The sequence below is a fragment of the Passer montanus genome, unplaced genomic scaffold (genome assembly GCF_014805655.1).
Source record: "Passer montanus isolate IOZ18808 unplaced genomic scaffold, ASM1480565v1 scaffold22, whole genome shotgun sequence".
In the NCBI taxonomy this organism is placed as follows: domain Eukaryota; kingdom Metazoa; phylum Chordata; class Aves; order Passeriformes; family Passeridae; genus Passer; species Passer montanus.
This window is the reverse complement of record NW_024366815.1, coordinates 8,547,555-8,619,643: the sequence shown is the minus strand read 5'-3', so window position 1 is coordinate 8,619,643 and position 72,089 is coordinate 8,547,555.

The following is a 72,089-nucleotide window of genomic DNA, read 5'->3' as shown; positions in this document are numbered from 1 at the left end:
TGAAAATGACAGTTCATTATGAGGGTTTTAAGTACCATTTGATTAGTTCCCTTCCATGACAGAAAATGTAGTTTAAATGCTTTGCTATCTGATTAGAATTTGACAATATATGGAAATGTAATTTTTGACAATTAAGTCTCTTAGGAAAAAAACCCCCCAACTTTTATGAAAATAGTAATAGGATGTAAATTTGTGGTAAAGCATTGAAACTGTATTTTGAAATAGTACAGGTTTATAATGAAATATATTCCCTTGCTTTCTGTTCCTTAAATACAGGAAGAGAAAAGCAACTGTTGATGAAAAATCAAGAATAAAGATGTTTTTAAAGTTTTGTTAGAATTATTTTTCTGGTGGAATAAAATAGGACAGCAGGAAAGTTCCACCAAACAAGTTTCCTTTGGAGAATTCAAATCCAGGGTTATAACTTGTTCTGTTAAAGAATGAAATAAGCATTTCTGTAAACTCAGAAACTGTACAAATATAGTAAATATTGTTCAAGAAATGTTCCCTAAACATTTGAACAACTTATGGACAACAAGTTATGGACTCTACAATTTTAATATCAGATCTTCAGGTGTTTAGAGCCTAACCCTAGTTATAAAATATGAATAGAATAAAGGTAGCACCATTACTCTGAGAGTGCTAGGTCTGTCTGGGTGACCTAAATATTATGTATCATTGAGACGGTACTTAACAATTAATAAATCCTATACACTTATGCCCAGGTAATTCCAGACACTCTTTCTATCAGTCACTTTACAGAGAAATTTCTGTTGCAATTTGCTTTCCTAGAGCTTGGAGAATGAATGAAGAATGTTGTCTGTCTCTCTTTTTAAAGAATCAGTGTTCTAGACACTGGGACACTGAAATTGCATGTTTGTATATATAAGGCTTGTTTTGAGAAGCAACAACAACCTTTTTGGGTTGTACAGTGGCTCATTACTTCCAAAAGATCTGTGTGCCAGGCTTCAGCTCCCTGAGGTATCCACTTTCCTGGTAAACAAAGCAATGAAGATTTGTGAGTCATTACAGCTGCCCAGTGCATAGCTGACCTAAGTAACTTTCCTGTTTTGCAAGGTTTATGACACTGCCTGCAGTTTCTTTGCCGTGTTTCTGAAATCTACTAAACTTGGACAGGTGGCCATTGAAGCACTGCCTGATTGAGAACTGGTAGAGTCCATGGAGAGGGCATCAGATTGTTCCACCAGCTCCTTGCTGCTCAGCCTTTGCAGCTTTTAAAATGTGAGAAAGGTCTAAAAGGTGTTTATGAAAGGCTGTAACTGGCTTGTCTCCTCACAGATACTTGATATTTGCTTGTGTACCAGCTGAGACTTGCCCAAGACAGATTGTGGTATTCTCACTGGGCTGTGAAAATGAGATATATACAGAGCAGTTACTTCCACATACTTCACCAGTGGAATTAAAACATCTTTTGGAATGTTCGTGTGCTGAGTGTGTCTAGTCACATCCTTATGTGAATGTGCTCTTAACTGAATGTCTTCAGGCAGAATCAAATGACTCAAAGCTTTAGAAAGATAATTCTTCCAGTTTGATTTCCCTTACAAGGAATGCAAATGTAATAAAGACCAATTTTTAATAACCATTTTTAGTGCTTGAATGCTTGGTGTGACTTAAAATGGTCTTATAATGAGAGAGAATCCCGCCACAATAGTTATTAGAAAGGTTAAGAAGGCTCTTCTCTCCTACACCTTACAGTCTCAGTGTGCACGTAGCACTTTCCACCTCGCTCCACATGCCAGAATTGTAAAGTCAGGTGACAAGAAAATGCAGTTTAAATGCTTTCAGTGTGCACATAGTACTTTCCACTTCGCTCCACATGCCAGAATTGTAAAGTCAGGTGACAAGTTCCATCAAAATGTAAAATATGATTGTTGTTTTGAGTAATGTAATTTACAACATTAAAGGCAAAGCATATTGGTATCCATGAGTCAAAAATTAATTTGTGTCTCAAATGAATCATTGCCCTCATGATGAGGAAATACCTGCATATTGTATTCTCTTTACAGGTTTTATTATGTTGTTCCTCTTTTCTTGGCCTTTAGGATAGTGACATTTTTCCAACAGGGTTAGCACAATATTTTTTTATAGAGAACAAAGATTTTAAAAATAGTTATCAGTCCTTTGGTTCTCTTTTAGGTATGAAAGGGATACCTTTCTTTATTTGATAATATGTACTCACTTATTTTGGATGAGGCATGTCTTTGTGTACATGTTTTCTTCAAAGTAGTCAACAATGGTCTGGCTCCACAAACATTTTTTGTAAGATTTACAGATTTTAGGTTTATGGGTGCATGGTTGAACCTAAATAAATTATTGAAATTTTCTGAATTGCTTTCAGGACTATCAAATTTTGGAGAAGGATATCTCCTTTTTTCATTTTTTATCTGGCACACTGTGCCTATTGCAGGAATATATTTAATTTTTTAAAAATATGCTTTATGATTAAAAGAAGTAGGAAAAAAAGTCCTGTCTGGAGACATGTGTCTAATGCTATTAAGGGGTTTGATAGCTGTTGCACAGTGTAATGCTGTTTTGTGAAAAGAGAATGGGAGAACAAAAAACCTGGAAAAAAGCCCTCTCTTTTTTTGAAAGACACTGAGGCTTCTCTCTTTTCATTGCAATTTCATTACCCAGATTCAAAAGCCTGTTGATGGATGAATCAGTTCCTGGCAGAAGTTACAATAGCCTGGAGGGTGCATTTATTTGAATGAGCAAAATTGTTCTTCTAGGCAAAGTTCTGATTGCTCACCTCCCTTCAGTCAGGAAGAGGTGTTCACTTAAAACAACCCTTCCTGTCCTAGAACACCCACTGTCTTCTCTGATTTATACTGCTGCGCAGTGAAATCTGCATCAGGTGACGTGTGCATGCACTGAGCACATCTCTCTTGCTGGGAACTCTAATCTGAGTGTGATAGTTTGCCAGAGATTTGTCCGCCTTGAATTGATGAGGTACTTTGCCTTTAGGTCTAATAAATTTTCTTGGACTGCATCCTGAACATGACCTGTTTAAAAAGAAGCAATAACCAAAAACTGCTTTTTGAAAATGAATAACTTACACATATCCTTTCTGTGTCATCTAAAGGTAAACTGAGGCTGCAGGGGTGTTGCACTCTATGAACCCAAGTCTATTAACATTATGCAGGTAAATTCAGGGAAGTTCTTGCAAAGGTCCAAGCATCCTGTGAGCATAACACATTACTGAGATCCCCCAGTGTGGGAGGAATATAGTGAAGAACCCAGAGTTCTGGGGAACACCTGTGCTATGAGGTGTTCGGATACAGACTTCTTCCCTGAGCTCCACACTCCAGAGTGATGGTCTGAGCAACTCTCTTGCCCTGAAGGGACTTTTTTCCGTTTCTATCTCTTTAAAATAGGAATATTAAGCTTCACTTCCCTTGAGGAATGCATTGACAGAGTGATGAAAATATGCTATTTATTATTGTGTCTGATTGTTGAGAAGTGTGACTGCCATCGGAAGTGGAAACCTCCTGGCATTTGCAAATTATGAAGACTCATTCCATTGCATAACCACAAGGCAGGTAAATTCTAAATCTACAGAAAGGTGTTCTGTAAACTGTGTATTGCCTTTCAAAGTTTTTATGATCATTCATGTTAAAACAAAACTGTTAAAAGCTTTGCAAAATTTAAGGTGGCATTTCTAAAATCATTTTGTTGAGCCTTTTTTGGGAAGACAAGTAGATCACAAAGCCATGAGAAAATAAAAATCACATTCAAAGAATTGTTAGACATCTACCCTGAAAAGCATGCAAAACTTAAAGAAGTGAAACTAGACCTTAAGTTAGGGGTATATTATATTCAGGCTTGTAATGTCAGGTACTGAGTACAAATATTTCCTATAGAGGTTGATTGCTGCTCACTAGACTGGCATTTATAACTAATAGAAAAGGTGCAAATAAGGAGTATTTGATCCACTTAAATTTTAATGAGTTTTGGGAATTTATTTGCTTTAAAACTTTTTGTTGTCTTGGTTTTTTGAATGCATAAAAAGCATTAATTTTTTTATATTTTGAACTAAATTTATTAACCAAATTTTATCCAAGTAAGTTTCACAGTCTGAACACCTCCTCAGTTTGAGAATTTATTAAACTTGTTGCCCATGAGAGACACCAAACTCAGTCTAAAAATTTAATCAAGCAATGCTGATAGAGTATTGCTGTAAATCAGTTTATTGAGCTGTGGTCTGGAATTTTCAAGGGCCCTGACTGCAAAATATTTACATCAGAACTGTGATTTTCGAGAAGGTGGTATGTGTCAGGAGGAAGAAGATAAAGACCTATGTGAAAGGTGGGGAAAGGGATGTCTGCAGACACGTATATAATAATATGGTAATGGGGTGGTGTTTCACACAGCATTTGCCAGTATAAATTATCATTGTCATTGCTTGTCACTGCAGTGCATTCACAAAAATCTCTCTTAGTTTCTATGCAGTAGCAAAGTGGTTCAAATATAACCAAAAAGTTGAAGAACACAATAAAATGATATCTGTAAGAGCACTGCTACATGACAGCATCTGGCAAGCCTTCTTATCATGCTGAGGTAGAGACTTCATAATTTTCGTTATGTCATATCTTATCCTCACCGCTGACAGAAATTTTTGTATAGATGAGAATAAAGACAGCTTGGCCACTAAATGTGGTCTTTTTGAGGAAAGAAGTGGTTTTCAGCACTGCAATATTTAGCCTCCGATATGAAAGAAATAGCAACTAAGGGACTTTAATTTTCCATGTTTGATTTTATTCATGCAGAAAACTGAGCAGACTCATCAGCTAAAATGCTCAGTAGTGATGCAGCTGCTTTCTGCCAGTGGGACATCTGAGCATCCCAGGGCTGCCACAGGGACGCGTGCCACAGATCTTCTTTTGTTGGAGGGGAAACCACCGTAATAGGAACAGGCAGATCTGTGCCAGGGCTGCACTTTAGCTTCACACAGCCATACAAGGCAGTTGCACGAGTAAGAAAGGCTTGCCACAACACAGAGGCAGTGTTTGTGGACAGGGAAGGAGAATGCACATAAGCCTTTATTCTCTACTTTGTAATTCTTAAGCATCTCCAAGATCCGCAGTTGGACATGCTTGAAGCACATAATAGAATGACTTACTCTTTTGGCTAGGAAGGTTTCTCTGGATGCTTATTTCCTTTGTGGATAAATCAAAGAAAGTTTTGTCTCACGGCAATTTCCAAAGACAATTTTAGCAAAGACAGGAAGAGAATAACCAGCTTGATTCCTCCAGGAGAAAAAAAAAGTAAATTTTTTTCAGCTTGCCACTTTCCTAACTCTATATATTGTGATGCTTGTAATTGTGTTAACATCATGTCAGAACATGTCAGAAGAGTTCTTTTTACTAGACTGCATTTTATGAGCTCAGAGCCAAAACTACCAAGCTGTTACCATACTATTCCCATGCTATTATGACATTTTGTTCAGGTTTAATGAGATTATAGATTATATAAAATGCATTTCAAAGTAACCTATCTGCACAAGGTGTTCTCCAGTCTGTTAAGTACTATATGCTAAAGTGTGGGCTTTATTGCAAATGTTTATGTGCAGTAATAGCAGGGAGGGACAATCTGCTGAAATGGCAGTCACATAGTGTCAGACATTTAAAAAACAGCAAAACTATGTAGCATGGTCCTGCACTCATCTTGGAAAGTATTTTTGATTTGCAGAAGTATTAAAGTCATGGTACGGATCAAAATACTCTGAGTTAAAGCTGACTACCTATTTTAGGATTCTGTATTTGCAATAATACAGAAATTATTTATAAGTATGGAGGTAAATAAGGGCTAATTAAGATGTTTTATGATGTAAATATTTAGTAACAGTTTTCTGAAAACAGTTGTGTGAACTCTCATAATTGTTTAAAATGTATTTTTTTAAATTTGAAGTGCTTTTAATTAATAAAGCAAAAATTAAAGTACATGAAATAAGCATACAAAAAATTATTAGCTGTCTTGTATAATTGCTTTTGAATTAGTTCATAGAGTAGTTCTCAATTGAGGATATTTTCAAAGGCAAATTTTCTGAACTTAAAATGTAATTGCCACAACAGCTGTTAAAGAGAGCTGCTGAAATTTGCACGGCCTTCCTCCCAGAACAAGTGGTTGCACAGATAAGATGTGCTCTGTAGATATAACTTCCTCTTTGCACTCACGAATTTTAGTCTCGATACGGAGGAGCTGATTGAACCTCACTTCATAGAAGAAATAATGTGCGATGTTCAGCTTACTTCAAATAGTTATATTCTGACTTTTTCCACTGCCTTGTATGCCTGACATCAGTACAGACAGCACTGAAAAGTTCAGTGTGATTATGAATGATCTGCTTTACCGGTTGCAATCTGAATTCCATTGGAATTGTGTAAGGTTCTTGGCAGTGTTTACTGCCGTATCATTTGTAAGCACACCAGCAACATAGTAATTAGAAAAATAAATGTGGAAGTTCCTTCCAGATAAACCCATTGGGTTATCGAGCCTTTGAGGTTTTACTCTATTCTGCCTTTCAGCCCTCCCCCTAACTTTTGGTATCTTAGCTAAGCTTTGAAAAGTCATTCATTAGCTCGGACTCTATCTGACTGGACCTACCAGGACAAAGCAGGCACTGATAAAGGGAAATGTTGTTTCACGTGTCAGCAAGCCACAGGAGACAGCTAACAAAATTACCGTCTGACATGATCACTACCTGCCCCAGAGGCCAATGCCCCCTTACTAGATGTGGACATTTAAGCGTGCAAACAAGCATGGTTAAAAACTTGGCAAATTTACAATTTCAATTCCTGTTAAATACCACAGTTACAGTGTCCATGAAAAACAAAAAATTGTGGCATTACATGTCAAATACGTCCCCTTCATTACCCCAGTAGGGAATGAGGTATGATGGGTGCTCAGGGGAAGGTCATAATCCTTCCAGACATCTGAGTCTCCTCTTTCACTGTGTCAACAGCAACAGCTCCCTGCCAAGAAATTAATGGAATTCAGAAAGTACAAATGGGTTCTTTGGATTATTATGAAACATAATAAGCAAGTTAGGACATGTCTACCTGGGTGCAATGAAACACAGTGCAGCAGTTTCTTGACCTGCTAAGTGGCACAGCCTTGCTGCCTGGTGTCTATAAATTTATCACAGGATTCGCATGAGGATATGCCAAAGGTGTATATAGCCCTTGTGGTGTCTCTGGAAAACATTCCTTAACAGAACAGTGCTGGCAGAGCTAATGAGCATGGCTGCATGTATCTGAAAGACACTGATATAGCCTTAGATGCTTAGGAATGGGGTCTGCAAAGGCCAGCTTCCAACAGGGAAGATAATGTTTACCTACGGGAGCAAGTCTAAAAGGAAGGATGAGTCTTAGAGAGCTAAAGCTGGCACTTTCACAACTCAACTGGCATGCAAGGGACCTGTTCTGTTTGTTCACTATTCACAACTACAATCATGTTCCTGAAGTATGACAGCTAATTCTTTGCCAAAAATGTTAAGAAATGGCAAAGGAATCATGCTTCTTTTTCAAATCATTACAGACAATAATGGTGAATTCTAGTTTCTGTCCTACCACCTATTTAGTATGAACCACTTTTCAGTGAAAAAGATTCCAGGTAACAGCTTTTTTATGTTAATAAACTTTCAGTGTCACACTCACACTAACTTTCTCGACCTCTTGTGTAATTTTTTCGTATACATTTGCAACAATTACAGGAAGAAATGTAAAGCACTCGTTCCAGGGGGAGTACCTTACTGCCTAACAGCTAGGTAAGTCTCCTTAAGAGTGTTAAAAACTAATGGAATCCTGTCAGTCATAGGTGAGAGCTAAAGCCATTCAGCTATAGCCATACTGAATAGAAGAGAAATGGGACCAACCTTTCTGTATCACCTCTCTTGCACCTGCTGAGTACACTGTTGCCGGGTGAAGCTTGGAAACAAGATAAATTAACTTGTGAAAGCTTAAGTTTGGATCAGTTGCTGAACTGTCCCAAATCATCAAGGCTGAAACACTTCTTAGCAGAACCAGAAGCTCAGCTATACATACAGAAATCTTTACAATTGAATCATACAGTGAATAAGAATTTCCTTTTATCTGCAGGTTTGTGTGGCAGCTAAAATAAGTGTAGTCATTCTTGCATGAGAATCTGTGTTCACAGAGGTTAAGATTGTGGTTGAGGGCCATTGGAGTGACTGTTTAAGTAGAGGAGAGGACTTCTTGCTCCTGGCCGAGGAGAACTCTCAGCACTTTGGATTAGGAAAAAAAAAAAAGACATAGGTTAAAGCCAATTCATTCTTAAAAAAGCTTAATCACATTTCTGATCAAAAGATTTCTGGGTCAGATTTTGCCTGGGTCAGATTTTGCACTTCACAAAATCTGTGTCAGATTTTGCCTACAGACTTTGCTGTAGAGAAGAATTAGGGTGTTATGTATTTCTGGGAAGAAAGGAGGGTTAGGTACGACATGGTGGGTTACCTTTTAACCAGTTTAACAGATATTTGTCTTCCCCTTTTTTCTTGTGTGTGTGGTTTGGTTTTTTGGGTTTTATTTTATTTTATTTTATTTTTTTTTATTTCCAAAAAGAATTTAGTATCTTGCCAGTAACAGTGCAGGAAACCTAATTTTCGACTCTGAAAACACAGTCGGAACTGCCATTCATGATAACGTTTATCCATTCAGAGAGGTGCAGACCATGAAGTATTTAAAGATGTTACAACAGTGCTGGTTTTATTTAGATACTTTGATGATATAATTTAGTCTGTGGTTTTCTAGTAAAGTTTTAATTTATGTTTACCTGTGAACTCAAACAAAAGACTTATAAAGAATTTAAAGAAGGACCTGAGGATTCAACATTGCCCCACGAATTGGGAGTTAACACTATGTTTGATATGTCACTGCCCACTGCCCCAGCTAAGAGGCAGTGAGCACTTTTTTGAGCTGGTCAAGGGGGACTGGTCCTGGCTCTCAAGTGAAAGGTGGTAATAGGGCCTATCTGGAATTCTGCAGCTGTTTGAGTAGCAACTTGCTCACATTCAGTATGATTTTTGTGCAATATTGATCTCATAACTTTTGTTTCAAGTCTATACAAAGGTTACTTCTGCAGGTATGTTTATGCAAAGATTTTGGGCTGGATAGTGGGGTTGCTTTTAATTGCACACAGAAGTAAAGGAAGTATGTGATAGCTGTGTGCCTTAATTATTGAGGCCATTTACTTAATCTCATCTATGGTCCTGCAGGACAACCAGGCTCATTGTAAGGTAAGGAATAGCACACTCTGGTGTAAAGCCAATGGACATATATCTGCTGCCAGGGGAAGAAAACCAAGGAGATGTTCAGGTCAGGGTTCTTCTGCTCATGTGCTCTGTGTAGTGGACCTGGGCTCTGCTTGGTGAGAACAGGTACCTGACGGCCATTGCTGTTCTTGGGCACCCATGCCTGGTTCATGAAGGTACTCCCTGAAACTGAAAAAGGCATTTTTAAACCAAGCTCAATCCATCTCATCACTTAAAACCTGGTTCATGAAGGTACTCCCTGAAACTGAAAAAGCTCAATCCATCTCATCACTTAAAATTGAAACATCAATACAGAATTATATTTTTAAATTAATGGCTATTCCCAAGACTTAGATTCACTACCTTTTGTCATTTCTGATTTATGCAACCCAGCTGAATTAAACAGACCCCTCACAGACATTCAACTAGAGTCAACAAAGCAAGTTTGGCTTGGAGCAGAATTATTTTGTAAGTGCTTGTAGTATATTTCTAAAGTTGTGAGGGTGAATTCAGCTTAGAAAGGTCTTAAAAAGATCTGTAGTTAGAATGTCCCACATGTAAAAAGAAGAATTACACAATATTTTTCCAGCAAGAAGTGTTTTCTTTTCTTAGTCTAATCCTCCATAATCTTGCTAACAGGGAAAAAATATTTCTGCTTTTTGTGTTCTTGTGCAGAGCTGTCAGCGGTTGTTGACAAGTTGCAATTTTCTATCAGGCCTCAGTGTTTATACACATGCTCTCACATTATATACACAAGACATCCACAAATCTAGTTTGACGTTTTATCCATTTATTTTTTCCCGGCAGCATGCGATGTCTGTCCTGTTCTGCTCCCATAATCTGTCATTTTCAGCATTTTCCTTCTTTTTGCAATTTTTTATTCAAGTGATGACTGTTTCTTTCATAAAGTCTCATTGTCATACCTCATTCAACTTATTGAGCAGTTAAAATTCCTGTTATTGCATTATCCATATTGTTCTGTGGTATGAAGGTAGTCCATCTTTGTCACAGCTTATGCTGATGTAGATGTCAGCTGAATGACCATATATTCATTAGAATAGCCTTTTTTCAAATTACATTACAGAATAAATTATAGTGTGCAATTTCAGTATCATAATTTTATCTTAATTTTTAATAGCCAAAATAATAATTTTAATATTGAATACACTATATCTTTTAATATGTACATGAGAGAATATTTCAAAAGAAATACTAAAGATCATATTTATAGAAGTTTTGTACACCAAATGCTGAATAAACATGTGCCACAGTTCTAGATTTTTAAATACAGCTGTGACTTTAAGAATTAAGTTAGTCTCACTCAATTTTTGACATTGCTTTTGTTCATTATGCTTTTACTAGTAAAAGGAAATCCTGAATATCTTTAGGAGAGAGAGAAAGGAAGTGAAAAAAGAAGAGATACACAGAGAGAGAAAGAGAGATAAAGGGGGAGAGAAAGAGAGAGAAAGAAAGCAAGAAGGAAAGCAAGAAAGCAAGCAAGCAAGAAAGAAAGAAAGAAGAAAAGAAGGAAAAATTGAAAGCAAGAAAGCAAGAAAGCAAGAAAGCAAGAAATAAAGAAAGAAGAAAAGAAGGAAAATTTTTAAAACAATAATTTTAATTTAAATTTTTGAATGTTTATAAATTCTTGAGGATTCTGGTTACATTTATGAACAACTTGTAGCAACAAAAAATCCTCTTCCATTCTGCTGCAATTTTGTAATCATCACTGCCCCCTCTGTGTTTTCTGTGGGTGAACCACAAAATTTTTCTTTATTAAAGCCTGCCTAATCATGACATCTTACATTTTCATTCACCTTAGAGAGAGACCCAGGCTGCAAAGACATGGAGATAAGAAACTATATTTTCTTATATCTGAAGTTATCTGGGCATAAAATAGTTCTTAATTTTTCTCTATACTTGATGTAAAGCATCAGACCTGAAGTTCCTGTTTCTGTCAGTGCTATGAAGATTTACTGACATGTACTAAAACACAAGAAACTGTGGCACAGCTTAAAATGCCATGTGAAAACTGAGGCAGGGGTGCCATACTTTGAATGAGATATTTCTTTGTTTTTTGTTGCTCCTTAAAATAAAAAATCAATAGAAGGAAGAAAAAGAGAGTTTTGCTGAGATGACTGTTCCTTTCAATTCTGCAAGGAAGCCTGAGGCACACTGATGACGTCTTTGTGCTTCTTTACGTTTTTGAGTTAGGCTGTAAAAATAAGTATTATTCTAGTAGCAAAACTTGGTTAAAGCATTGAGGGCAGTGAGGATGATGCAAATATGTCCATTTCAGTAAATGCTCTGATTTACTTACATGAAGTTACTTATAGAAGAAAGTATTGGTACTAATACTATTGTCAGTCTTGAAAATATTAGCACTATATCAACAATCTGATTGTTGATAGTGTTAGATATTTCTGGAGACACAAAAAAGATTAAAGTATATATTTTCCTGAGGTATCCATCTTATGCCTCTGAACACTTCCTGTCTGATGTTTTTGCTCTAGTATTTTTCAGATTGCTCTTTTGAATGTGCTAATGGAACCGTGCTATTGTAAGAATTGTCCATAAAGTAAAGCTGTTTGATTTTTTTTCCTTCCCCTTTACCCTAACACTTTCTCATAAAGCTTTTCTCTCAAAGTGGACTTGAACAGTTACCAAGGTCATTGGTTTGGAACAGTAACCAAGGTCACAGTTTAGCTGACATGATCATGTATCCTGGTTTCAGTCAGGATAGAGTTAATGTTCCTCCTAATAACTTTCACAGTCCTTTGTTTTTTGATTTAGGACTAGAATGATGTTGGTAACACACCAATGTTTTAGCTGTTGCTAAGCAGCACTTACCTTAAATCAAGGACTTTTCAACTTCTCATGATGCACCACCAGTGAAGAGAGTAGGGAGCACCAGAAGCTGAAGAGAACACAGGAAGGACAGTTGACCAAACCTGAGAGATGTCCAATACACCTGGAATCAACTACCCCAGGAGTGGAAACACAGCCCCTCCATCTGCCATGCACTGATCTAGGTTGCACTGGAAAAGGGTGAAACTCTGGAACGCCTTCAGTACGTTGGTCGTATCATTGTATGGGGCAACACAGCAACAGAAATTTTTGGAAAAGGAAAGAAAATAATCCAAATATTTCTGAAAGCTAATCTGATTTTGCTGCAAAGTGAAATAAATTCATGGGATCTGCACAGGACATCCAATTTTTATGAATAAAATTGTTAGCCTCCAACATCAAGGTGAACATTGCAAATCCCATTGGATGTGATCAACAAAATAACAGCATCTCCACCAACTAGCAAAGCTCTCTTAAGTATTCTGGGTGTTTGGGGAATGCGTACTCTAAATTTCAGCCTGATTGTAAGCCCACTTTACCCAGTGACCCAAAAAAACCTCCAATTTCAAGTTTCAATTGGGACCCTGAGCAACAACAAGCTTTTGAACAAATCAAACAGGAAATCATGCAGTAAACCTTGGATCATTTGGTGAAGACAAGATGTGAGATACATGCCCTACACCTCAGCCAGGGAGCATAGCCCTACTGGCAACTTCTGTCAGAAAGCACCAGAGGAGACCAGAGGTTAAACCCTAGGTTTGGGATTCGGGAATAGAATCCCTCTCTATCCCCTCGGGATACTACAACTGAAAAAGAGGTACTGTTAGCTTAAGAAAGAGTTTGAATTAGGTTGAAAATGGTTGTTACCGAAGGGCAGCTCCTCTTGGCATCCTGACTGCCAGTGCTGGGCTGGATGTTCAAAGGACAGAGATCACACTGCAGGTTCAATCAGGAAACCTCAGTTGCCCCAAAATCTTGGAGTGAAATCATGAACACGACAGAAGGCAAAGATTTTGAAGGTTTGCCAGAGGAGGAGGTGAAGTCTGCTGACAATGTCCAAATATATAATAAACTACCAGAAAATGAGAAGTAATATGCCCTCTTCACTGGTTGGTCCTGTTGTACGAAATCACCAGAAGCAGAAAATTGCTGTATGGAGTTCTATATTATAAGTCACAGAAACTGCTGCAGAAGGTGAATAGAGCCAATTTGCTTAAGGGAAGGCCATCCAGCTGGCTTTAGACATTGCTGAATGAGAAAAGCCGACAGTGTTTTATCTCTACTGACTCATGGATGTTGGCAAACGCCCCGTGGAGTTGATTACAGCAAAGGAAGCAGAGCATCTGGGCTGCTGCATTGAGCAGGCCATCCCTGGTACCATAAAACCACTTGGCATGGATGAAAACCAATTTGACTGAACAGGGAGTTTTGGTTGAAACATGGACAAAAAAGGAGTATGCATGCACTTTGGAAGAAGGGACAAGCAAATCAGAAGACCGACAAGGATATTGCAAGGTTGTGCATAGAGAAAAAATCAGAAGAACTCAACTAGAACTTAATCTGGTTACTGATATAAAAGATGATAAAAAATGTTTCTACAAATACATCAGGAACAGAAGGAAGGCTAAGGAAAATCTCATCCTTTACTGGATGAGGGGATTAAAAATTGTGATAAAAAGTTATAAAAAGGCTGAGGCAGTTAGTTAATGCCTTATTTGCCTTGAGTTTTTAAAAGTAAGACCAATTATTACTTGGGTTATTGGGGTGCACATCTCTCTGAGCTGGAAGAGAGAGATGGAGAACAGAATGAAGCCCCCATATTCTAAGAGGGCACACAGTCAGTCACTTGCTATGGCACTTCAACCCACATTGGTCTGTGTTACCAAAAGGGATCCACCCAAGTGACGGAAAATCAAATTATATAACTGACTTAACACTGCACTGAGGGCAATGACTGCTGGGGCCTTCAAATATTGGAATGCACATTTAGCAAAAGCCTGCTGGTTAGTCAACATTAGGTGATCTGCCAATAGAGCTGGTCCTGCCCAGTAAACATTTACGTACTATAGAAGTTCCTTTGAGGTGCATTAAAAATATGCTGGGGAAGTCACTCTGGGTGGTTATTCCTGCCTCAGACAGGAATATCTGGCAAATCCATCCAGAGGATTTCTTTTGCTCAAAAACCTGAGTACTCTTGGTGAGTATGCGGGAGGATAGGAAGCTGATGTGTACCTCAAAGGGGTTTGATTTTGGCTAAGACTGGACAATGATTTGAATTGCAAGATGTCACTGTTGCATAATACTGTATTTCATCTCCATTATAATTGCTCTATGCCATATCAGCATTATTACAGTAGAAATTATTAAGATTAATGAGAAATGAATTCTGATGAAACCAGTGAAATTTCAGTAATGACAGAACCAGACAAGCTCAGAAGTTACAGAACCAGACCTGACTTCAGCATCCAGCATCACAGATCATCTTTCCTGCCCTGAAGGACTGCTGTGACAGATGGAGCCCAAACTCATGGACTAAATGAATTCATGACTCTACCCACAGACTAAGGACACTATACCTGTGTGTATATGTCAAAAGACATGATTAGTCAGGATGTATTGGGAAGTGTGGGATTCAGGCATGACATATAAGGTTTAGAATAAAGAAGGAATATTACCCTGGTTTCAGCTGGAATAGAATCAGTGTTCTTCCTAGTAGCTGGTACAGTGGTATCTTGCATTTAGGATGAGAATAATCCTGGTGACACACTGATGTTCTAATTGTTGCTGAGCAGCACTTTCCTTGTCTTTTCAGGCTTCCTGTCAATAAGGAGGCAGGGAGCACCAGAAGGTATGGTGGGACATAAACAGGACAGCTGACCCCAAATAGTCAAAGGTATATTCCCTAATACAGAGCATCATTCAGAACAACAAAACTGGTGGTAATTGGCTGTGGGTGGGAGACCACTTCTTGGGGATTGGCTTCAGTTAGTGGGTGGTGACCAATTTCATTGTGCATCACTTGTTTTATATATTTTTTATTATTATTGCTATTATTTTCTCTTCCTTTTTGATGCTATTAAACTGTCTTTATCTTAACCTACAAGTTTTACCTTTTTTCCAATTCTTTCTCTCATCCCACTCTGGGAAGTGAGCAAACAGCTATGTGGTCTTTAGCTGCCTTCTGCATCTGCCTTCTGCCTTCTGTGGTTTAAACCACACCTATAATTTAGCTTATGTGATCTTTTCACCTATATTAAAGTTAAAATTTCAGAGGTTAATATTTGGAAGAAGAAAATTAACCACCTCTCTGGTTAATATTTCTGATTTTAATTCAGTTTATGAAGCACAGAAGTGCATTTGGCAGCACCCACTTGAGGAACTGGAGTGTTTCATAAGGAAACTTGTGAAACTTCTCTCTCAGCTCATTCTCACATTTCCATAGCACTTCCATAGCAAAACTGTTCCTTTGTTCTGGGGGAGGGTGGGACTTTCCCCTTTCCTATTAACTCTTTGGTTATGATTTCTTGCCATGGCACACTCTGGGCTGAACCCTCTTGAAGCTTTCTGTGCTTGCCTGAGCAGATAACCCCAAAGACAGACATCTGTTGTTAATAGCAGAGGCCTGAGGATAGCTTGCTCCCCAACTTAAGATGTAACTGAACATTTCCTATAAATTGCTTTCTTTGCTGTTTTCTCTCCTTTCCCCACTTCTGAGGTCCTTCAAGTGTGCTGTACTTTCAGTTTGCCCACCGGAATTCAAAGGCAGGTGGGTCTGAGAGAGAAATGTTTAAACAGTACTGGCTCTCCACTTGTTTACAAGCATCAGATTGCAGGAAAGGCTTCTTTTCTCTAGAACTGTTTTTGTTTTCTATATTTCCATGGATTCTGTCTTTACCTCTCCTTTATTCATTATGTATTATAAGGTACCAAAGAGCTTTAGGTTGACTTGATTTGATGCGATGGGAGGTTTCACATGAAACCAAGCTCTGTCATAACTGCCTATGCAAGTGAGGCTGACTGCTTACAGTTCATGAACCTTTCCTTTTGGTCTCTAATAGCCTTGCAGAATCAGTCTTAAAATTTTTAGTGGTTTTTCAACTGCTAGAATGTGTGTCACACCAGCTTCGTTTTTGTTTTTGCACAAGGGAGCTGAAAATCTATCCTATAGCATGGGACTCAGAGACAAGTGTTTCCATATGTAAAAAAAGGGAAATGAAATTTCACAAAAAGCACAGACACTATAGTAAGATTTGGTTTTGGTTTGGGTCCATTTGCCCTATTTCCATTTCTTTCCCTTTTCATGAGGCTGAATGCTCTTCCAGCTATTTATAGGATGTTTCTTACAGTATGTCCAATGCTGATCTAACTAGTAGACATTCACCCCAGACCTAAAACAAGTTTATATTATAATTTTGCTGCTGTATTTTTTGTCGCAGTTACTCAGTCTCTGTGGGAGATGTAACTGACCCTTCAGAGAGGACCTCTGAGCATTACAGGCCAACGAGAATAGCTGGTACACATTCATGCTTCAGTCTGAAGTGTAATGATTTCAGCAGTAACACATTTTTAAAGTGCTGTGACAGAGAGGTCGGGGGTAACATCCAGGGCAGAGCAGAGTTATGAAAGAAGATTAGGATCACCTAAGTTTCAAAACTGCTGATCTCATTTGGGACACTAAATGTAATTTTCCCACCTCCGATAAAAGAAATTAAACAAGATCCTATTTCACTTGAGATAAACCACACAATTTTAAAATACTGTATTTAATGTTCAGTCCTTTTACCAGATATGTTATGCCATGTAGTCCCCATGTGTATGAATTATACTTTGTATAGGTCCACGGATTTTGTTTCTGTTATGTACTAGTCTTACACTTAGGCATTTACTTCTGTACTTTTCTAAGTCAGGGCTTTGCCACATTAGGCAGTTTTGTGTTTCATCTGGATCACACTCCAGCTTCTCTTACAGCTGATACAGATGTTCTCGTTCTCCTGCCAGAACTTCACACACCTGCACAGTTAATACTGTGTCATGGGCGTCTGCTCTGCCTCTGGACACGAAGATATGGCAAGGTGGCTCTCATGAGCTAGATAATTGAGCCTGGTGATGATGCCAGTGCAGAGGTGGATTTGTAGAGCTCCAGAAATGTTAGCTGGTTTTTGTTATTTTTTTTTTAATAAGGATAAGATTGAGTTATACGAGTCGTCCTCCAATTATTTTACTGATGACTGTCATAAGTGTGTTTTCATATTTTCTGCAAACCTATAACTTTGTGGAGTTTGAGATTACCTGTTGGACAAGAGAAGAGGATGTAGGTAAGACTCTTCACAAGAGTTTCAGACCACTGACCACATGCAGTTTGAGCAGATCTCTGGGTGCTACACAGGAAAGAGAAGCCCAGCTTTCTTAGTTTGGTGCCTAAAGTGGCTGTTGCTGCAGGAAAAGTAGACAAACTTAGTTAAGATCTGGATTTCAGGTTCACTTGATCTCATATATGTTTTACCATGGAGGGCCTCTTATATCACCTGGGTTTCATGCCTTGCAGTTGAGAGGAAGACTGTCTGGGTGGGTGCCGATAGGCTAAAGCGACCTGCCTGGATGGGAGCTATTTAGAAATATACAATCATAGAACTTCCAGTTTCTCAAGGTTCAGTGTACACAAGACACAGATAAACAGGCATGTCCTCAGCTCTGTGTGACTTGCTTAATTCAGCTGTGGCACTTTCTTAGATCTAAACTGATCAGGTGACTGAGGAGAAAATTTGATTTTATTTTTTGAAGTATTCATGGCCTTCAAAGATTTCTGCTTCACCATTGTGAATCATGAAGTGGCGAGTGGAGTCTGAGTCATATTTCACATGGTTGCACCATAAAGGGGCTGCTTCTAAATCTGTGCTTAATTCATACACATCTGCCTGCAGCATGGTGGGCACAGCAGGTGATTGTTGAAAGGAATAGCATGTCCCTTATGATTTCTGTTTTTGAAGAAGATGGTAAAACCTACTTATTGGGTCATATATTCTTTAAATTCATAGTGTACCTACCAAAAAACTTAGAGAGTTTTGGGACACCAACAGGCTGCTGAAAAGTACTGTGGTCTGAAACTAATACTGATAGTTTTCATGTGGAATGAAAACTTTGCATTAAGTATTTGTTCCCCACCACCCCATGAAACTGACTTCCCTGTCATTCTCCTAAATATGCTCTGCCAGTCCTTGGGTTTCTTGTTAGTCAAAGACTATAAAGCATGAGAGGCATGTATACATATACATACATGTATATGCAAATAATTTGAGGATGATTAAACCACTTTTTAATTGATTTTTTAAAGATGGAATAGATTCTATTCTCTCAAGAAGATTTTCATACAACTCTGTAGATATTTGCCACCCCCACTTGCGCCTCCTTGGCCTACAGCTGCTCCTGTTACATAGTGAATTATCTGAAAGTCTCATCTTTCAGAGGGTTAAAACTATGTCATTTTGCAAGTGAAATACATTATTAAGATAATAAAAAAACAATCTTTTTTATTTTGTTTTGTTTTGTTTCAGTAATCTGCCCTGCTTTTTGTTATAATCTGTTAAAGTCTTGATAATATTTTGTTTTTTCCATCTTGCAAAGGTGACTTTTTTGTCTTCTTCAGTGCAACCTTTCTTGGGGGCACTGCCTCTTTCATTATTTGTGTCTGTGACAGTGAGGTGTACAAGTAAATGAACAGAGCTCCAAGATATGCCGCAATGCAAATAGTACCATGAAATTTATTAGAAAGTCTCATATTTATGCTAAAACCTCTCAGGAGCTGGACTTTCTCTACACTGCAACTGTTGAAACAAACAGGAATGTCTGTAGGCCTTGCGTTTCCAGGAATTAATCTCAAATTCAACTTATTTGTCTTCTACTCAGGTTCAGCACACCATTGGCCAAAAAGAACCCTAAGGGATCATATATGTGCTTTTCATAGGAAAAAATTGCTTTCTTCAAAATACACTGATGCAGGTTTTTCAAAGATTGCTATGTTTACAAATGTTAATCCTCAGCAAAATTTGATTCCAGTTCCTACTGACCTTGAGATTCTGCCTTTAATTAGTTATAATTGTAAAAACAGTAACATTTGCTGGTGATTTGCAAAGGAAATACCTTTCCTATGGGCTGAATGTCTCAGGTTAGCCCTGTCCTGTAGTGGAAATACTTGCACAGTTTGGTACCTTCCGCTGAAGTAGCACCACCATTTAGCATTGCATACAAGCATAACCCTTTCTGAAGGGTATGAGCAAAGACAGCTGAGAAGCAGTCATAAAATGGTTTGGAAGTAGCTTTTGTCTTTTCCATTCTTAAATCTGTCTGTAGGACCAGTGAATCCTATCCTAAAGTCAACATGGTGCAAATCTGTGTCTCTCACAAAAAATGTTCAAATGATTGATTAGTCCCAATCTTTAGTCCCATGTAAGGGCCCAGAAATACGAGGCTGTGCCAATAATGCTCACACCTGGAAACACTGCGTCAGAAGCAGTATCTTGCTGCTGGTGCTCTTTGAAATAGAGGAGAGTAATTGAATTCTGTAGCCTCCCAAGGACTGAAGAAGCAGATCCCATTCATTATGTGCCATGAGGAGAAAAGTAACTTTAAGGTACTGCCTGATCTTCCTAACACATTACATGCTGCACAGGTGTTCAATGTCCTCTGCTCTGAAATACAGAGAAATGAGCCCTGCTTTCTAGAGTAACAATGAAAATAATCCCTCCCCGGTTAAACCAAAATATGAAGAAATAAATCTTTCCAACAGACAGCAAAAACTATTCAATTATGAAACTCACACTGTTTAACAGGTTCCTCCTAAGGTGCTGCTGGAAAGGGCTGACTCTGCTCCTGCTGTGGTAGTCCCAGTGCCAGCCTGGGCAGTGGCAGGGTGGGACAGACACCTCAACAGGGCCAGAGAAGGTGAGACACGAACAGGCAACGAGTTCACATGGAAGATATGGCCTTAATGGTGCTCTGGTTTTGACAGTCATTCCTCAGAGGCAAGAGAGGGAGCTGAGGGAGGCATGATTATGTTGTTGTGCTACCTGTAATTCTGGCAGGTGAAGCCTGCTCTTTGTGACTCTGCAGGCAAGCAATTTGTCAGGAAGATCCTGAAGGGTGCTGGCAGATGCCTTGTATCTGCTGAAATTGCCTTTGTCATGACAAAGTCTGTACAAATGAAACCACTAGTTTCATCACAGAAAATTAACACAGGTAGTGACTTTCTTTTGATAATTATTTAAAAAAACTTAAATAATTTTAAGTTGTATATATACAACCAGGTGAAAAGGATGACATTGTCAATTTCTTGACAATGTCATCCTTTTCACCCTAGTACCTTTATGAAATGCATATCTCAGGTACATTTTCTCCCTTAAATAGACACATAAATGTTTATTTATGTACATAGCTCTAGGACGGAGACCCCACTGCCTCAGAAAACTCAATATATAATTAGTATAGATAATTCATTAGTGGTGGGGGATGAATTTTGTATTTCATGGTGTGACTGTATAACGTAAACATGAAAGGCAGTGGGATAAAGGGAAATGGTCTGTTACCCAAGTATTATATGATGCTTTCTATGCAGACTGAGATCTCCATTTTCAAAATCCTGCATAGCTACCTATTTAGGTAACTATTTAGGTAACTATAAGGAATAATTCCTGATGATTGCTGCAGTCTCCTTATATTCTCATTCATATTTATGTTAGATTTGTTCTCATTCCAGCATTACTTTTCTCCTCTACAGGGTTACGTTTGTTTGCTGCTTCTTCCTTTGATTTGTGATTTGGCTTTAAGTTAATATCTTTAGTATTAGTATCTTCTCGTCAGCTGCCTTTTTATGGAGCACATTTATTCCACACCTAATTGCATAGCCCCAGTTTCCCCCCTGCTATTCTTTTTGCCTTCTGTTGCTTCTCTTTATTTGCCTAATATTTTTTTCTCCTGGAGTGAAAATTATCTTCCCTCTTATAATCCCTAATGCTGATACTCATACTCACCCCCACAGTGATGCTGGCTCTACTACTGCCTGACACCTACTCATAGAACTTCTGTTCCACATGTCATTTCTCCCCCAAAAAGAGCCTTTGAGACATGCTGTCATCCTCAAATGCACTTATGTACTGGTGAAACCTTGCATTTTACCTGCAGAAACACATTGTAATTTTCTTGCTTTCCCTTGCTGTCAGAAATTCATCTTCTTAATCTTTTCATGTCCCTTGTGCTCGCGCAGTACTGTTGGTTTTGCTCCAACTGACCCAAACACTGCAATTCTCTGCCCTCATCTGCTCAGATGTTTCAGTCTGAATGAGAGCTGTAGGCTGCAGTCTGCTCTCTAATACAAAACTGCTACCCAGCTTTAAGCAGGTCACACAAGCTTCATTTTATTTTTCTTTTTTTTTTCCTTTAATAAGCAATTTTTTACGTCCTTGAAGGTGTATTGCATATGAACCTCTTTCAGCAAGGATTATGAAAATCCTCAAAAGGAAAGCAGAAAGGAAGAATTTTGTTCTTTCATTTCTCAGAACCTTGTGCTCATCTTCAGCTAAAACAGGTTGCTGGGAAATCCCCTGGTTACACAGCAGAGATTACAGGGGTTTCCACATTAGTGATCTGCCCCAACATGACTGTTTAAAAATTAATTGAATTCTTTCTTTTGTGTGCTTGCTTCTCACAATATTTTGCCTCTTTCTCAAGTACACTTCACAAACAAAAAGGGTAATCTATTCAGTGGCAGTTACAATGATGTTCCACTTGTGCAATTTGTTTCATATGCACTGTGTGTAGTGGTGTTTTGAGTAGCTATATTAGAAATATTTTAGTTCCCCAAGCTGGGTGTAAAAAATGCAGGACTCAATGAACAGGGGGAAAATTCAACATTAGAATTTAAATATTTGCATGTGCCTTTTTCAGTACTTTGGGATGCAAAGAATGGAAATCCACATGTATTTGCATTGCAAATCACATTAGAAAATGATTGAGTTTACCCAGCTGGTGAAAGTGCCAGCTTCTGATATTTGATAATGTTCTTGAATCCTGCAGGGACTGGGACAATCAGGATTTACTTTGTTTTGGGATGCACCTTGGTACCCTTCCAGCAGTGCTGTGGGACTGTGGCACATTGCTAAGGCGCAGGCTATGGAAGAGCCCAAAGCTCTGGACTGGGTGCACGGTGCACTCAGAGCCTGTGCAGTGACAAGGCCTGGTCACTGTGCAGCCCCTTCCCATCCTTTTTTTTTTCTTTAATCCAACATTTGCACAGAAAACATATGCAGTTCTGTGGAAGAGGAGAGGTATTCTCATAGGTGCATCTCTTGAGTGTCAGTGGACAAGCAGAGTTACCTAATTGCTGTTTTAAAGCACTCTGCTCCAGTTAAAATAATATGACTAGAGCTATACTCTAGTCATAAAGGAGCCATAATCTCCTTTTCATAAAATATCATTGTTTTTGCAGACATGTCTCCTAGCTGTGAATGGCTTCTATATCAAGGTCATCAGATATTTTGTGTGATTGGATGGAATGGAATGTGCATCAGGCTGAAACAGTAAGGGACATTGGGGAAGGGGATGACAGATGGGGAAGGATTGTACTCAAACTCTTTGTGCATTGGATCTTCTTAACAAAGGGAGTTAAATTATCACCAGAAACCAATTTTCTTTCCAGACAACCCCTAAATATGGACCAAGCTTTGGCTTCTAAGTGCAGACTTCAGGCCTTTCTTCCTTTACCTTTTACCCCATCGTTATTGCACATTTTTATTTAGAAGTTCTACATATGACAGGTGGTCTCATGGATAAGTCTTTAATTTAAAAGTTGTTTTAAGTGTCTGAAAAATTGAAATATGGCTCACCAGATGAAACTTCTAACTTTCTCAGGATGGGCAATGCTATGTTAGGAGCCGCCTTCATAATCTGAAGTAGTGTGAAAACTGAAATATGTTACAGATCATGTCAGGACTGTCAGATTTTGCTCAAACTGATATAACCATTGCATTAGCAAAAAATGCCATTTAACCTGATTGCATAATAATTCTTTTAAAGAGGATTATACTAAAAGTGATTTAATAATATGCAGAATGAAAAACCGTGTGAAATAACCATAGTAAAAGGACATGAAACTGTAGCATCACCTGAAATATCTCTGTAAAGTCAAATATAGGCTGAATATGCCATGCAAACAGTTTCAAATGAACTTTGAAATTCTAAAGGTGTTTAAATTGTAAACTCAGTGAAACTGACAAAACAGGAGAGAGAAGCAAACTCACAGACTTCTCTACTCACCTGACAGGAACCAAAACAATGCCGTGGACACTATAACTTGTTCTGAAAAAAAAAAAAAAAATTCTACTTGCAACCATGAATAGATTTAATGCCAAATTAGTACCATAATATGGATGCAAAACAGAAAATCCAAAGAGATTATTTTAAGATATTAGTGACTTCTTTTCTTTAGTTTCCCTTCTATATAAAATCTGTTGGCTTTCTAAGGACAGAGATGTCATCTTTTTGGACATGTTATGATATTAAGTTATGTAGGATTTTTTTGTTTTAATGTACAAACATATTCATCAAAATATTTTTATTGTACAGAACACAGCATCATTTTTTACAGGTATTTCAATATGGGTCATATTTAGTTTGAATTTTTTATGTAAGAGCCATTGTCAGTTTAAGAACTTGTCACTTCACACTGCATATCCTACTGCTACCAAATGAAGTTTTACTGTTACATATTATCAAGATAGCAAATATAAACATGCTTTCATTTTCTTATGTGTGCCATAACAGGATGAAAATCTAAAATTTCACAAGGACAGATGATCAAAACCACCACTGTTAAATACAGGTTCTATGATGTCATTGATTAAGAAAGTATACACAAAATAATTAGGAAAAATAATTAAATAGAAATCCCCTTTTCTCACTCTGTAAGTGGAATGAAAAGGGAAGGGATTCAAAAGAAAAATACTGTGTTCCATTAAGGATTTTAATTGCTATATTAAATTACTAAGGTAAGTACCTAATTAAAAATTCCTTTTAAACTTCATCTTCATACTATAAAAAGACACATACAATAATTATACAGGCAGTTTTGATCCTGATATTTCTCTAGTCAGTATCTTATACTTAATCTGAATGCTAGTTAAGCATAAAATGCAATAATAACTAACAGATCCTTTAGGCATAAACCCTCAAATTTTTGTAAATCTGCATGTATTATTTATTGGATTCTTTTATTTAATTAACTCTGATGCTGTGTTGATTATCATTGCCTTGATATTTTACAGACAATCCAGAACAGTTTATATTCTTGAACTTGATAAGACTGTTGGGTAAGCAGTTCTTCTATCTAAATGTAAACCAATGATTTTAAAGTCTTTGTAAATCTTTCAAGAATGGCAGGGTTTTTCAAGCCAAGCACCCATTCTCTGTCTGAATGGCATATGACATGAATATGTGTATGTATAATATGACAAAGTAATTATAGTATGTATATAATTATAGTAAGTGATTATTAATGTGTATATGTATAGTATGACAAATTCATGTTGGAAGAGGCCACTGAATGCAGTCCCTGCTTGCTCAAAGCAGACACAGGCAGTAGGTTGCTCAGGATGGTGGAGATGGATTTTGATTGTCTCTGAGCATGGGAATGCTACAGAGTCTGTCATTTTTCATATGCTGGCAGAGTACACATATTTTTCCTCACATCCCTCATTCCTTCATGCATTTATTGACTGTTACCCTATCCTGGTGCATGACAGAGAAAATCTGACTGTCTCCTCTGCAGCCTACCTTTTAGTAGTTACTGAGGTGCTTCCTTGCCCTTCATTTCTTAATGCTGAGTGAAATAAGTTTCTTCAACACAGGTCAAGTTTTCAAGTCACCTGGCCTCTACATGGATTTGTTTTCATATCTTATTGTCTTCTACATACTGAAAAACCCAAAACTTGTTATCCATCAATAGCTCACAAGAACAGAGAGAGATAACATCTGAATTCCAACAGCAGTTTTAAGACATATTCTAATATCTCAGAACAATTATTATGTCTTTATTTTAGCATGTAAATAAGCCATACAGGATCCTTTTCTGTGTAATACATCATAGGTTCCACACCACTGTCTGCTCATTGATGTCCTCAGACAAATGTGCTTATCCTTGTGGAGTTAGGTCATAGATGTTGCAAACAGATGGAGGAAGGAAGTGATTTCATAGCTCACAATGATCTCACTCCATATTTGTGCCATTGCATTGACAATGATGGATTTATGACAAAAACAATACTTTATGAATTGTCACAGTAGCTGGACAACATCCATCTTGACAAGAGTCTTGTCTTTAAAATAACTGGTAGTGTCTACGCAAAAAAACAGCACAGAAAAAAATTATGGTATTCTCACAACCAAATTCCTTCCTAATACATGAAAAGTGAGAAGCATTGCAGTAGCTTTTTGCAAATCTATTGAAGCAATTTCTGTAAGATAAAAGGCTTCTTTACCGCTAGACAGAATTGGAACTCTGCTGAAGATGTTATTAGAACTCTATTGAAGATGTTTCAGTAGATTTGTCTGGCAATTTATTTCCATAATTCTTCAGCATAGAGTGCCTGTTAATCTAGAATGAAAAATTCTAGAAAAATGAAACACAGCATTTTTCAATTTCTGACTTTTTGGGTTTTCTTTAAACTCAGGCTAGAAAAGGTAATTTTAACTAATGGTGCAATTCTCTATCCTAACTTTCAATGTATAAAAGTTAAATATCAAGGTCTGGGCTACTTACCCTAGAAATTTCCTCCAGAAGAAGGCTTATTTCATATAAAAATATAGATGTAAATTAATTGGCCGTATTTCTGCTATTTTCTATATTATGAAAATATATTCCAAGGTCACAAGTGAGATTAGATTTGAGATTAGACTCACAAGTCCAAATGTCACGTGTCTAAAATTTAGGAATGTGAATATCAGCCTAAGTGTCCTGAATTCCAGTCAATGCTGCAGAGCACATGTAGCTTTTCACCTAAACATGCCTTTGGGACACCTGTCTTTCCAATGCAAAAAGTAATATATTGGAAATTGATTTTTTTTTTAGACTGCGCCTTGTGAAGGATAAACAAGTTGTTTTTGTATTGATCTATCACAAACTCAGACTTTTGTCCAATAAATTTATCAGAGGATCTTATGAGTTTTAAAGAAGCATTAAAACACTAAGGCTACTTAGTTCTCTATATTAATAATACAATGGTATTAAAAGTCCCTTTCTCTTTCTACATTAGCATATAATCATATATGCCTACAGACTCCAAATCAGTGCCATTAAAACATTATTTTTTCATATACAATTTTTTTTTTTACTATATGAATATGATACAGTGCTACTAACATGCAATGGATTATTGTGTTGATGATACATTCCTCATTCCTAATGTCAGGATAAAAACTTTTTTAAATGGATCTTGATGAATAGTATCCAGGCTGAACTCATCTAAAGCTTATCAAAAACGCTGTCTGCTCCCAGGAACTTGTGATGTCTAATGAGCTCCTGCTCTTTTTTATTAATGATCAACCTTGCAAATTTTTTCCCTAAGAACCCAAGTGGAATAATATGTTTTCTTCTCACACTTTCAGAGAAAGTTTCCAATGCGAAGTGTGGCCAGGATAGAACATTGTTATGTTCCAAAGCCCCTCTCTTGCATCCCCACAAACAATGCTCCAAAGTGAGACCCTCTGAGCTTCTCCTGGAGCAGCAGCTGGGACCAGCAAAGCCCTTATGAGTGGGGCCTCTCAGAGCCAGGGAACTCCCAAGTTTGCTGTACTCTGAGGATCCCTGAACAGTGACAGCCTCGACTCCTTGAGGCCCCACCCTTCACAAAGGCATCTGAAGTGGGTATTTCATTATTTTGAGGGGAATTTTTCACCTTGTACAGGCTCTTTGTGTCTGTGTGCATGCAAGTGTGCATATTCTGTACCAAGTGCACAAGAAATGCTGCTCTCCTAGATTCTCTAAGTACTTTAGATTTGTAAGTTAGGTCTGTAAGTTACTGGTGTGGTATAGTAAATCCTCTATGAGTCCTTTGCTAAATCATTTACCTTAAGCTATAAGTTAAGTTAAATGCTGGTAGGTTTAAGGAGCTATTAAGTACTGTTAGACCTTGAGGCTATGATTCCCTTTTATCCTACTTTAGGCCATATTCCTTTTTATCCTTACTATTCTTACTATCCTTTCTATTCTTTTGTTTCCCTTACCACATGCTTTGCTCCTTTCCAGTTTTTTGGGGGGGTTTGGATTGGTTGACTCTGGATTTTTGTTTGCTTTGCCTCAGTGTGCTTTAACCATCTAGTAAGAAGTAGAGTGAAGATTGCCAATTAACTTAGTCATACTGTCACTTTTCTATTAAACTGTTTTTACTGATACTTTTGTGCGTGATTCTTTAAACAATCTTAGAACACCTGTTCCTGACAGTGTCATCTACAGGAGTAAAATGAGATCACTGAAGCAAGTATTCAGCATAGACAGGTGAAGCATCAATCTGATGATTGATTATTTCTTTTGCATAGAGACCATTTCTTGTGAGAAAAATGCCTTAGCTATCCCTGAGTGCAGCAGCTGTTTTACAGACTTCAATCAATTTATTTATACTATTAAAACAAGTATGCATATTTTTCCTGATCATTTTCAATTATCTTTTTGTCATTGATTTTTACTAGAATTAAAAAAAAGGGGGGAAAAAAAGCAAACAAAGAAAACCAGCGGTAGAAGCAGTCAGCAAAGTACAATCATGCAAAAAAAAAAGAATGCTTTATGTTTGAAATCTCTCAGAAGAATCTCAGATTACTTGCATAATCCTTGGTATTTTTTGAAGGTAAATGAGAAGGACCATTTGCAGCAAAGACAATTTGCCCACGTTGCACTCCTGGACACTGCTGTCTGGCAATAGATATCGAAATGTGCAACAGGAATAAATAATTTCTGTGTTCACAAGTACAGTAATTTCCATATTAACTGCCTTTGATGCTATCCCATGCTAAAATTTGGAGATATAAAGTTAGGCAGATAAGCGTTGTATTGTGTTTATAGGTGGTGACCTTCAGTACAGAAAGTCAACTTGGATTTGCAGAAAACCGGGCATAAAGTCAAAAGTCGGCCAGGAGCAAAACCTTTGTTTTCTGGCACTCATCTGCATGCTTTACAAAAGCTGCATTCTGAGTGTGAACCAGGGCCCAAAAATTTTCTGAGACCAAACTGGGTGTCTTGTTTTGAAAACCTGTCCCTGAAGGGTGGCAGCAGATTGTGAACATTTTTATGAGATGTCTTGCTTCTCAGGAATGAAAGGGCAAGCTATTTTTGTGACTGAATGAAATTCAGGCTAGCAGAAACACTTGGGCTCATCACAAGGGTTCCGAGGTGCACAAATGCTACACCTGCAAGATTTGCTCTTCCAGTTCAGAGCAGACCAGTGAATGCCAGGAGTTTGTAACAACATCTGCAATCCAAAGGAAAAAAACCGTACTGTCCATATCAAAGTTTTACTCTGGTTTTAGGCTGAGAAGCCTTGACTGCTGACTGTGAGAGCTATCAGATTTATTGCACAGCATATCTATAATTACTTTATATGATTCTATAATGACAAAAATGCTATTAACCCACAGAACATATTTATTGTGATTGAGAAAAATAAGTGATTTTTTATTGCAAGGCTTTGGGTCTTCCTTATTATTTACTGAATCAGGAAAATTTTTCTCACTGTAGGTCAAAGAAATACTGGTATATGGCTCTGCACTGCATATTTATATGTGCAGACATATTCTTCATTTTGCTAATTGCAACAGTTTGAATAAGATTTTCATAAATTTTCACTTTACTAATGAGATTGTATTTAAGCAAGAGTAGATCTGTTTTTCTGTCTAATTTTTATTATTTTTTAAACTTTATCAGCTTGTAGCTGTTCTAGGTACACTGGAAATCCAGAACACACACAATGTATGCAGCAGAAAGATTTTTCAGTTTTAAGACATGCTTGCATTGAGAAATCATTGTATCGCTACTAATAATGTGGTCCATGACATTTAAATTATTTGTGGACTATGATCAAGATTCCTACAAATATTGTAATGGGTTCTAAAAGTAATTATCATTATGAACTCTATTCTATAAATTAGCTAAAAGTTTTCTTTCCTGTTTTCCATATTTTTAGTGGTATCTTCAATATTGTGCCTTCTCTCCTACAGTGCAAATTACTTCAGGTGTTTATTTTGAGCTGCTTTAGAAGTACTAATATTGTGAAACACTATAGAAAAAGATGTAAACCACAATATCTTGAAACAACTCAGACTGCAGACAGATTTGCTCACATATCCATTACCTCAACCTTGTATATTTTTCTGTCAACCTTTCCAGTTTAACTTTGTCTTATCTGAGGATTGTGTTAAAACATTATTCATTTAGCTCATTTATGTTTCCAAATGTAATATATTTTTAAGAATAAAAACATCATTGAGCATTTTACCTCTACACAGTAGATTGGTCAAGAAGATCAATTAATATATTTCTTTCAGAAGCTGTTACCTCACAGCAAAAAATTCATGTTTCCATTAGTATCTCACATAAGATAAAGCTGCTGAAAATTCTTATGCCGTTCTAAAGTAAAATCTTCTTTTTCACACAATGAGCAGCAAATCAGCTAATCCTAAACCAGCTATAAGGAAGCTGCTTCCATTTTGTAGCACAAAACTGCATGAAATTAAAAGTAAATTAAGAAATAAAATGGCAAAATGTCCCTTCTCCTTGTCTGTTGCTGCACGGTAGACTTTTAGAAATGCACTTTCATTGACTTATTTTATTTTTCTCCAGTTTTGGTTTCAGTATCATTTTTCTGTCCCTGCAGATATTCTCTATTTCTCACAAAATATGCAAACTGAGATGTGAAAAAGGAATGTAATGGGATTTAGTGAAAGGGATCTTGATACTGCTAAACAGCCCTGTATCAAAAACATGGGGGATAAGATTTTCTGAGGAAATCTCTGATACTATCTTACAGGACAGAAAAATACCAAGGTGAATGTCTCTCTTCTCTGCATGCCAGCAGTGGGTTACAGAGAAACCTGCAAAAAACCCCATCAAAACCCAGGGCAAAGTACTTGAAACCTGGGGGGGGAAAAATTGTTCAAAGCTCAGAACAAGTTGTAAGAGAAGGCAGTTTATTGTTTGAACAGATTCAATATCCCCAGCTTTAAAACAAAGCTTTTCCCTAAAGGCAGATGCCAATTATAAGTCCTGTTTCGACTTCCTTATTCTTCATGATTGAGAAAATAAAATGGTATGTTTTATTGAATATTCTAAAGGCTTGGGATAAGGACTACTAATGCAGAAGTAATCTGAATTTCTTTTAGATGTTTGAAAGGATTAGGAAAGGTGTTCTTTTTCTTTCCACGAGCATCTGCAACTCACTACTTACTCCAAATATGTATGATCAGTAAGAAAAAGCTTAAAATAAAGTCAAACTTAATACTGAAAAAAATGGGGCTTTGTCCTTTCTGAAAAGAAAAACCCTTTTGAACTTTGTACAACTTGTTGGATAGATTAACTTCAAAGGAAAGTCAAAAATTACTGATAACAAACCGGAAATGATTGCATCTGTACACTGCTAAGATTTTAGTTGTGACTTTAGTTTTAAGTCCACCCAGATTTGTTGCACTTGTCAGTTAATAAATTCAATAGCATGTTGTCAAATATAACCCTTTTAATGATAGTAGTGCAAGGTATATAATTTATCTACCATTGTTACTTCCTTTTCATGTAAAAATACATCAATATTTCATATTTTCTCAGTTTCATTTCTTAGAATAATGATTTTGTTCAATGTATTGAAATAGGATTTATTTGGGAGCCAAGGCACAGACATCTCCTCTTGGCTTGCTGGTAGTCTGCACATAATCTATACATACCATCATTAAAATGCTTATGTTGTTTGCATAGTTCACGGTTTTCTAGGACAGGGAAGGTGGGAAGGTAGTTATAGCGTTTTGAACAAAAGAATAGGCAAGTTCTCTGGAGGGATATTGCAAGTCCCAACCTTGCAAGAAAGAAGAGAGAAATATCCTTTCCTCTCTTTCACTTTTGAGCTAAGGGAATCAGCAGACTTAAGAATAAAAATATTGGGAAAAAAATGTCACCAGATTCTATTTCTCATTTGTTTAGATTTCCGTATTCCTTTCAATTTGCTGTTTTTCAGTCTTTCTCTTAATGCTTGTTTTCTAGTGCAGTGCTCTCATTTTATGTCTTTAGTTTCTCTGTCCTCCCATTTTCATGTACTCTTAATCACTATACCTTTTTTACCTTCCCATTTTGTCGTGTTTCATTTCCATACTTGGCTCCTTGTTGTGTGGTCTGATAATTTCTCCTTAATTTCTGTTGTTCTCCATGATCAACACCAATACACTGCCTTGAACTCTTTTCTTTATGTTATTCCCAAGATTCAAAGAGTTTTATGCTGCTGGAGCTTCACTGCTATAATTTCTACACAAAGCCATCATATTCTCTCAGAGCTTCCTTTTCTGGTGCCCCTTAAAATATATAGAAATGCTCCATGCATATGACAGAAAGGGTAGGCTTTCACTTGAGCTTCTGTGATCACAAGCCTATAAATCTGGAAGTAAGTCTAAACCCATTTTTTTCTGGGATCAAGATGACTTTTGGCATTATGGTCTTCAAGCCACTTTAAGGGTCACTGCTCTCTATTACAAATTATTTATTTGCTTATTTTAGTTGGCACACCCACCAGTGTGGGTAAAATAAAGTAATCAGTAGAACAGACTGACAGACTGACATGAAGAAAATCAATGCCAAGAATAAAACTTCAAGTACATTATCTGCAGCAGACATCAAGATCACAGAAAAGCAATAATAACTCCAGATACGAAATTTGGGCAAGTCATGGCATTGTCTACTAGTTCAGAGTAGAATATTCAAAGTAGAATGCTCAGAGGCAGAATTCATAGTTTCCTGTTGAATGAGGAGCACTGTGAAGATGCAAGTGGGTTCTAAGTGTATAAGAGGAAAAGTCAAGACTAGGTTCTAAGTGAGTTCTGTTTGGATGGAAGTTTCCAGGTGTTTCAACTGGCAGAAAAATACTTCAGGTGTGCTACTAGACATTAAGTTTGGAGACAGCAACAAATAACTCAAAATGGCTTTATAAAAATCCTTGGTAATTAGATTTGGCACTTAACCCTGGGCAGAGGGCAAGTATGAGTCCTGCGTATCTCTAACGATCCTGTAAATCTAGGGGTGGTTAATTGGGTCATCTCCTTTTTGTAGTGTTTTGAATTTTATTCACCATGAATATAGTGAATAAAAGACACTAATGATGTCCTCACAACCAGGCTCCAACCTCTCCATTTATTCCTTTTCAAAGACAGTCTGTATTATCATAGCAGTGATATTTGGCTGCCCCAGATAAGAGCTGTCTTTGAAGTGCTGCCTCAGCTGGGTTCAAAGGTAAAAGCTCCATAAATGGGAGAGGTTGCTTTGTATACTGAGCAGAATTTACATTTGATATTTTTGTTCTCATTTCCTTTTGAATGTTATATACTTAATACCGAAACTTATATAATGTCCCATTTCCACAGTGGTCTTCAAAGTTTCAAAGTACAGAGTGTGGCCTTCAGTATTGACTTCAGTTCTGCATTCAACCTAAACTCACTGGGTGAGAAGGCAGCCTGGAACAAGCGATCATGACTCTTTGGACAGTGATTATATGATTTTGAATTCTTTTAGAACATCTCTGAATAAAATAGCTACTCTAGCTCTTTCTCTATTTATTCTTTATTCTTTTCTACAGTTACATGGGCAAAATATTTCATCCTGTTAATTTTTCACTCTTTTAATTGACTTTGAGTTCTCTAGCTACTATTCTCCGGGCCCTTCTTTGCTGGCTGTATTTGCTTTTATGGACTTGGGATAAACTATGTATTACATGTTTGTATGGGCTGCAAGCCAAGCAGTGTGACATATACCTTTTATGTCTGTGATTACCAGACTGGGGTTCTAAACACAAAGTTAAACTTGTAGATTTCTGATAAAATTATGAGAAGGGGTGGGCATTTAAAAATAAACTCAGCTATTTGAGATGAATGAGGAAATGATAAGTAGAGGATGTTAAATGCTGACTTGCCCCTTATCTCCCATCACCCATTGGGATCTTAGGCACTTGGATCAGTACATTTGGCTTTCTTCTCCATGCGGTGAGGTCACACAACAGCTACCTCTGTTGTCAGAATTGGCCTTTAAAAAATGATTACAGAGTCTGTGGAGTCAGGACAGCTAAAGGAGCATCAATCAGGAACACAGTCACCAGTGCACTCACTTAAATGTGAGGGGCCTGGAACCTAGTGTTGACTACCTTTGACTACATTTAATGTTAAAGTGAACCTTGCAATCAAAAAGGTATGCTATGCACTTCTGCCTCTGTTTCAGCAAATAGTGTGGTAGGTAAACCTCTAACGCCCTTCTATACAGGTCTGTTTGTATTGTAAAGAGGTCCTTATCTTGACCAGTGGAAGGGATAGATCTGTATCCCCTCAGGTCAAGGAATCTTTCCCAGGATGAATGTATTAATCCCTACCCTCTTCTTCAAAGGATGTAGACTCCTCTAAATTCTCCTGGTATTATGGGCATTTTATAGAGACAGCAGCAAATGCTATCTTTTACAAAGAGACTGTGCATGCTCCCTGTGTGCCTCCTGAGATATGTGCTGATACTGCTGGTATGGGGGATTATAAGGAATTTTCCTTCTCTTTGTCTGAACTCCAGCAGATTATATACATGGGGCTCACTAGTCTGTTTGCATATATTCCCTGTGTGCTTTGAAGTATTATTCCAGTGATAATGATGAAGGGAAACAGATATTATGTTACTATTTCAGAATGGTGTGTTTTATTAGCAATTATGCAGAAGGAGCACAGAGTCCTTCTAAGTCAAAAGGAAATAAAAAGCAAGTTTTCACTGTTTCTTTCTTTTTCAATGGCATGGTTTGTTTTCATATGGGTAGTTTGGAAGAGTATCACTGGGTGATAAAGAGGGTGTAAAAAATTGACAGTACTAAATTTGTTAGATGCTCACGAAAATTCACTAGATTTTGTTGTTGTTGTTGCTGCTGTTGCTGCTGCTGCTGTTGTTGCTTTATTATCTGTTACCTGGCACTCACATCTGCAAGTTAGTAAGAAAGGTAGTTCACATGCAGACACAACCATTTGTAATGAATGTTTGTCCTAGATAAGAATATATTATCCAGGTAAAATTACATTTTTTCAGCTATGAAATAAAAGTATAATTATGATATAAGTTCAATAAAAACTGATATGGCCAAGACAGCTTTCCATAAACACTTATTTTTAAGTTTTACATATCTGGTTACTAAGAATGTGATCTGTGCTGGCTAAAGTTGAAAAGATTACGTGTGCCTTTCACAGTGATAAAGATAACAGATATGAGGTATCATTTCAGTTTATCTTTCTCCTTTTAATTAAAAACATCCTGCTGTTAGAGATAAGTGGCATCTCATCAGAAGGAATTTATGGATAGAAGAATGAGTGTGATCCTTGTAACTCTGAATCAGAAATGATAAAGGATTTACTGTAAAGTGTTACATATATGCAATGATAATAATGCTCTTAGATTTACTGCTTAAAATGCTGGCTTTATATCCTTTGAAGATACATCTCATTCTAAAAATAACAAAATTAATGAAACAAAAAATATTTTCATAATTTTGGTACCCTTGTTTATTTTCTAAAAGAAGGGGAAAGAGCCTCACCTGCTTATCACAATTCTAGTTAGTTTTTTCATTTTATCCAGTTTGGAGCATGTATACCACGTCATGGTGTGCTTGTGCAATTCTGTGAGAAATGGGCTGTAAAAGATATGTCTGAGCTGCTTTTATAACCCTGTGGTCTATTTCCAAAGACTTTTATAGACTGGAAGCTCTTAACATATTAGTCTTCTCAATAGGATAATTTAAGCTGTCTGTCCAAGGTGTTCTCCCCATCCTTCTACCTCCAGAAAATATCCCACATATTCTATAAGATATTCTAGATGCTTTATCTTGCCTGGCAAAGCCACTCTTCATGGGCATATCCAAAGATCTATAGAAATTCTTCCATGGCATATATATCACTTGATGATTCCTATATATAAGAAATCTTTGAAAAATGACTGTAGATCAGGTTCTCTGTATCTTGGGCCACCAAACATCCTTCTGCACACTGCTTACAGGGTAGAAACACCAGGCAGGTATTCAGACATTTCTGAACTTCCTCTAGCACAGTTTAGCATGTGCCAACATGGGCCTAAGGGTGTGCCACTGAGTATGAAGGGGATAATGTGTTAGGGTTATGCAGTACGGTCATGCTTATAAATTTATTTGATACCACCAAGATTGAAAATATTAGAAGATAACGTTACCATGCTACATGGGTCTATACTACTCTGCTGAGACCTCCAGGATAGCTATTCCTGTGTCCCTGAGGTGTGATAGGAAAAGGTAGGACACAGCTGGCCAGACCCAGTAGTGATGGGAAAAAGGGTAAAGACACACCACTCTCTCTGCAAGGGAGCTGCAGCTTCCTCCTTGTACCAGGACAGATGAGGACCTGTACTCATGATCATTGCTTTGCAGTTATTTAGTGGCCAGAGCTGGACAGGTGAATAAGTGTTGTAACCTAAGGTAAGTGTTACAATTTCCTTCTGAGTACTCACAGGGGATGAAGACTCTGTACAGCCCTGAGGAAAAGAAGCAGAACTTCTCAGGCCAGATTGTGGAAAGCAACAATGCCAGGCAAGAAGTTTCTATAAGATGTGTGTAATGCTTGTATTTATGTGCATAAGTAACATTGTGAATGTGTACAAATACAGCTACTTTATAAATGCATTTCTGAAAATATTGCTGTTGCAGTCAGGCATTAAAACTAAATACTAATTTGATCCAACAGTGCCTGAATGAGTAATTTCTCTAATCTTCATGGGTTGTGTAAGTATCAGAATTATTTCTAGGAATTGAGCTACAACACAGAAAAGGTCACAAGGAATTTTACATCACATCTGTTATCTAAGTAAGAAAAAAAAATTTATATGAGGCCACAAGGAATTTTACATCACATCTGTGTCTAAGTAAGAAAAAAAATTTATATGAGGATCTTCTACCTCTCCACTTGGATAGATGAGCATTGATTACTATGATAAGCAATAACTAACCCCTGCTTCTGAGGTGAAGTAAGAAAAAAAAATTTATATGAGGCCACAAGGAATTTTACATCACATCTGTGTCTAAGTAAGAAAAAAAATTTATATGAGGCTCTTCTACCTCTCCACTTGGATAGATGAGCATCGATTACTATGATAAGCAATAACTTCTGAGGTCGTGGAATGTAGTTTACACATTTCTACAGCAAAGCAGGGAGTTCTGACTTGAAGAAAAGTATGCCATAAGGCAGTCTTCTATTTTATGGCACAGCTAACATTGCCAGGAAAGCTCAGAAGCCAGCAAAAGATTAGCTTGGCTTGATTAGACTACAGGAAAAGATAAAAATTTTGCCCAGTGAATTTGCTTACTGCATCAATCACTACAAAATATGTCTCAGTGTTTGTCTCTATGCTAGTAAATGAAATGTAGTCATGCCATAGGTCTGACGGAGGTGTGTAGTCATCCATACTGGGGCCATGGTTCCTGGTATGCTGTTGATTTAGGTCAGATAGTGTACTGCCAGGTGAATCCCAGACTAGTCTTCAGGATGGACTAGGACCCATTCCCAAAAGGAAGTTTCTATGAACTACCCTCCAAAGGGGATTTGGGGACTTTGCATTAAATAATATTTTTGTATTGCAGCTCTGGACTTTTCTCTGGACCACTTTTGCTTTAAAAGTAAGCAATTTGTCTGAGCATTTTTGCTCCCCGGCAGGAAAGAAAGAGGAAAGGGATTCCCCTGGATCTAAAATGACAGCATGTCCAGAGGGAAATCCTTCAACCTCTACCTTGGCTCTCTATAATAGTCCAAACTGAGCTTTTCCTAGGCAGATGAAGGTTGTTCCACCTTTGAATGGTAAAAACCTTCCTTGAGTGACTGCATGACCCAGTGCTCCATGGGAAGTGGCCAGCCGTGCCATCTGTTTGCAGCCAGGCATGACAAGTTTCAACCCAGGGCCAGGGACCCCTGTGAGTCAGCTAACCTGACCCATCTCCCAGTCCTGAGTGATGAAAGAGTTCCTGTTCCCATTCCCGGTGTTTTCATTCGCCAGAGCTAGTCCAGTGCTCCTGCAATTTCTCTCCCCATCATACTCAGGAGGGCCCTGATAGAGAAGGTGCTTTTAGAAGTGCTCATCATGACAGCCACCAAACCCAGCACTGAGCTGTGTAATGGTCTCATTTACATTTCATGATATGGGATGTGTTAATCACGAATTGAAATTAATAAACTGGTGCATTCCAAATAGTAGATGAACACATAACTCCCCCAGGATAAGCATCTCAGGAACAGCAGTATTGCAACACTGGGTGCAGCAGCAGCAGTCCCACTTTTACCAGTCATACTGTTACACATAAAATCTTGTTTATGGACTAAGAGGAAGCACACCACATGTGTATGCATATACAGTCAACAATTTCTTGTTCCTATTTCTGAAATCTTAAGAATTTGATCAATAGTAGTCCATGTCCTGTTATATAACATAAAATTAAAGAAAACTAAGTTAGACTGTTTCTATATGGGAAAGGTCTCAATAATATGGCTGACATTCTAATATACACACTTGTTAGTTTCCACCCCTTCTCCTGGTGGTATGTTCACCTGATCACTGCTTTTCACTGATCCTAAGACAGGTGGTTTCATTCTGGTGGTGGTGGTGGTGCTTTATGGTGAATTATCAGCATCTAAAGTCTTTTGCTAAATGAATTATGATGTTCATATTGTTGGTTCCTTACTCCAGTATTCACCTTACTTTTATGTGCTGTGTAACACCTTGTGGTTCTTCATTGGTCTGCTATTACAGCTATTACACCTGCATACAAGCATATTGTATGTCATGTCTTTCATATGTGTTAAATATTATTCCTCTGTCTTCTTTGTTACTCTATTCCTAAATTGATCATTGGGGAGTTGTTTGTAGCTGAGAGGTCTTTATTGTCAAGATTATCATATGCCTGCACTGCACTATGTTGCACCCAGTGCCTCTGCTTTTCAAGGTCTCTATTATAGTCCTGGACTTCTACTTCTTTACACAATATCATTTTGTTGGAGTTACAAACCTATCATTCTCTACAGAATAATTGTGTGTTACCACTAGCTGTATAAAACTGTGGTTGTGCCACACAAAGATAATGAGAAAAACAAATTAGACACAGGCTACTAGTCAATTAGAGAAATTACTGTCACAGCTAAAACAAATAAACCAAATATGCAAATAGGCCATTAAATGTTCAGATTTAGCAGACCTGACAAGCCTTTTTCCTGAAGACTTACAGATTCATTACCAAGCTTATGGTCTGTTACTGGTAATGATCAGTGGTAACACCACACAGCTATGATCCTGTGCTTTCATTGTATGCAATAGTGCTTATAGCCTATATGTGAAAGTACTCAAGATATACTAGTAATTTCTCTGATGTATTCTAATGCCTACATACATCAGCAGAAATTGGAAATACTGTCTGAAGCACAGTCTTGGCAACTAAAGCATGATGATCTGCAGGATGGGTAGAAGTAGACACTGCCAGGTTGGTGAAAATGACATGGTATATCTCAGGATAATGTAACTACTTTCCATGGGCAGGGGAAAGACTAGAATTGGCATTACTTCAAAGGTTAAAATGTTTCTTAGTGTTTTCTGCAATATTTGCTGTTATTTTATGGTCAAATAAATACTGGGAATATATACCTACATATTACTGTGTGGAGGAAAAAGGTCACCCTTGAAACTGGCAAAAAGTCTTGCACAGTGTTTTCTCTTTTGTTCCTGTTTATTGATCTCTTGATAGCTATGGTTATCAACTGGAAGATAAATAAATATCTACCATGACTTCCATGACTGCCTGAGAAACTGTACATGATACATGGCACAGGTATGAGCAGCCAGTATTTCTCAACTTCTGAATTTCTTAGAGAAGGGAGGATATAGTAAAATTTTCTTGTAATGCAATAGGAACATTGTTTGATGGCTAAGTCTGAGAGGGGGCTGCTATATGCTTCTACCCTTCCTCACCTGCAGAATCTACAGAAGAGCAAGGCTTTTCCTATGTGCTTCAGACAAGAGGATAAAAAGAACTATTTCTATTTGCTTCTGGTTTTTGCAAAATAAACAATTGGATCTGTCTGAGTAAGTCTTTTGGTTTTTGCAAAAGTTGAATTCTGAATGGTAATCTGTTCATATTCTGTATGTAAAGCAAAATCCTTCCATGCAGATGTTCTCACTCTTCAGGACTCTTCAATTGGCTGTAGGAAAGATTGATTCTGTTACCCAAATGAATTAAATTTAGCAGTTCTGATCCAAGAGTTTGTGAATCCCACTGCATTCATTCATTCTAATGCTAATTCATTTATTCTGACAGAAAAGTCTGAAAAGCCTAAAGATATTTCTGTCCTTTCTGCTTCATTTTCTGACCCATGAAAGAGATGCAATGAATGATTGACTACTCAGAAAGTGAGGACATCTTGGAGACTGAAGGCCAAATAACACCTGGGACAAATGTCCAGAGTCTGATCTCATCTTTGTTGGGCATGCAGTCTGGTTGCAAAATACAACGCAATTTGACTGCTCTATTCAAAAGATAGTTGGGATTGGAATAACAAAGGTGTGGTAGAATAAGAATTACCTACATTGTCTGAGTAATTTTCACAGTGCTTTCCTAGGCTGTGCTTCACTTAGCAAAGTGCTTGGTTCAGTGTTTCTTGCACCATTTCTCCCACTTCGTTCGCATAGAAAAAGTAATTAATGTAAACACAGAAGTGTGGCACAGAACCATAGCAGTGTGCTTACACCTCTAAAGTCAAAAGTCATCCAAAAAGCTTTCTAAACTGTTGTGTGTTTCCTGGTTTGTTGTGGTTTTATTTTATTTTGGGGCGGGGTGGAGGAGGAGGGGTGAGGAGGGTGGAGTGGGGTTTTTTTCTCTCTTTCTTTCTTTCTTTCTTTCTTTCTTTCTTTCTTTCTTTCTTTCTTTCTTTCTTTCTTTCTTTCTTTCTCTTTACTTTTTTAAATCTGCAATTTACTAGTTGCAAAAATAGATACCTGAGAACAATTAGGTGGAAAATACAAAACATATCTTTTAGATTAATTCATTGTTCTTCTTGTAAACATCCGGTGAGGTATCACATCCTGGAAAAGCCACTCCGTTTCACTACATATGGAAATTAAGGCTTAGTTCCCATGAACTGGCAGACCACAGCTGATCTGCATACACATACAAGAAACATATCTTTCTCTGTAGTCAGATATGTAAATAATAAACACATCCAGAATTGGGAAATTAATTTTCTCATGTTATTAGCTATTAACCATTACTTTTTTTGCAACATAATGAGAAATTAAAATAATCAGTGAGAAGATTGCCATGATTTGTGTCCAGATACATGTTCCAAAACTACTGAATTGAATTTTGCTCCCTGAATAATTTTCCTTTATAGTATTTACACAAAACCAGATTTAAGGGACATAAACTATTTATATTATATAGGTTTGCCCTCTCTACTATTTTCATCTTGACTTCTTAGAACATCTCTAGCTTCAACTCATCAGCAGAGCTTTCACTTAGAAAACCTTCATTTAGAAAAATACAGATCCTTAAATCTCTTATTTTCTACTTCTATAATTGTATTCTAAATAGACTCTGAAGTAATTAAGAATAACATACTTTATGCCCACCATAGGAATTGGGTAATTTAGACTCTTTAAAATAAATGTTCATACTTAATACCATTAAGTCTTAATTCAAGTCCTCCGGATAATTAAGCAGTTTCATTTTTCAGAGTCAAAAGAACCATGCCAGGACATATGACGAAGGAAAGAGAAATAAAGAAAGGAAGCCAAAAGGAAAGGTTTCTTTAATTTTATACTATGCATATATCTATATCATTTACATACACACATAATATATAGATTTTTATATATGCTGTGAACGGATGCTTTTAGGAAAGTAAGGTTATTGTAACATGTAAATTTACAAACTAGCAGAACATTCATATAGAGGCATACCTGGTCTCAGATGTCATCCTGATTACAGACTGATTTAGATTTTGATCATCCTCACTTTGGTCAGCTTGTGTTGTGTCAAAGTAGTCACTCCTTTGTTTAAACATCCTCACAAGTAGTGGTATGAAATCTATAATGGACACATATGTCTCAGATAAATATTTAGCATTTTTCTATGTGTATTTGATTAACAGATGCAGAGGTTTGTGCTCAGCATTTGGCCAAATTTTACTATAATCTTTTTCACACACACTGAAATATGTACCTTCAGTACTTTAATTAATATTACGGTTTACAGATCAGAATGATTTTTATTTCTTGGGTAAAGAGGCTTGAAATATAATCTTAAAAATCTTTCCTCTATTTTCTTCAGAAGCTGAGCAAATTCAGAGGAAATCTGCATGGATAAAATTAAAATAAAATGCCTAAATTTGAGGAATGATAAGATTGTCTAAAATATCTCACTTAAGTCTTCAGCCTAGGAAAAAACCTTGTTCTTTCTGTAAGACCTCTTCTTAAATAATTCCTGTGCAGCTAGAAATCTCCAAGCTCTTGTTTTAAAGCTATGACAACTAACAAACACTTCATTTGTTTCTCCTTTCTATTCCTCCAATCCTTTACATACTTTTTACAATATTTTCGGACTACAACATCAGATGACATTTTAATTGTGATTGTCAACTAAACAAAAACATTCTTTAAAAGGAAGTACATAGGGAATTTCATGGAAATAAGGATGACAGTTTCATGGCCTGGGCTGCCTTAATGGACTGTGCTGATCCACAGAAAAAACCCTGCATTTTTCATAAGCAGTGTCTCTATTGTATTGAGTGTTGCAATCTTGTCTACAGATATAAAACCAAAAACTGTAGATTAATGAAGAACAAAAGTTATCATTTGACTTCAGAATTTGCAACATGCATAAGTCATTCACTGCATTGCAGTCTTCAGGCTATGAATGCATATTTTAAAGCTCACAGCTTCAAAACCTCCATTTGGACAACTATACAGGATTTGTTGATTCCTATAAAAAACCATCTTTTCAAAATTTGTCCTGTAATCCAGCAGCCCTCATCTCAATGCAGTTTTTCTTCTTTTTCTTTACTTTACACTGTGTTATGGAAAAGAGAGTTTATACCAGTTTTAGATTTCAAAGTTACAGTTACTTCAGCTGATATTAAAAAGTTGTGCCAGTTTAAGATCAATCAGTGACTCAGAAAAAAGAAACTATTTTTCCTTTTAATTTAATATTAGGACAAGTTGGGCACCTGGCATTGAAATAAACCTGAAGATGTACATTTAAAAAAATCACTGTTGCAGTACACATTTCATATATTTCAAAATTACCTAAAGTTTTATGTAGACTGAACAGAACAAACATTTATTTAGAAACCAAATGAGAGCTATCTCACAAAGAGAGTTTAATTTTGGTCCTAGGCTCCTTTAAAATGGTACCTATACCAATAATAAGAAATAGAAGAGGATTGTAAGAGTTTTAATCCAAATCTTGTCATTGAAAAGTCATTTTTGTGTTTGAATTATTATTATTATTATTATACAAAAGTATAAGTACTTTGGTATTTGATAGAGAGGTGTGGCTCCAGGAGTTAGCACTGAAGTTTCTTCATAGGTACGGCAAAAGGCAGGGACATTGTAAAGGAGATTTTGAAACAGCATCACCCCACTCCTTTGAAAATACCTTTGAGATTATTTCAGTAGCGCCTTGCTGATGTTGCAACAAAGAAAATAGTTAGGTCAGAGACATTAACATTCCTTTGGCTATGCTATTTCTGTTGCATGACTAGACAACTGAGCCCATTAAACGAATCCGGGTCGGTGTTTTCCCCAGTTTGGCAGATCATGTGGATCCTTACAGATCCAAAAACAATGTACAACAGAACCAAGCTACTTTTTTATTCCTCCTTTATTTTTTTTAACAACAGCTTTGTTATCCCCTAGAACTTAAAGTGCCAGTTCTGTAAAGTGGCTTAAACTTGCTCAAACTTTGAGCAACTTGGGAGTTGCTCAAAGGCCACATAACTCAGCAGGAATTTTTTATGTGCTTAAAGTGAGGCTTTAGGTCTTGCTAAATTGAAACTTCAACTGACATTTTATGTGCTGGATTGAACTTCATTATGTACTTGTTTCAGTCAAATTAACACCTGACCTCTAGCAGCAGGTCTGGAGAGCGGTGACGATGAAATCAAACTGCTTTTATTGTTGTTTTGGAAAAGTCATCTGAGTCTTGGCTAGCTGTGTTAAAGACAGTGATGGTGTAGCTATATAGCTGCTACTTACTTGGGATATTAATTATGCACAGCTGTCGCTATACTTTAAGTGATTCAATGTAATATTTTGGCCTGGTCCCTTTCTCGTCTTCCCTCACTTAAAGTAACAGAACATTTTCCCATAAGCTTCTGAAGTGTTTCTTATTGCTGGATCTGGCTGCACACTGGCAGACAGAGACAGTACTGTCAAATCATTTGTGCATTAGAGGGATGTTTTGATACCTTCTTTCCCTTAATATTAATGTATTCAGTTAATTCTGTGGATGTACTTTCTTGATTCAGTCTTGTAATTGATCCAAAATATGTTTCTTGATTTTTCAGAGCTCCTTGAGAACTAACAGGATTATACTTTCAAATGTTCTCTTTTCAATAGTGCTGTCTAATGTTTAGAGCAGAAGATAGGCAATAAGCAATATTGAATTTAAATCCAAACATTTATTTTTGAAATTTTGTATGACATAGCCTTTCTTTTCTTTGATTTAATTTCTCTTAGTACAGACTGTATGATAGGACTATATAAATATGTTTTGAATCATTATTGAATTATAAAAGCTATTGAATAGTCTGGGTGATGATGCCATGAGAATGCTACCACTCATATTTATGAGTGCTAATGCACTGTGTCAGAGTCCTGGCTCATCTGAGGCCTACTGACCTGCTCTGACCACAATTAGAGAGAATGTGATGTGTTTCAGTAAACCTTCAATGCCATGGTAAGAAAAGGCTCTATCATTTTTCCTTTATTGTCACTTCACCAGCAGCTCTCCTGTTACATCTGCCACTCACCACATGCCAAAGCCTTTCACAACTTGCCTTGTCACACCAGAAAGTGTTTGCTTCCATCCTGTTCAATCTGAAATCTATCTGTGAATGAGTACAGCAATAGGTACCTGTTTTATGGACACAGCAACATGTTTTCAGAAAATACACCTTGGCCCAGACAATGCAAGTTTTGCCCAAGTGCCTTTGAGCAATTGTCCCTATGCTATTTCTACCTTCTCTGTCTTCTCAGCTGCACTTGCCCAATACACTGACAGGAGAGGCATCCTCTAGCAAAGTATCTCATCCCCCAACATGCTGCTTGTCCAGGCAGCTGGAAAATTACCAGACCTTAATGCTGGAATATTTCACTTATTCTTGCACTTTTTTCTAGATTTCAGTTGTGATCTTGTTTAAGCAGCTGATGTCCTCTCAACTGCTAAAGTCAGAGGCTACAATACTACAGCATTAGAGGTGGGAATTGAAGTAATTTTCAGATGAGACAACATTAGTTTCTGTTTCAGGCTTTTCTGGAAAAAGCAGCTGCCAGATTCAAGTCTGAGATGAAACAGACAAAAAGGCAAAGTGGGTAAATCACATCTTAGTAGATGCTAAGAACTGAGATGTAGCATTTGTCTGTGTTCTTGTGAGGCAATAACCTTCTAGTGCATCATCCAGATGGCCTATGGTTTCCAAATCCATTTTCAGGCATCAGTATCAAGAATCCCACTTGAGCTTGGTGAAAAAACAGCAAAAATGACAAGTGGGAAGCGACCACTAAACCCCAGTCTTTTAGTTACAAATATTATCAACTTCAACCTTTGCTACAAATTAAAAACCTAATAATGGCCTTTAATAAAGTCTGACTGGATAATAAAACATTATGTAGAAAAAATTATAAGCATTTCTTCTTCTCAGCTGCACTGTTCTAAAGCAACTTCTACCTTCTTGACTGACCACATGTCAGTGAGTGGATATTGCATTAGGTAGGCCATTGCACTGGTCCACCATGGCAAATTCCTGTGTTCCTGTCACCATTCATTCAGTCTCAGACCTGTAGTTGGTCTGTATGGGAATGCAAATCTTTGACAAATTACTTTTCCTGTTCATAGAAGGGTTATTTCTTCCTTTAGCTACCAATTTATGCTTAATAATAGACAGAGAGCTCATATAAATGGTACCAGAACCAGATGTCATGTATATTTTTGTGCACTTAGTGCAGTGCAGTCGGAGCCATGTCTCTCTCTCTGTCAGTTTCTTTGAGGTCCACCTGCAGAATACAACATTAGGTAAGAGAGAAGAAACAGGAGAAACACAAAATCAAGGAAGAAACACAGAATCAAAGAAATGTCTGCTGTATGTTTTTCCAATGTTACGTGCCAGCAGTTATGCTGAATCTTAAACTCAAGTCAACCCTGGCTTAGCAAGTATAAATAGCAGATGCCTCCCACTGCTTAGAGCTCTCGTGGATACGGATTATTTAAAATCCAAGCTCAGTTTCGTATTTGCCTTATTCCCTTGGTAAAGTCACTTTTGCCTTGTTGCAGAGTCTGACGGTGACTACCCTTAATATTCTCACAATCAGAAAGTGCTCTCAGGGCTCATTTTCTCTAAACGAAGTGACAGGAAAGAAAAAAAGAAATAAAAAATATAGGGAAATGCATCTCCAAAGAAGCATAGCATATTATGTAATTAGTCTAAATGAACCAGTTAAAAACTGGGGTATAATCCTGAGGCATGCCCTTGAAAATATTTCCTTACTTTCATTAAAATATGATTAAAATTTCTTTATCTATAACTATCTTGTCATAACCATTTAGAATTTGTGCATCATTCAGCAGGATTGAAATACAGAAATATCAGTGTTTCAGCCTAGAGGCTACGGTGTACAGCCTTTGACTTTCCAGAAAAGTTTTCAAGAAATTTTAAATGTCTTCACAAGACCTCATTTTCTTTCATCCCCTTTTTCAAAATTTATTATTTTCTTTGACAAATGCTCATAAGAAGTCCAGATATTTAAAAAAAAAAGAAAAAAAAGAAAAAGTTTTTATTATTATAGATCATAAAGTACATTATGAAAAATATAATATTTGGCCCAAAATTTCTTGGTCCTCAAAACTGTAATATTCAGAGACTTCTGTTGTCTCATTGTTTCTGATACCTCACAAATATGCTCTGTTCCTTTCTTTTACTCTATAGGTAGATTGTAGGTGCTTTGGAGGAATGATTTTATTTCTGGAATCAGTTTGTATAGAACAGAGTGCTTTGATGATGGCTCTTGGGAGAGCAATAACTTTTAAAATAATGATTTCTTTTAACCTACTAAATTTAAAATTAAGTCTCGGAATGATGTGCTCTAGAGAGGACTTACAGATTGTGTAAAATATGAATGCAAATGCTTGGGGAGTGGTTCTCACATGGACACTTGTACATGTGTCATGACATCACTGTCTAACCATCCATCTGTGCACAATGATATCTGATCTGCACAGCTGGCTGGGAAGTCTGTTTTTGTGGATCTGAAATCCAAACTTTCAGCTTACCCTCTTTACACTGGCAGGTTAATGTCTCTGTCGCAGTAAAAAAATTACTCTGCCCTGCGTTTGTTTTTATTATAGTAACTGAAAATTGATAATTAAAAAAACTAACGCATCCCATGCTAGTGGGCTGATTGGGGTTTTTAATGTACTCTGTGAGGATAGAGGTGATATTATGATCAATCTTATGCAGCACTGAGAATTACTCTGGAATATTAACACTCAGACCCTCTACAGAGAAAGGTACAGAGGGCCTCTGTATTTCCTAAAGTTATTGCTATATGCCAATTGTTATCAGATACTTGTTTATAAATAAAGATATCATATACTTACTGGTGGGAATAACATAGAAATTACATATCTTCCCTGTTGCTAAAACCCAGATTTTAGGGCACAATCACTTTACTTTTGGGATATTAGACATTTCTTTACAAAATTGCAAGTCTCACATGTGCTGCAATGTACATCCTTCCTGTACACTTGCAGACAGAAACTTGCCATCTTCAATCACAGAAATAAGCAGCTGTATGGCACAAAGCACAGACACCAACATTCACCCCTGAGCTCAGCTGGAGCTTGCCCAGAGGAGAGAGCCATGCTGGAGCTGGGAGGGATGGTGCTGCAGGGCCTCCCAGCAGGAGCAGGGCTGACTGTGCAGCTACATCTATCCTTCTGCAGCTGATCAAAGCTGTCCCAAGCTGCTCTGATGTATTTGCAGCCTGGTGCATCAGACAGGCCTCTTAAGAAGCAGTGATAAAACTCCTAAGCATTAACTGCAACAGAAGGACACTTTTTCTAGTAGTTGAACTACTGCCCCCAGGTTTGGTGAACAATGTCATAGGAGCAGAAGGACTTGATTCAGAATTTAGTCATGGTAGCTTGCTTTAGACAGTTTATATCAGTATACCAATCCCTTATTAACACACAAGAATTTCTCTAGGGGTAATTCATATTTATCTTCAGCATATACCTGTGCTATGTAGGACACAGCTGCTCTGCATTTTACTTGGATCCTTCTTTGCATTTGCTGAAAAAGTCACAGATATACTGTAGAGCCCTGAAGCTGGCTGAGTAACCCAATGACATGGCTAGCATTAAACAATAGGGTATGAGGACAACCTTGTGAAGCGAGAAGTGAGGCAGTACTAGTAATGCACCTTCAACAGAAAAATAGAAAAAATACACAGGAAGGATAAGTTGAAATATCTTTTGAAATATCAGAGCAAAAATCTGTTTAATGAAATTCTTTGAATTTCTGCAATTCCATTCTTTCTAGATTATTTTTCTTTTTGAGGTGATTGTCAGAGAAGCCATAATTACTACAGAGAAAACTGGTTTTACTCAAATAATCCTCTTTATCGAAGAATATCAAACTGATTTTCAAATTGAACAAAGTCCTCCAAACAAATATCCCATGTCAACATCATTATTCAGATATTGTATAAGGAAAGGGAAGCATGATGGTATGGCGTATTTTGCCTAAGGTAGCTCACAATGCTTGTAGCAAGACAAAATTAGAAGTGATATTTTCTGACTTGTGAGCACAATTATTACAGTCACACCATCCATTTTTACACCAGCTAAATGTTGAACTCTGTGCTGTTAAATGTTCAGTCAGCATACAGATTAGGTGAGTTGTGGAAAACAGCAATGGTTTTTTAACACAGACAATGAATTTTAACAGCAGATATTCAGATAAATATATAAAACCAAATATCTTTAACTATGCACTTTTATCATATTTCTTCCTTTTTCTGAAATGTTCAGTTACCAGCAACTGTGCCTTATACTAGACAGACCACAAGATAGTTATTGAGTATTCAGTACTTAGTCATCAAAAAAGTATGACTCACCTCCAACTATGAAAAAGTTAATGTATTAGAATTTTACAGATTACCTTTAATAATTAAAGACATAAATGTGTACTTGTTGCTGTCTCAGCTGGCAGGTAAAAGAAAAGCAGGAAAGAAAACACCTAGGTAGAAATAAATTTCTTTAAGAATTCCTGGAAATCAAGTTATTTTTATGGAATGTGGTCTTAGATGAACAGATACTGGACCTTGAGACTCTGGTGGGTTGATGCCTGGCTGCCAGACACATGCACAGCTGCTCTCTTACAACTCCTTGAGAAAATGACAGGAGAGATGAAAATACTCATTGATCAAAGAAAAGACAGGGAGATCATGTATCAAGGTCTCTCACAGGCAAAGGAAACTTGATTTGGTGAAAATTAATTTAATTTTTTGTCAACCAATACAGATTTGGAAAGTGAGAAACAAAGACCAAATCAAATTCAAGGCTATATCTTCATCTTTGAAGACAAGAGATCTGAACTGAAAAATGTTCTTAAATTTCTTTCTGCATCTAATCATAGCTGACTTACACAGGAGACACATTGAGCAAGTGCACTGGAAGATAAGCTGGACTGATGGCCACTCTCCACAGGGTCCCAGGCATGGTTTCTGGAAGGAAAAGCATTTACAAATTGCCTGTTTTGGCCGAAGATTGGCCAAAGATTATTCACGATACGGTGATAGATCCTGTGGGTGTACTATTTATATATTATCTTATAGGAGGATTCTCACCAGTAATATTTTGTCTTTCTGCAGTAACACAGAAGTCTGTTATGTTATTCTTAAGATTAAAAGCTTTTTTTTCTCCTTTACATGATTTTGTGCCTGTGGTTTGGATATTTTACATCCTTTTTCTTTATGAATATAATTGGAATATAACACATACAGACATAAAGGCTGACATCCTGCTAAAAGTTTTATTTTTAAAGTAAAACATAGGACTTTAAAATTTCCATCTCCTATGACAAAACTGATAAGGCAAATAATTATGTAAAATAAAAGTATTTTTGTGAAAAAAAAATCAATATTATTTCTGAGGTAGAAACCATTTGTTTGTATATAACCACATATAAAATTTTTTCACTTGTAGAAGGCAAAAGTCCAGAGGCTCAGTTTTGGGTACAGGCAGTGTAATAAACTGGATGGAATGGAAGGTACACTGGTACTCTTTGCTAATACACTTGAACACAAACATGCAGTGTATAACTGTATGTGCATTCATTAATATAATCCAATAATGTCTTGAAATAAGCTGCAGACCACTTAATAGATGGACAAATAGAGCGGGAAATGAATTTTTGAAGTAGCTTATTGTTGATCTTAGCTTGACAGATTAATATTATGCCAGTAATTACTTTCGTCTGCTACTACAGCCATTTAATCTTTTATAACTTCAGGCAGATCTGTGCTAGAGCAATTAGCCTTAAAATGTGCAGCAGAATCGGGATATTTTGTTATCTTAAGATGAATGTTTATAAAAATATCTACTTACTTTGGTAGAACAGATGAAAACTGAACTGGATGACCTTTAAAGGTCCCTTCAACTCAGAAAATTATAAGATTTTCTAACACACCTATCCTAATGGAAATAATTCTGATGCAGACTGATGGAATCCAAAAAGTGATAGCTAGTCAGTCTCAAGTTTACAATTGATTACTAAGTTGATTACAAACTTAGAGTAAAACAATTTTCCTTAAGCTATAACAGGGAGAGAAGGAGTATTATGAAACATATGTTCTTAAGTTACCTGTATGTAATTGGAGGCAGTGAAAAACGGTAGGACTTTATATTAAAGAAGCAGACACGAGACTTTGCTAACTGCAGAAGTTTCAATGGTCCACAGAAAAATTAAGCTGAAATTAATAACTGCTATATTTTAAAATATCTAGAAAACTTATTTAATAGAGTTTAAAATTGTTAGCGATCAGGCAGAATGAGTTATTTACAAAAAATAGTAAAAATAAAGCCACATGAAAAGTTGAAATATAAATTTCTTCAGCAATATTTCATTAAGAAAACTCCAGAAGTCCTGCTCTTTTTAAACCACATCCAATAAATAAATATCAGTTGTTTGTAACTCACTGGATTTAGGAGGCACTTACGATTACCAGGAATGAAAGTTTGTTTTTTAGCTCTTCAGTTGTTACATTCTTCACCCTGCAAAAACAAGGATGTGGCATGCAAAACTAACAAAAAAAAAGAAAAAAAAGTAGAAAAAAAATAAAAAAAGAAGCAAATTTTCTGATTCCCTCAGGCTATTCAGATGCTATGAAAAACATGAATAAACATGAATTTCCAGGATATCAGCTAAATGTTTGCCAGTTCCCCACAGGTAAAACAAAGTTTAACAATAGTTTGGTTGTACAACTAATGGAGCACAGCTCTGAGAGGACTGACTGTTTACTATCAAATGCTGGACTGAATCAGAATTGCCTGCTGGCGGACAAGAAAGCAGCATTTGGTGCTGAAGCCAGGCTGCTGGGACCCTGCTGCCCTGATGCCTGGCAGGGCTGCGCTGCACGGGATCACACAGCCCACACAGCCCCACTGGGCCCAGCTCTCCAGAGGCTCTCATGGGGCCTTTTATGGGGCAGGGCTCACTGAAAAGGGCACCTGCTGCTCCTGCTGCTCTCACAGCCTTGGTGGATGCAAGACAGAGAAATTGGTGTGGGATCAGAGACTGTGGCTGGGAGCTGCCCCTGTAGACAGGTGTCCTGCCCACAGGTTTTCTCTCTGGTGTCAATCCATTGTACTGGCTGTCCACATACTTGCATGTGGAGGACAAACTCAAGAAAACGACTGATGGGAAACTCTTCTTGGTCAAGAGAACTACACGTCATACAAAATGGAAAAGTTAGCAAAGATCAGCACCCACAGCATGGTCTTTTATGAGAATGACCCATTCTTGTCCATGTCTTTATCAAATAATAACTAGCAACCAAATCATTACTGCATACCAGGTTCAAGGCACTCTTCTTCAGAGTAATCTATTCCTTCTAACTATTTCTTTCCATGTAATTTTGCTGCTTGTTTCCAAATATTCTTTCTTCATTGCTCCCTTAGTCTAGGCTCCTTACATTATGACTTTTTTCCTCACTTGAAGTAGAAATTGTTCTACATCTCAGATAATTTTTCTGAGAAACTGACTGGCTTTTTTTTAAGTTTAGCATGGAGACATCCTTTATTTTTCATTGGAGCTGAAATTCTTTATCTTACCATGTGTGACCACTGCATATTTATTTTTTTGTATTTTTGCTTTGTATTATTAATCTACCAACAGTAAATTTTCTTTCAGATGTACGAAAAAGCCTTGTAAATATCAGCAGCACAAAATTTCTTCTCAAAAAAGTTCTTCATGCTGCATATGTAGAATTTTTTTAAGATTTTGGTGATCTGTAAAGCAGTATTTTCAGTGGGTACAATATTCAGATGCCTTTACAGACCTCAGCATGCTGCTGCCTAAACAATTTATCCCCTGCTGCAGGATAATTTGAGTCTAGGCGCTTTCCGTTTGTTTTTTGTGCATAGCTTTCTTGGATGTATCTGACCTTGATACATCGCTAAGACCATGAGATTCACGCAGCAGCTTCATTTGATGAGGCAAACTGCTTCATAAAATCAACCCTCAAGCACTTGCAGCTCAAGTCATTGACAGGAGACATGTTTCAAGTTAACAGTTTATCCCAAAGTAGACTGGTTACACATCTAAGGATCTCTGTTCTCCAACTGCAACATTTTGCCTTTGTTTCACATTCTTTGCAGTTTGAAGAGCAACTCCTTAAGGCAGAGTGCTTACACACATTGTGTGACAAGCAAGACACCCCATGGAGCTCCTGGGAAGGGCAGGGGGTTGCTTTCTCCTCATTATCTCTCTGTGATTAAGAGACCATGTGTAAATACAGATGGCCCAGATGATATTGATGAGAATTTCATATCCCACTTTGCAACTTCTCTGCTTTTAGTTCCATGGATTTACAGTGTTTTCTATGGAACTGTAGCCCCATGGATGGATGCCTAGACCTCAAAGTGCATCGGTTTCGTGGTACGAACACCTCAGACTCTTGGGCCAGCTGTGAAACTAAGTGGGGAAAAAAGTGACACAAAACTCCAGCTCTTGGAGGACAATATAGGCACTGGATCTGGGACATCTAAGCAGCTGTGGGATGAATGCAGTATCGAGAAAGCTATAGAATACTGCAGAGAATAAAACAAATGTGAAGCCAGGGAAAGAATTTCCTTTTCTTTCCAGTTGCTGTTTTTTTCTGATGAATTAATTAATCCTCAGAAGACCATGAACTCTCTTAAAGTTAAAGCTCATCAAGTATAACCCTAAGTATAGAACTGGTTGACAGCTACCAGTGACTACTTCTCTTGTAGCCAAGTATTTAAGGGAAGACCTCAGAGAATCAGGACATAAGTCTTCAACTGCTACTGGTTTTCCAAAGGCTACTGAAAAATATTTGCATAGCTTCCTTAGAGAAATTATAAATATTTCACTTATCTTCTTCAAACTCCTTACTCTTCTTTTCACAAACTTCATAGTGTCAGAAGAATATAAAGAACTTATATCAGCTGCCACAGCCAGTGGCAACCAGTAACAGAAGGTTCAAGGGGCCTAAGGTATTTTCCAGCTGTATACATTCTTGTGCTGCCCCTGCAGGCCCACCATGCTGTCCATCTGAAAAATCACACAGTGCATGTGATAACTAGGAGTTTGTCTCCCACATCCTCAAGCTGCTGATCTTTCCTCATGCTTTGGAATATGCTGCACTGCAATGTAATTTGAAACTGCAGCAGTCTGACTCATAACACCATTCTTACCTTGACAATCAATAACTAGTTTCCCACCCATCTCTGACTCAAAAATTTTTTTACACATTTGTCTGATCATTTCTTTTTGTAGAATAATTCTGCAGAGAAAAGTGTAAACAGGAAAAAGTTTTAGTGCCAGATTGAGACAGCAAAGGCAATAATGTTTACTAAGAAAAGAGTAGTTTATATTCTCATAAACCTACACCAATCAGGAAAAAGGCCATGAAAACAGATACTTATCAGTTTCCTCTGGCCCAATCACATGGAAGACATGGACTGCCACCAGGAGCTGGTGATGTGGACATAAATGTAGATAATGAAAGAGATCCACTATAACATCAGCTTCATTCAAATTCTGAGTGAACTTATCTACAAAAGATATACCAGGAGAGTTATAGTCACTAAGGCTGATAGAAAACTATCTAAGTTGGGATTGGTCACTTTAACTCAGCAGCTGGCATGCTTTTTTAACATCAACAAACTCTGATAAAGCTGAGGGAAAATAATATTTGATACATGCACAAGTATTGCACATAAATGTAAATATATAAATATAAACTGCCTCTTTTTTAACTGTATTTCTACTCACCAAATATCCTAATTTATAGAATGCCTTTTGCAAATTTATGATAGTATCATAATCATAATTCCAGCAGCATGCTGAATCAGTAGTCCGTGAATTCTCCGAGCAATCCAAAGTAGTGGTTTGCAATGAGAAGGATGAGAGAAATGCACCTCAATAATCCCACTTACCAGCTTGGAAAAGTCCTCTGTGCAAACTCAGTTTTTTTCCATGGAAGAGAGAATAACATTCATTACCTTTAAATTGTTATGGCCCCACCACTGGCATGAGATTTTCCAGCCCCAAAATAGTGGCCACACACTGTTCACCTCTGCCAACAGTGAAATAACATCTTGATTAGTTGTCCCTCCCATGTGTTCTCATTTCAAGATGGTGGAGTAAGGTCTTCAAGTCATTAATATTTCACCAAAATATAATATTCAAAAACTATTCAAAAAGTTATTTCATGTTTTTATTTTGCCTATTCCCTCCATTACTGGAACATTCTGGCTGAATTGCCATTCGCTGTATTGCTCAGTACAGTGGGTTTCAGGAAGTGTGTACTAGCATATCTCACCTAAAAATTGTGGAAAGGGAGAGGTCTCTTCCATGCCCGTTCATTTGCTGGGACACATTGCTACCCACTGGGGAACTGTTGTTTCCACGTTTCCTGGCCTCAGTGCACTTTTTAAAGCCAAACACCGGCAATGTGTGCTGGCAGGAGCTCATGCAGAGTGACGAAACACAAATTTTTCTTTCCGAAATAGCAGTAACTTTTTGCCACATTGAGGGCAAAAATGTACATGAGCTGACATACTGCCAGGAAATTAGTTTTTTGAGGCCAGTGCCCAGAGCATTCCCCCCAAGACTGGGAGGTGGAAAGCACGGTGTTACAAGGGACTTGTGACACTCCAGAGTGTGCCAGTGACTTGTGTCACTGGCCAGACACAGCATGACACTGAAGAACCAGAGTAACTGAGGATGGTCACAGGCAGCATACATTTGCAGAGCAGAGCACCAGACAATTAATTCCCTAATAGTATGACCTCTGGGCAGAGCCTAAGACTAAAAACGAAATTACACATTTAAGAGAAGTGTCACTTGGAGCTTTATCTTGGAGGCTAATCCTAAACTCACTATGTCTGCAACAGTAGTTTTGGAAATTACATCCTGAGTTCATCTTGGCAATATTTCTGTACCTACACAAGGTCCTTGAAACAATCCTGTGGGTAACCCTATTACTAATACCTACATGGCTTAACCAGTATTGGATGTTGCTGAGAGTGGAAATCCATGCGGAAAAAAATCACCAAGAAAAGCATCGGAACATATCAGCAATCTCTGTGCATCTCTTATATTGTATAATCTGATGAAGAAAGCCTGTGAAAAACTGGTTTAGTTTCAGCCCTATTTGACTATGGCCTCAGATATCAGACTTTGTGATATCTCCTAAGTTGAAAAATAAAATGCTCTTTTCTCCATACATAATCATTTAACCCAGCCTTTAGTAGAAAATAAGCAGGAAGGGATATAGCCTGGCCTGATCTATGGTTTTATAAGCTTGACATCTAACAGAGAACTGAGTGGAATTACATGGCCACTGATACATAATTAGCCTTGGTCGTTTTTGAATCAGTTGACTTGTGGGTAAGGATTCAGTTTATGTAAGACTCAGGGTGAACTAAACAAGGTACAGTGATAAAAAAATAATGTCACCACCAGCATCTTGGCCAGCTTTTTTTCTCAAGGTTTGTACCTGATTTATTCAGCATAAGGCTGTAATGCTAATCTCATTTTAAAATACTTGAGAAACATCAACAGAGAAATATCAGCCTTCACTTTAAAAGATGTCATTTTGATCTCAAGGACAAGTAAGAAGAGGAGATTTAAATTCAGAGAAACAGTGAGATGTTTTGCTTTGCTAAACTGACCTTTAGAGATTCTGACTGCGGAAGATGTCCCTCCAGTTTGACTAATTTTTTCCCCCTCAGATGCACTCTGTTTGTCATTAAGAGCTATTACTAAAGCAGCTCTTGAGAAAACATGCTGCTTTTTCCCTCAGTTATAGTGAGGAGCATAATTACAGGATAAGCTGTGATGAATTTATGCCAACATGTTCAGCTCAAGTCACATGCCAGAAAACAAATTAATTGAAATGAAAAGCTAAAAAAGCTAAACCTTCACCTGTAGTGCGTTCTTGAACTATACATTTGAATTGGATATTTTTTTCTCTGTACAGAAATATCTTTCATTTTCCCAAACACACAGCTGTTTCTTCCTCTAGGCTTACAGTCTGTTGAAAATAATCATAATGTTAATCTCTCTTGCTATGAAGATTTTATGACAGAAGCATGTGGTTAATGAAATCAGATTTGTTGTTCAAAATGCTGGGTGTTTTTTTACTGTTATGGTCAAAATTCCTCATTCTTATCCACTCAAATTTGTCACTGGAGTAGGGTTTATTAACAAAATATTTATTGAAAATATAATGCTTATAATTTCTAAATCTGAAAGGGAAAGAAGTTATCAGAAGAGGTCCAGTTTCAAATTTTTAAAAATTTAATTTTATTTGGAAAAAAACTTTGTGTTCCTTTCTCTTTATTAAAATTTAAAAATGAAAGGCTTCGAGCCAATTGGGCTGAGGAAAATCTAACTGTAACTCTTGTGACTGGACAACTCCTTCATTCGGGATGAGTGTTGGTCATACATTTCACCTTCGAAACCTCAGAGAGAGTCTTGCTTGTGTTCACAAATGCTCAATTACGTTTTTAGTAGAGAACAAAAGCAAAGGGTTACATTCTGCCTTGTGTTGGAGTTTTATGATCCCGACTTCACCTTTCCAGAAGCTGTGCTCACTTCCCTTGAGATGATTTATGTCCACGGTACCCACTTAGCTGCTCAGTTTGAGCTGTGGAGAGTTAAACAGTGAAGTGACAAAGTGTGATGGGTGCTGTGCATGGGAAGATACGATGACATAGGGCCCATGAATTTGCATTGTTACCATGCTTTAGATTCAGTGTTGAAACCTCTGGTGCCTTAGTACTTACTTACAGGTCACCATGACCCCAAACCTCAACCAAGCAAAGCTTTAGGTATCTACAATAAGGTACAGGAAGAGTGAAGGTCTTCATGTTCAAAATTTCAATTCTGAAGCCTGTTTTCTAATTATAACTCTTTGAGGGCACATAAACTTTGTAATGAGGCTGTAATCTTTAAAGCTCTTCCTTTTTAGCACGTATGGAAGCATCATGTTCCTGGTTATATTCAGCAGATCTCTTCCTCTCAACCCGTATGTTTAGTAGTTTCTCTGCTACCTCTGCCTGTGGTAGAATATCCCTGGTCAAACCACTAAAAGGATGGTCGTTGCAACTGATTTCCTTAATACTAAGGACAAATAAATATCCAATAGACCTTCAGTTATTGATTTTGTCCAGAATGTAAACAGTCTGTATTTCCTTTTCCACTCCTGATGGAAAACACCAGCTCAAGATTTATTCATAGCACTCTTAACATTAGAGAAACATCTCCTACATTTTTTCAGTTAATCTTCCAATCACATGACTTTCCTGAGTAGTGATGGTATGGCAGTTTTCCAATAAAGATTATTATTTCTGTGTGAGCATTACTGTTACATCTCTTGCTTCTAAATAAACAGATGAGGAACAGCAAGGGAAAACAGTCACCCAAAAAGGACAATTTTCTAAGCTTCTTCCAACATATCATACTTTGTGTAAATCCTCCTTCCAAGACCTTCCAATCCTACTTCCAAGTTATTTCAATTACTACAATTCTCTAATTTATTTTGATGTGTCTGTTGTAATTTACTGCATTCACCCTTTCACGTTCATAATAGAAACCTGGTTTTAATAGTCACATAAGATAATCTTACTCCATTTATAAAATATTCCTAAACTGTTGACAAATAAGTTCCAGACTAACCTTCTTCTTAAATGGAAGTATCTGTCTGTAAGGTGGAGAGATATAATCATAATTGGAGGGTGGGAAGGGGATGGAGAGGAAATTAACCTATATCTAATATGATCTGAAACATTAGGAGTTTTTAAAGATTTGAGGTTTTTTGCTGCCTGGTATCTGCTTGTTGTTTAGTTAATCAAGCAAAAATATTTTCTTTTGACATTTTATCTTAAATTTTATAAGATAGATATAAGAGGTGCAATTAGCTTCTTAGAAGGGAATAATGAAGAATTTATGAGAAAAATAAATTGTCTGTTGAAAAAATTAAAATAATTCCCATGCAGAAGTTAAGTAGCTCAGCTATTTAATTAATTGGGTTTTTTTCAGAGGATACAACTAAACTATGCTTCTTGTACTAAAGTAAATTAATCTGGACGTTGCTTCATTAAATTCTGTTCAAAGTCTTCTGAAATGGAAAGGAAAGCTCCCATTTGAGTAGCATGGGGTTAGTGGGACTTTTCTTAGTGTTAAAAAATTTTTGCATCATTTGGTATGAGAAGTAAACTCTACTTCAAAGAAACCAAGTCTACAGTAACTGCTGGTAAGTTGGAGGTCAAACTTGGGTTATGGCATCAGAGCAGGAGCAGTGCTCCCCCCAGACAGCTCTGTTAGATACTTAATGGTCTCTGAACATTTCCTCTCACAAATCTATTGTAAGCAGTTTCTCATAATGATGGAAAAGCAAAAAAACGCCATGCTCTGTAATATTCCTACAAAATCTGAGAGGGCTGAAAGGTTCTACTATCACTTCCTCTGTGTCTACCTGCCTAAACACCTTATTAGCAGTGACATAAAATAGCAAATTATTAAAGAATTACAAGTTACAGCATTTTGAAATGCTGCCAGAGTAAAATTAATAAAATGGAAAGGCTCAAATGAGTAGTTTAAATATTCCCATTTTAATTCTGCTTCTTGATTTTATATGTTGTGGTGAACTTTAGTGGTACAGTGAAAATTTGTAATCCTTTATATTATGTAATCCTTTATATTATAAAGAACCCAAACCACAAACTTCAATGTCTGCTGTACAGAGAGAACTACAGAATAAACTGGTGAAGTTTCAGATAACTCCAGACTGAGCACAAAGATAGCAGCATACTACATAACTGGAGAAAAATCCATGGTACAGCAGAGAAAAGGAAGGACTAACTAAAAAAGATTCTGATCCTGTCCTATTCTTCCCCATAAAAATCCCATGACTACATGTGCAAGAGAAAGTTTGACTAAAAGAGGATTCTAATACAAATTAACCACATATTTCTGACAGGGACACCATGTTGTTTACTGCTTTTTTGTTTATTGACATGTTTCAGTATCAGTGATGTTATGTTTGGTAAGAAATAGAAGTTGCGTCATACTGTGAGTATATTTGCAAAACAGGGACTGAATTTTCAAACCTGAATCCACCTAAAAACATCTTTATCCCCAGAGGGAGAGACAGGGTGTCTGGGAAAACATGTTCCCTGGTTCCAGTTCAGGGCCCTCACACCATCTTTGGCCTTCTGAATTTTTTCCTGTTTTTCTCTAAAAAATATTTTATTCTTTTAATGCCATGCCAAAGCACAAAAGAGAAATTATATTTTGTATGTTTTGATGTTGAAAAGAATGCACAGTTTTTCTATTTCACCAAAAATGTTTTCTTAAATTGAATGACTTTAAATTAAAAAAAAAAGTAGACACAAAAATCTCCATCTGTGAAGTACTCAGAGCTCTAATATTTACTTTTGGGGGTTTTTACTTTCATCCTTACAAGGAGAAAAACATCTTGATTAAAGCAGGTTCAAGCTTAGTGACCTTGTTAAGGATTAATTGGTTCACAAATGCGTGTAAAGAGAAATTGCTGCTGCATACAAACTGTTTATTATTAATCTCAAGAAAACAAACATTTCCAGAGTATCAAAGAAAAATCAAAGAGGTAATTTGACCATTGTGTATTACAATTGCCTGTACATGGAAGAGGTTTGTCCGTCAGGACATTCTAAATCTCGTTGAAAAAGTCATAAAAAATTAAAGGCCAAAGAGTCAAGTTGGACAAACTTGACATTTAAATACGAGGAAAATTCCTGACAGGTCTTTGAGGAGCAATTAGACATGAGGAACAGTTTACAGAGAGAGATAATGAATTCATTGTAAGTTGAAGTCTAAAACAGAGATGTCAAATGTCAGGTCTGAAAAGTGTACTTAAATATAGGGTGTACTGCTGCTACTTCTGGAAGATATTATCTGTCTGTGTATCACTTGAATGGGAGCTAAGGGAAGAAAGCAGGTGGGGAAGAGCTAATTCATGGTGTTTTCCTTTGACCACAGGGTCTGCAAGACACTGAATAGGGCAGGTGGCTGGCTGGACTTGAGGGAGCAGAATGCTTTAAATGGCCTTCAGTGTCCTCAGGGCACTTGAAGAAGGACAATAACACAATGTGTGTGATCCAGTCCAAACACCAATCCTGTCTCATTCGTAAGTCCATGCTCCTTTCTCATTGTCTCACTGTTCCCTTAAATTTTGTTTTCTTTGCTGCAAAACAACCCCTTTCAACAGAACAACATGAGCCAATATCCACTGACAAAAACAGAGTGAGGAAAAAAAGTTTTATTTCAGCTCCACTTAATTCTGTTTGGTGAAACTGCTTTTTTTCTGAGGCCAAGCTAATGCCATTTAGTTCCAAATTCTGCAAGGTACTGACTGGTCTGATTTAACACACTTAATATTTAGTATCTGTGCATTTTAGCCAATGTCAGTGAGATTACTGGTTAATTATTGGTTTATTATTGCAAGCAGTATGCTGCACAGTGAAGTAAGAAAACCTCTAGGTGAAATTGAATTTTTACTGTGGTCTAGAGCTCCTTAACACATTTGTCAAATCTCTTTTCTTCAAAACCTCAAGTAATGCTAATGGAATAAATAATTGAGAATTCACAGTAAGTGAACCTTTCACTCACTAGAGGCTTTTAAAACAGAGGCTTTTAAAACAGAAAATATATTTTCTTAGGAAATTTGCTTGGTCAGACTTTGAAAATAACAAGGCCTTTGTCTAAAGGGGAATCTACAACATTACCAGAACCACTGGGGATATTCAGACATTTACTTTCCAATTAAGTAATTCATTTTACCCGACTATTACTAGGAGCAATAGTTCTCTTTTCTGAAGAGAGTGAGAAGCATGTCACACATCTCAACACTAGTTAATGTTTGCTTTTGTAGTTCTCTTAACTGAAATAAAGAGTTTCTTCAGCAATGTTTGTATTGGAATGAGGCTATATCTTGCCAACAGGAAGGTTAGAAAACACAGTCTATTATATGCTGGTCAGGAAACTAAATATTAGTACTCCTTGAATTTGTTATGACCTAAACATATTTTTTGGCCTTGAATTGATCTCCTAGACTCACAATTAATTTTTTAGATAACATTATTTTTGTTACTTTGTGGCAAGACTAACAGCTACGTTTATTTAATACTAAATGATGGCAATATCATCATTTGCATACTAAATATATAAACATTCACAGAATGATTTTGCATCACTTTTTTCATTACTATAAAATGCATTTATTTGATTGGATCCAGTATAAATTCCCAAATGGTAATATATTTCTTCTGAAAACTCCAAAATACAACACCAGATACTATATCCTATACCTTACATTTCCAAATCACAACAAAAATGCTTGTATTTCCCAAAGTCTGTTGTGAGTTATGTCTCTCTTCTCTATTCCATATTTTTTTTGTGAGGGTGGATGTGTGAGCTCTCACAACAGGGTTTATGAAAGTTGCACTAAGCAGCTTGGGATGATATTTTTCAATATTTTATGCCAAATCTTCCAACTATGTACTATATCAAGGCTGGATAGATCAAGGGGGAAGTATGTAAAGATTGCTTCAGAATATATTTCCTGTCATGAAATGCAGATCACCCTTGGTAGCTTCTCTTCTGAAAAAACCCTATAGTCCCAACAGAAGCATGTCAGAAAGAAAAGAAAAAAAACCTTCTGAATCATTCATTATCCTATTTCTCCTGCTCTAACAGCAAATGTTATCACTTTCGCTACAGCTCTTGTTCTACAGATCCAAGGGTTAGCATTTTCTTATTAACTGATATCTATGTTTTAATGACTTAATGAGGCAGTCTTTTGTTTATAAATTTGGGTTTGCATACTGCAATCCGGTGCTCTATCTTGGAGGTGCTAAATCATGAATTTTCATAGTGAAACCAGTCAGTCACTGTTTTTCAGAGTGAACAGGTTCATAGGAAAACAGGCAGCAAAATTAAGCCTCTTCTTTAACTTTGTACTTAGGACCAGTTTCTTTGAATTAGATGGCACTTGCCTTTTCAGCAGCTGGCACTCCCTTGTTAAGACACCCATGCCTTCCTTTCCATCTCACACCATCCCAGTGAGAAGAGGGGAGAGCTGGTGGATATATCCAGTGCTGGGCACTGCCTCCTCTGCAGGTAAGCCCATGCTGCAGATGGATCTGATGACGGACTGTAAACTTTCCCAGAAGTTTTCCTTGTGAGTGTAAGCAAGACCTTCCTGGAGCAGGAGCCACAGGTGCTGTGATGCCAAATAGTATAAAGTAATGCCCCTTTTGACCTCATTTTTATACCCCAATGCTGCTTTGTCCTGCATGGTTGATGCAACCTGCAAATGCATTTTTAAGAGTGCAGTGAGAGGTCACATTTTGCACATTCAGCTATTACTTCAGTGGTTCCAGCTTGTGTTCTGAAAATTTCACAGCTTCTTCCACTATGTGTCTGTCTGACACCAGCTACTCCTAAGAAAACTCTTTTCTTCTTTCACAGGTTCAGTGTAAGGCAAGTATCAATACTACAAATTTTCCAATTTTTCTGCCAGGACAGCTCCATTGTGCTGTTATACATTGTCCAGTATACAGTGTCATCCTGAGTCACTGGCTGACAGAGGGAGGAAGAGGAAGGAAATATGCAATTGGAGCTTCTGGTACTAAGATATTTATTGCTGTGGAAACTGTGGAGGGCCTGGAGAATTAATACAAATCTCTGAAATAATCAAAGAATCATCATCTCATATTCTGGGAGTTCCTGACAATGTAACTCCAAAACTAAGCATAGCAAAAGTTTCAAGTCTGGCTTATGTTTACCCAGAGATATGTCCAAGAGAAGGAGCAGAAACTGAAATAATCTCCTCCCATGCAATAGTGCCTAGCATGTGAATTTATTAAATTAGAATAAAGCCTTCTCTTTTTCTTAAAAAAAAAAAAAAAAAACACACAAAAAAACCCACAAAAAAACTGTGTTAGAAATATGTGTTTACGTGTGTATCTGCTTGTGATACTTCTGACACACCACAAGAAGCTAGGAAAAATACAACAGAAATGTTTCCACTAGCCTAAAAAGTATTTTGCCTTGTGGCTTCTTAACAGGTTTAAGGACTGAGGAGAACTATTCTCAAAATTAACAGTTATTTGTAATATGACCTTCATTTCTCAATGTTGCAATATGTAATATGGTGGTGATGATTCCAAGCACTCCAGTAAAACCATGTATATAAACTGAAATAACAACTTGTGTACTTACACTCAAGGTTGTTTTCTTCATTTGTGCTACTTTTGTTTATTGTTATAAATACCCCTTACTACCTTAGTATAGTCCTGTCCCTTCCTGACCTTTTCTTAATGCCCTCTTGAGAAGGCACCTTTCTTGCCAAAGCACTCTATTTACAAGACATCTGCAGAGCATGGAGTCCTGGATGACAAAGTAAATTAGCCCAAATGGTGCAATATCTTACATCCTAGACAGAAATCTGCACCCAGTACACCAATCTATAGTGCTTTCCTCTATAGATTTATCTGAGTTTTAAAAACATTAACTGAATATTTGTATCGTTGTCATGGTGAAATTACTGCCTTTTCCAGGCGTCTGGCATGTCAACAAGATAACCCAAAGGAAGAACATTGTTGAAAGTATCTGGAGATCCACAGCTTTGAAGAGATATTGGTCAAATCAGGTAGAGTAATTTGGGGGATTCACCTCCTTCTCTGTCTTCACCCTCTTGGGCTGTTTCCCAGAAGTCTTGCTCAGGAGAAAAGAGGAATGTCTATTTGGTAACAAGACAAAATTACCTTCACCACTGTTTACAGAAAACAGGCTGGCTACTATAAGCAGACTGAACCAGCACAAAATCTGCTCAAAACACTTGGTGCAGCATTCACCTTGGTAATGATTCAGGCCTCCAGGGAAGACACAGTGCAAGGATCAAACAATAAAACAAAATTAGTTAAAAAACATGTGTGTTAAGGTCATGGTTTATATATAGGGAAGAATATAACATATTTTCATACATCGCAGGAAAGTATAGAATTACAATATGCTTTCTGTAGAACATTCACTCTTTATATTCAAATTAATTTGTGACCATGAATAATGATTAATTACACTTAGTTAATGCTGATTCTGTGCTCTCCAGAGGCTTTTTCTTTTCCTTCCATGAGGGGTTGCCCTAGAAATTGGATGAAAGAAAAGATGTAGGCAGGAACAAAAGACCTCAGCCAGCTGCCAGCTTCGTTCAGAACAGTACAATGAGTGTGGTCCTGGAAAGGAAGAAATTGCCACTGCTCAGTTGAAGTCAGTTCTTTCATTCATTCTCAGAACAAGGCTTTCTAACAGAGTTTCTACATCCAGAGCAACTTAAAAAATACAAGAAAGTCTGTATTCAACCACACCACAGTCCATCTAGCTAAGTAATCTGTATATAGTAAATCCTTTGGAAAGGCTATAGGAAAGGGACCAGAAGCCACTGATACTTCCCAACATTATTCTCTCAAATGCCAACCTTTTGCACCATTGGGAGAGCTGCTTTGTATTGGGCTGGTGAGCAAGCTTAACTGAGAATGTTATGACCATGATGCTTAACTGCATGCATGCAAGCATGCCCTAAGGTGTAGTTTTGGCTGAGGTTAACTCCATCTCTCTGACAGTGCACAAGAACTGTGCAAAAGAATTATACTGTGCAAAGGACTGCTCCCATCGGCAAAATGAAAAGGCTTGCATCAGGTCTGACTCCAATATCCTGCAGCTTTCCTCTGTCTTTATTCCAGCATACACAGCTGCCCTCATACTGGACTGCAGGGAACACATTAAACCCTCATTTTCATGCAGTAAAATCATCCCTAGAAGGACTGCAACTCTGCTTGCACATTGTTTATTTACAGCCACTGTCCAATACCAAACTTGTTAAAATATTTTGAGACTCCAGAAAAAAATGAAGAAATCTGGGACCAAGTACTGTGCAGCTTGGGCCAGGTTCCCTGCAGCTGACTGACCTCAGTACTCTGGCCCCCTGCTAAAAAACCCAATTCTCTGGGATTTTTAGCAAAATGGGAATATATTTTCATTTAAAAGTTCTCAGTATTAAATGTCCAGTGATTTTGTCCACTCAGTTTTCTAATCCACCTAAGCTTTCCCCACCTGTGACCACACTGGAGTAGGGACTTCAGAATTTCATCAGTGGAGAGCCACTTCGCCTTCCTTTGTTTAATACATGCACTTTTGGGTTCTATGTCTGTTCAGGTGTGTTTTGCAACCTTAGAAAGAAAAACTCCAATCAAACTCAAAACCTCCCAAAAAACTAAAGCAATTTGATATTTCAATCTACTCTCCCCTCCAAAACCAGCTTAAGCTGCTTGTTTTCAATGAAACACATGCTGTATGGCAACTCTCGCTTCACGTAACAAAGGACCTGATTTACAGATTTGTTCATGTCAACCACTATGCCTCCTAAGGTTTTACATTCTGAGATAAAGTTGTAGCTGAACATAATCCTCAAGTTTTCCTGTACATGATATCTTATATATACAAACACATTACTCCAGAACGCACATCCTGCATCCTGGGGTGTTACTCTGTATTAATGTCTGTGACACTCCAGTCAAAATCTTGTTCATAGGTTTGCCTTAATCCTTACAGACTCTCAATTATCAGATATATTAAAATATTATGAGATTAATCAGAACTATGATGCCCTGGGTATAATTTGTAATTAATTTTGGTAGCCTAAATAAACTAGTATAAGTATGGTTGCTATAGCAAATCAAAGCCACATCAAACAGCTGGATGTGTTAGTTGGCATGCAGTGTGAGTAGAGGTTTCTATTGCTATGGAAACATAACTGTCATTTTACACTGATGCCAAGGCTTGGGTGAATTGAGTTTGGTTTTTTTTTCTCCTTTCAGCATCTAGTGTTAATTTAATTACATTTAGTAAATATATGAAAATCTCAATCCCAGGGAGTTGAAGAATTTCTTACCACATTCTGTTCTTATATTCCAGTGTTGGATACTCCAGACAGTCTTTCCATGTTCTCTGTGCTTTGAAATTTGAACACATATTTGACCTCTATGTTAATGCACTAAGACAGACCACAAAAATGCTCAATAAGACATATTAGAAGAATGTGTAGTAGTTGTGTTTTCAGAACACGTGTCATGATAACAGTTCTTGCTTCAAGTCTGTCCCAGTCTCCCCCTCATCAGAGTGGAGTAAGTCCATATGATTTGGCTTAAGCACTTTCAGTTTCATTTAGCTTGTCCACCTCCCCTGGAAATCATTCATTCACTAGATCACATGTTTCACATGTGCTTCAAATCCAGGACTTATCTCCTTCTTTGTGCTCCCTGTCTACTTTCAGCCTCTTCATAGCTTTTTTTTCCCTCTCTTACAGCTACAACACAACTGGCACTTCTCACTGTGCAGTCTGCATCCTTCTCCCGCACCTGCCTCTTGTATTTTCTTCCTATGAGTCTGGGGCTTTGCATCTCCTTCTCATTGCCTGCACAAAAAAAAGAGGTCAGAGAAAATTCTAGCAATACAATGTACGTGTTTCTGGTCTGGTTCCTGCATCGGTAGTGTCTACCACCCATGGTATCCTGCAGTTACAATCTTGGGGATTGTCTCAGGATTTCTGAATGAGCTATATGCAGGTATAGTGTCTAGGATACTTTTACCACAACACAAGGCATATTCTTCGTAGAAATGCAACAGATTGCCAGATTTTATATAGAAATCATTAGATGTTTCCAAAATTTTCAGAATTTTCTGGCATGGGAAAGACCATCTTTTCTCTGTATTTTTTCACAGAGATTGGATATTTTTGGGTGTTCTTCTCATATTTTGGACTGATTCAGATCTTTAACATTGAAAGTTTTAGATCAGATGAACTAACTTTAATAAAGCTACAACTTTTAAAACAAAACATTCTGTTTAGGTAATTCTAAACACTTCTCAAGCACCAGCTACTGAGCAAACTTATACAAATGGAAAGGTATTGTTTGGAAGAAGTTAATTGTTTAATTGTTTAATGCTTTGTGCAGCCCTAATATCTGTCATTAAGGTTTAGTTAATGATGTTGGTTGTGTAGGGATAAGCTGTAGCAACATAGTCACATTCCAGTGCTGCTCCTACACTTTTTACATGGACTAGGATTACAAAGACCAATGCACTACGAACCTACTTCTGCTTGTAGTTTCTTGGACAGAGCTGTCAGCAGGCTGACCACAGTGTATTTTCATTAGTAACTGCCTGGTTGCCTGAATTCTTGCTTAATCACACTGTGTTAATAATGGTGGCATCAATGTCTTTTATTCAGTGCAGTATTTTATTTAATATAGGAATATATATTTTTCAAAGGCATAAAGAAAGAATTTTCCTGTCAGTGGAGTCAAGGATCTCACACAACATAATTTCCATCATCAGTGGGTTTCTTTGTTTTGGTTTGAGAGTTTTTTCCTGCCTCAAAGCACTTTGGCATGTGAACTCTTAGTAAGGAAAGAACTGTTAGATGAAGGGAGGATCAGAAAGCTGAAGAAGACAAATTCCATCCTAGATGTTCAAAACAGAAATAATCTCTATAAATCCAGTTTTCCTTTGGTGCATTTCAGAAAGGAGTAGATTTCCTTCTAGAATCAAAAATTTTTCCTGAGAATTTTAAATAGTGAAGAAGCACATGATTCTGATTGCTTGCTTTTTGCTTTGGTAATGTCAAATATCAATGAGAAAAACATTATCTTTGGATCACTTGCAACAGTGGTACCATATAGACCATCTTTATCTTTGTATTGTTAATTGTATATTGCAAAGAGATCTTCAGTAGCTCAGTTAACATCATCATAGATTAGCATTACAGCCATAAAGATTTCTCAACCTATTTCTGTTTGGAGAATGCAAAAAATACAATTCTATTCACAATGGATGCGTGAAAAACAGTAGAAGAGCTAAGCTAGTTAAAAGAATGACCCACAAACCTAAACCAAAGTCATTCATTTAATAAACTTTTCCTCATTTTTCAATGAAATCAAGACACAGCTATGAACTTATTAAAAGAAATGTCTTCTAATTTGAGGGGTGGTGTTATTCACATAGGTTTTTAAAAGTATTTTAACACCTTTCAGTATTAATTCTACATGTATATAGTCCCCCCTCTACTATTAACTCTGCTTGCAAACTATCTTACCCCACTGCTTACTTTTATTTCCCTAACATGACAATAAGCATTGAAAAAAAACCACTAAAGACAGTATTTGAAATGTTATACAGTCCTAAAGTTTCTCCAAGAGAATAATTCACTTTGAAGCTATATGAAAGCTGACACACTTCCAGTGAGAAGAACACATCTTCTGTGTTTTGCATCAAGGCATTTTTCAGAAGCAGAAGTGACTGCTTTAATCACCCTATTCTTCAAACTCTTCCATATGAACAATGCCCACATCACAGAGATCATTCCACAGACATTTTCTCCAGAAATCCTGCTTGGTTAAGCCTTTCGCATTACCTTTTTCCCCAAATTACTTGTTTTCACTATCAGGATGCTATTGGTTTCATTAATCAGAATGACAAGTCTAATCATGGAACCCTTTCAATCAATGAAATTATTATTTTTCAAAAAATTAAATTCAAAAGAAAAATGTCCTTTGAAAGCCTTAATTTAATCCATATTCTTTTGCAGAGTGATTTGGATGAATGTGAAAGGGGAGGAAGAGAAATCTCATAAAACAGTTCTGCCAAAGGAGAAGCTGTTGAAGGTTGAGAAGGTTGAATCACAGCCACAATGAGACTCTGCCAATCTCCAGGGGATGCTCCTCTTTTGTGTCCACCCTGTACATTGCAGTGCTGTGTAGATATGCCCAAGGTAGCTCCACATAAAATTCTCAACAGGATAATTTTATTCTACTTCAGGTAGGATACTATGGCCTTTCCACCAAGTTCAGCTGGACCCTTCTGGAGTAACTGCAATCTGTGCACTGCAGCACTGTGTGGCAACCTGTAGTCCAGCTAAAGTGCAATCATACCATTTAAGATATTACCCTTGTGATTATATCATTGTAAGTAATGCTTGCAGTTGATCTAGGGTATGAAAAATTCTCAAAGTGAAATTCTAAGTGATGTCACCATCAAAATTTTATTTATCATCTGAGTGGCAATAGTTTTATCCTTTGCATTTACTAACTGCATGTTCTGTTACTATTATTTGTATTATCTTATTCTTAATGTATTAAGTTTCCAAGGGAAATGACCTATCAGCTCTGTACAAATAGATACAATACAAACACTTTCAATTACAATACAAATGCTTTCAGTGTGCATAACACATCCCCACAAACACTTTTTATTTGAGTAGTTCTTTTGAAAGCAGCATTAATCGTTCTAAGGATGCCTCACCTCTTTTTCTTGGTGCCAAATTCAAAGCTGAAAATCTTTGCACCAGAGAAAGGGACTATTGTTTTCATTCAGCTGATAATAAATATTGCTGAAACGTGCATTTGGGTCACTCAGAACTTCAATTCTTCAAAGAGTGTTTTATCACTGTATGTTCATATCTGATTCAGTGGGGAAAAGTACCTAATGACCATTTAAAAACCTTTACAGTAGATTCATTCAAAACATTCCATTTAGAATGCTCCAGTCAGATAAAAGTAGGTGAAATGAAAAGGATAGTAAATCCTTTGTAAGTTTAAAAATGGATTTGAGAACCGTTCAGGATGCTGAGTTAGAAAACAGGGTTTTATTACAGAATGATACTTAAATGACACTGTGGATTAAAGTTCCAGCATCAGAGACTTATCTGATATGCAGAATCTTGACAGGTGGTTTTGGTGATATCCACCAACTGGCTGCTTCTCTGTACAGCAGAGAAGCTGAGGTGCAATTACAGCTTTATTATAAATGGAGATTGTAACAATTTAAGCCAGTGGGACATTTCCTGTTAATTTAATGAGACCAGGTCTGCATCCTGCACTGCTGCTTTCACCATAAGCTCAAAACCATCATGCATGAAATGCACTTCAAAGAATATCTAATCCTATGTCACTGATGTGACACTGAGAAATCTTCCTCAAAAAGAGTATATCAATACAGTTGCATCTAAGGAGCTCACTGCAAATAATTAGGTGGCACAAGACAAACAAAAATGTAAAGCACTCTTTCATTGCCAGGAGATACTGAGTAGTACAATGCTCTATTCAAATACTTTTAAAAATAACATGTTTTGAAAATTCAAGTTCTTAATGTTGTTTGACTAAACATTTTCATGAACATGTTATGAAATTGGATTTTTAGGTCAACTTCGAAATTATTTAGTCAATGTTCATTACATAACCACCAAAAATGTATTGTTTCCTGGGTGAGCACTACAGCTAAAAATCTAGTAACAAACTTGCTTGATTATATTTCCAGATTGTCAGGTAGAAATATCAGGGTTCGCCATGAGAAATCTCAGAGCCAGCTTCACAAGGCTATTGCAAAGTACTATCCTAGAAAACTTAGCCCAGCTACCAAACTGCAGTGAAATATATTCTGCATAGAATAACCCAAGGCTGAGCTGGCATCCAAAAAGGATGAACAAAATGCGTGTTTCGAGAAAGAGAGCTGGCATCCAAAAAGGATGAACAAAATGCGTGTTTGTGCAGAAAGCCATCATTTTAGCATCATTGAAGAAGAATACAGACATGGCTGATGTGACTCAAAACAGGTGCTCTTAATTACTTTATTCACTTACTAATATTTTAATGGTGAAAGTGCACTCTTCAAATTCAAGAAGGCAACTGTATTGTTTTGTCATCTCTGCTGTACTTTGTGCATGGTCTTCCTCAGGCTGCAAGTTTTGCAGGCCAAGAACTCTTTTTCTGTAAGTTAAAATAGACTGATAGCTGTCAAAAATCAAGGTATGAAAAATAACAATGTTCAACTCTTCAGGAAAGGTTATTTTTGTGCTGTTTTCTACGGATTTTTGCTTCTGTTACACATAGTTGGATGATTGTAGAGAAAAATAGACACCATTCTCAGACATTTAGTGTCACAAAAATCTTTTTTTTCACTGTGCACAAAAATGGATCTAAGTTGTTATGGGAAAATGTGTCATGCTATTTTCACCTCTTCATAAATGTAAAGGTATTCCAAAGTTTGAAAGTTTCATGCTCCTTCAGACAGTAGGTGTTCAGTCTTTTCAGGCTGTGGTTATCAGTTGTTTTTTTGAACTTCGTTACAAAAGTTCAAAATGTATTGTTTCTTTCCTACGAAAGTAATTTTTGATGGCAACTTTACTTGCTGTAGCCATCACGCAGAATGGTCAGACACCTTTCAGTTTCAGAGCTATGCTGGATCCACTAAAACAGTTCCTCACTCTGCTGACTGTTCCTTGGGATAGTGCTGAAGCAACAGAGGAGTACTGAGGTCACAGCAATCACAACACAAACAATGTTTCACGTTAAAAATAAACACCTTGCTCCCCTTGCACAGCAGGAAGCAGAATTACACACTTCATTTGGCAAGTGCTGCTTTAAAAAATCAGAATCATAGCACAGTGTAGCTTGGAGGGGACATCTGGGTGGCACTTAGTGCAGCCCACTGATCAGAGGAAGGTTACTTGCAAAGTCAGCTTGGGTTGTCCAGAGCC